The sequence below is a fragment of the Macrotis lagotis genome, chromosome 1 (genome assembly GCF_037893015.1).
Source record: "Macrotis lagotis isolate mMagLag1 chromosome 1, bilby.v1.9.chrom.fasta, whole genome shotgun sequence".
Taxonomy (NCBI): Eukaryota; Metazoa; Chordata; class Mammalia; order Peramelemorphia; family Peramelidae; genus Macrotis; species Macrotis lagotis.
In genome coordinates this window covers 872,145,794-872,217,882 of record NC_133658.1, presented here as the reverse complement: position 1 = coordinate 872,217,882, position 72,089 = coordinate 872,145,794, and the positions used below count along the sequence as shown (strand labels likewise).

At 38.8% G+C, this 72,089-nt stretch overlaps 1 long non-coding RNA gene across 1 annotated transcript; it reads right to left on the bottom strand.

Annotated features, from left to right (window-relative positions):
- Positions 1 to 32,097: 32,097 nt before the first annotated feature.
- On the bottom strand, positions 32,098 to 51,053 carry LOC141491163 (uncharacterized). Its single transcript, XR_012469497.1, has 3 exons — positions 50,991 to 51,053; positions 36,443 to 36,564; positions 32,098 to 32,158 (listed from the first exon to the last, which is right to left on the bottom strand). It is a non-coding gene; the product is annotated as an uncharacterized LOC141491163 (long non-coding RNA).
- Positions 51,054 to 72,089: the final 21,036 nt, after the last annotated feature.

The following is a 72,089-nucleotide window of genomic DNA, read 5'->3' as shown; positions in this document are numbered from 1 at the left end:
CCAAACCACTCTGTAGTGACTTTGCCAAGAAAATCACAAACAGGGTCATGAAGAATCAGAACAACTGATCAATAAGAAGTCTACTGTGTGCTAAGAACTGGGAATACAAAGAAAGACAAAAGGAACTCACAGTATAATTGAGGGGAAGAGAATGGAAACATCTCTGTACAGATGAGCTATATATACAAAAATTAGGAAGGTGTTAGCAGAGGTAAGACACCAGAATTGAGAGGTAGGCAGAATTTCTATAGTAGGCAGAATTTTATTTATCCTTCTTTTCTTTCTTTCTTTCTTTCTTTCTTTCTTTCTTTCTTTCTTTCTTTCTTTCTTTCTTTTTTCTCTTAAAGATTTTTACTTGTTTTGAGTTTTACAATTTTCCCCCTGATCTTGCTTCCCTCCCCTCACCTCCCACAGAAGGCAATTTGCCAGTCTTTAAATTGATTCCATGGTATACATTGATCCAAATTGAATGTGATGAGAGAGAAAGCATATCCTTAAGGAAGAAACATAAAGTATAAGAGATAGCAAGATCACACAATAAGATATCAGGTTTTTTTCCCCCTAAATTAAAGTTAATAGTCCTTGGTCTTTGTTCAAACTCCACAGTTCTTTCTCTGGATACAGATGGTATTCTCCATCACAGACAGCCCCAAATTGTCCCTAATTGTTGCACTGATGGAATGAGTGAGTTCATCAAGGTTGATCATCACCCCCATATTGCTGTTAGGGTGTGCAGTATTTTTCTGGTTCTGCTCATCTTGCTCAGCATCAGTTCATGCAAATCTTTCCAGGCTTCCCTGAATTCCCATCCCTCCTGGTTTCTAATAGAACCATAGTGTTCCATGACGTACATATACCACAATTTTCTAAGCCATTCTCCACTTGAAGGACATGTACTTTATTTCCAATTCTTTGCCACCACAAACAGGGCTGCTATGAATATTTTTGTACAAGTGATTTTTTTACCCTTTTTCATCATCTCTTCAGGGTATAGAACCAATAGTGGTATTGCTGAATCAAAGGGTATGCACATTTTTGTTGCCCTTTGGGCATAATTCCAAATTGCTCTCCAGAAAGGTTGGATGAGTTCACAGCTCCACCAACAATGTAATAGTGTCTCAGATTTCCCATATCCCTTCCAACAATGATCATTACCTTTTCTGGTCATATTGACCATCTGAGGGGTGTGAGAAGCTTTCTCAGAGCAGCTTTAATTTGCATTTCTCTAATAAGTAATGATTTAGAGCAATTTTTCAAATGACTATGGATTGCTTTGATCTCCTCATCTGTAAATTGAGTAGGCAGAATTTTAATTGGAACTTCTAATTGCTCAAATCTCCAGTTGGGAGATGGGATAACACAACTTTCTCTGGAGGGATGGGATTCTCTAAGGGTACCAAAATGCAGCAGAAAAAGGGATATGATAGACAGAGTCTTGCTTTTGGAGTCTGGAGATTAAATTCAAATGCCAGCTCTTCAGCTTACTGTCTGAGTGACCTTGGGTGAGTCACTTCATTTTTTGGACTCCAGATTCTAAATTTAGGGAGACAGTTGGAAGGGACAGTGGTAAGAGTGCTGGGTGAGGAGTTGAGAAGACTTTGGTTTGAACCCTGACTTAAACACTTCCAGGCTGTTGTGACTTTGGCAAAGTTATTTGACTTTTCTGTGCCTCAGTTTCTTCATTTATAAAATTAGAGCAATAATAATAGCACCCACCTCCCAGAGTTCCTCAAATGAGGCAATATTTAAGAAACACTTTGTGACCCCTAAAGAACCATATAAATGATGGGTTTTTTTGATTTTTGTTTTTTTGCAAGGCAATGGGGTTAAGTGGCTTGCCCAAGGCCACACAGCTAGGTAATTATTAAGTGTCTGAAGCTGGATTTGAACTCAGGGACTCCTGACTCCAGGGCTGGTGCTCTATCCACTGTGCCACCTAGCTGCCCCATAAATGATGTTTTTTAGTTAATAAATCCAACATAATAACAATTATATTAATAGTTGAGATTTAGCTAACTCTTTAAAGGCTTTACATATATTGTTTTGAGCTTCAAAACAATCCTGAGATGTAAATGGAGATATTCTATTGTTATGTCTTTATAGCTGAGGCCTGAAACTGGAAAAAATAAGGTTAAATGACTTGTCTAAAACCAGACACCTAATAAGCTTCTGAAGCACAATGTAAGCCCAGGTCTTTCTGTGCTAAGGCCAATGCTCTACTCAGATAGAATATCAGGAGAGTTCTGAAAGACTGAGCTGCCTTGTTCTTACATATCAGATTGAGTACAATAGAAGTTTTAGGTGTTTGGGTTACATCAGAAGATCTTGGGATCCTGCCCTGACCTGAACCTCTGAGTCTATGGCTGTATATTCCAATTCAAAATCTGACTGTTTACATCCAAGACACAATCAGCCCAATCCAAGTCATTCTCGGGGTGTTGTGCCAAGATATAATGATGAGGCTACCCATCCAGCTACAGCCAGAGACTTGTTCCACTTGGCCATGGAGGGCAGAGTGGTGATCAAAGGGTAAAAGTCAAGACATAGGTTTTAGCTGAGTAGAAGACCATGGTAAGAAGTCAACCAGTGGGAAAAGAAGCCTGGCATGGCACAACGATATTCTAAGGCAAGAAGGCTTCAGATAGTGAGAGAAATTCTAGGAGGAAGGGAAAGGTAGTTGAGTCATGGTGACAAAGTCCAGAGAGTGAGAAGGATGATTGGGTGGAAAGGTAGGGTGGAACTGTGTTATTTAGACCTTAAACAGAGGAATACTAGCTTTGAGAACCACGTGTTCAATTTTCAGTGAGAACATTGACACCTCAGAAACCAGCCAACAAATCTGGGTTTGATTGATTGCTTAGACTTAAGAAAATGCTAATAATGCAAATGAGACTTAAAAGAAAGTGTGAAATTATTTTCTTTTTTCTGACAACCCAGTTGTTAAACATTTACCAGCACACACTTGAATTGTTCCAGAAATATAACTTGATCTTTGGTGTGATATAGTGAAAGGATCAGGGAATGAGAAGGCTAAAGAGGAGAAAAAGAGGAGGAAGAGGAAGAGGAGGTGCAGGTGGAGGAGGAGGAGGAGGAGGAGGAGGAGGAGGGGGAGAGGAGGAGGAGGAGGAGGAGGAGGAGGAGAAAAGAAAAAGAAGGGAGGAGGGGTAGGAGAAGAAAGAAGAATATGTAGAAGTAAACATAGAAAAAGGGGGAGAAAGTGGAAGAGATGATCATGATCATGATAACTGGCATTTGTATAGAGATATAAGGCTTGCAAAGTGCTTTAATTCCACTATCTCATTTGTGTTTCTAAACACCCCTGAAGATCTGGTATTTAATTATTTTTTTTTCCAGTTACATGTAGAGATAGTTTTCAATGTTCATTTTTTGTAAGAGTTGAGTTTCACATTTTTCTTCCTTCCCTTCCCCTCCCCATATCAATAATCTGACATAGGCTATAAATGTATAATTATATTAAATATATTTCCATATTAATCATATTATGAAAGAAGAATCAAAACAAAAGGGAACAAACCATGAGAAATAAAATAACATAAAACAAATTTTAAAAAGTAAAAATAGGTCTGCATTTAGACTTCACAGTTCTTTCTCTGGATGCTGATGGTATTTTCCTTCACAAGTTTTTTAGAATTGTTTTTAGTCATTGCACTGCTGAGAAGAGCTCATTTAATTTTATAATTAATGGAGAACCACCAAAGATTTTTGAGCAAGGGAGTGATGTGGTTAGATCTTAGACTTAGGAAGGTTGTGGCAAATGTATGAACAATGACTCAGAAAGAGGAGAAATTAGAAGTAGGGTGGGAAAACTCTCATAGTAGTCCAGTAAGCAGGTGATAGATATCTGGAGTAGATTTTTTCCAATGTGAGTAGAGAGAAAAGGGCAGATGTGAGAGACATGGTGAAGGTAGATTTAATAAGATTTAGAAACTAAGTAGATAGAGATGGAAATATGTTATGTATGACTTTACATATGTAATCGATGGATTGTTTTCTTTCTTGAGCGGTAGGGGAAGGGTGAAGAGAGAGAATTTGGAATTCAAAATTTTTAAAAATGAATGTTAAAATGTTTTAATATAACTGGTAAATATTTGATGAAATAAAACATGTTTAAAAATAATTATATAGAAAGAGTGAGGAAAAGGAAGAATTCCAGATGACTCTGAAGTTTGAACCTGATGAGAAATTTAATATCAACAGAAATAGAGATATGTGAAAGAGAGATGGGCTTACAAGGAAGATATAGAGTTTTACTCTGGACTTTGTAATGACACATTCAATTAGAGATGTCCAACAAGAACTGGGAGGTGTAGGACAAGAGTCTGGGGAAGAGATGAATAACTGCTCGTGATTATATAGGGCTTAAAGGTTTTTAGTCACTTCACAAATGTGATCTCATTGAATTCTCACAATAATCTTGGTAAACAGATGTCTCCAATGTATCCAATTAGGAAACTGAGACAGACTGAAATAAAGACCAGTGTCACCCAGCTAATAAGTGTCTGAGGCTGGGTTTTGAGCAAGTCTTCCTTGTTCTAGGTTCAGTGGTCTATCTAGATCACCAAGTTACCTCAGTTAGATTAGGAATAGATATACAATAGATATCAATCAACAAACATTAAAGTGCCTACATTGTGCCAGACACTATCGGTAAACTCTGGAGTTAAAAAATATCAAAAGTGAACAGTCTCAGCCCTCAAGAGCTTATATTCTATCAGAAGAGACAGCATGTACATGAATGTATATTTAGGTTTTTTTTTTGCAAGGCAAATGGGGTTAAGTGGCTTGCCCAAGGCCACACAGCTAGGTAATTATTAAGTGTCTGAGACCGGATTTGAACCCAGGTACTCCTGACTTCAGTGCCGGTGCTCTATCCACTACGCCACCTAGCCGCCCCATAAATGTATATTTAAAAAATATAAGAAAAACCGTGGGATGGGAAGATATGGGATTGACACTTGAGGGACTTGGGGACGACTAAACTGAACAAAGTTTAAAGGAAATAAGGAATTTGAAGAAGCAGAGGTGAATTCATTTCCTGGCATCTGCCTCAAGCTGAACCCATGAAAGCAGATGCGATGACAAGGGAGATATTAAAGAAGTATTATTAAGCACTTGCTGTATGTATGGAAAACATTTATTAAGTGCTTACTGCATGTATGAAAACGGTACTGTCTTAAGAGCAGAGAATATGAAGAAAAATCAAAACTATTTTGGTTTTGTGGTTTGGTCTTTTGTAAAAATGAAAGAATTGGTCTTGGTGACTTCTAATGTCTCTTCCAGAGCTAAAACTCAGTTCTGATCATGTCACTCCTACTGGTAGAGGTTGTCTTTTGTACCCTCAGCTCTCAGTATAATATCTGGCAATTAATAGATACTTAATAAATGTTTGTTTATCAATCTATTATTATTATTGGCATTTAAAACTCTTCATAACCTGGCCTCTTCCTACCTTTCCAGTCTTGTTATATTTCCTCCACCTCCACTTACTCTCCAATCCATCAGTGATGGCCACCATCCAACTCGATGACTTTGGACTCAATAGTCCCCAACCGTGGCATACTCTTTTTCCTCGCCTCTCTGCCTCTTCATTTCTCTGACTTCCTGAAAGGCTCAACTCCAGTTCTACCTACTTCAAGGCTTCTTTCCAGGTCCTTCCAGATGATAATGCTTTCCTTTAGAATGCCTCTCCATTCTCCAAGTTGTTTACATGTTATCTCTCACATTCGATTGTAGGCTCCAAAAGCAAGAAATGTGTTTTTTCCTTTCTTAATATCCTCAGCACTTAGGTCAGAAGGCTTCTTGCCTTACTATAATAAATACTTGACTTGATTAGCAACAACCTTGTGGTGGAGGTGTTATTGATATCATCATTTTACAAATGATGATACTGATGTTTAGGGAGATTGTGACATGCCCAAGGAGACACAATCCACAGGATCAGAGAGCTGGAAAGAATCTCAAAGACCATCTAGTCCTGGTCCTCTCCTTTCATACATGAGGAAACTAAGATCCAGTTAGGTCAAGTGATTTACTTAATGTTATATAGATAGTCAACATCTGAGATAGGATTTGAACCCAGACCTTCCTGTATCCAAATCTAGAACTCTATCTACAATGCCAAGCTAACTCTCTATCTCTAAGCATCCTATTTGCAATTCCTCCCTTCTGAGGTGGTGGGGAGGAAAATACCTTTCTCTGTCTATTTTTCTCCTTCCTCTAGGGACAGAGCTACTGCTCCTGAATTGCAGACCAGTGTTCTCTCCACTAAACCAGCCTATGCTCCCTTGGGATGCCAAAAGCCCGACAGCATTACTCACACTTTTTTCCCTTGGTATGTATGTCTCATCTTCTTCCAAGCAGAGACTCACAGTGTCTGCAATGGGAAGAGTAATAATGATAATTAATAGCATTATACTGCCCTTGGAAATTTCCCCAGATAGCAACAGTAGCAGCAGCAACAGCAGTTCAAAGACTAATTTCTCATCCATCCTTGTGTCTTAGCATTCTTACTTGTATAATAGGAATACAATTTTGCCTAGTCTCTATCATAGAGTTGTTTCTGGAAAATACTTTGGAAAACCTAGAAATGTGGTGGCATTAGTTTTTGGTCTAGACTTGTGATTTCGGCATCTGATGCCTCCCAGAACCTCCATTTTAAGAAGGATGGCTAGTCCAGTCATGCCTTCATTCCTTCCTAGTCCTTACTCTTGACTCTTTAGACTTTCTCTACCCTTCAGTGCCCAGCATGCATTGGCTGCTTGATAAATGCCTGTTGATGTGACCTGAATAGGGAGTTTCCAGTGAGGAAACTCCCTCTAACAGTGTAGATCAACAATCTTGGAGAGCTTCCTCAGGCACTGAGAGGTCAATAGATCTGCCCAGGATGACACAGTCAACATGTATTAGGAGTAGAATTTGAACTCAGGTCTTCCTGGCTTAAAGTCAAGCCTATCCATTTCATCATGCTGTCATCATTCTCTTCCCCATCATCTTTACTATCTAAGGGACAGTAGGAGTAAGCCCAGTCTTGCAATCAGAAAACCTAAATGTGAATTTCAGCCCCAAGAGTTATTAGGTGTGTAATCTTAAATTCCATTGAGTATCTGAAACTCACTTTGTTTACCTGTTCTATGGTGAAAAGAGCAACCAAAATGGGACTATTGCAAAGAAAGTACTTTGTAAGCCTTAAAGAAATAAGAGTTATTATTTTTATTACTATTGTGTGTGTGTTTTTTTTTTACTATTTTACCACTATTATCATTAGAAAGGCATTGGTTCTGGTGCTAGACTTGAAGTCAGAAAGAACTGGCCTTCTCTGACACTTGCTGGCCAACCAATACAAATCAATTCATCTCTCTGAGTCTTAGGCAATTCTATGATTAATCTACTAAATAAAATGGGTTGTGATCTGTGGCAGTGGAAGGAATTCCCACACTGACAAAACCATAGATCTTTCAAGATCATCACCATCACCATCATCATCATCATCATCATCATCATCATCATCATCCATTAGATTGTAAGTTCCTTGAGGGCAGAGGTTGTCTTTTGTACCCTCAGCTCTCAGTCCAATGTCTGGCAATTAACAGATAATCAATAAATGTTTGTTGATCAATTGACTATTATTAATAAATGATCCTTTATTAAGCACCTGCTATTTGCTCAGTCCTGTGTTGAGCAAAGTGAAGGCAACTGAAGAAATCTTGTGGATGGCTCCAATCCTCCATGGGTTTCCTAGTTTAACAGGGGAGACAAATTTTACACAACTGAAACACATTGAAGACAATCTTAAAAGCAAACATATAAGAATTAAGCGATGATTCTGATGATAAGCACTGGGGTTCAAGAGGAGAGGGTGCCCAGGAAAGGATGAAATGCAATGGAAAGCAATGGGATTTGAGATTTAGTTTGACCTTTAATAATGAGTAGACTTCAGAAAAGCTCAAGGGTGGTCATTTTAAATGAAGGCACTAATCTGAGTGAGAATAGCATGACTGCCTGAGGGGCATTAAGTTTTCTAGCTGGGTTTGAAGTAACAGTCCAACTTCTTCTTTTACAGATTGATAAACTGAGGCCCTGAAAAGTGAATTACAACTTACTTTTTTTTTTAGCAATTCAAAGTTGATAAGGTTCATTCTTCCCAACAGCCCTTCAAGATGAGTTGTTTGAGGATTATTGTGCCCATTTTAAGGTGAGGAAATTGAGCCTCAGAGAAGTAAAGATCACTCTGTCCCTGGGTTCTCTACCTCTAGTTGGGCAATTTCTCCAAGAACTTCCATTTTATGGAAGATGGCCAGGCCAGCCTTGCTCATCTCTTATTCATTTAGGTTCCACTTCTGACACTCTAGTTTTTCTTTTTTGCCTTTTGCTCTCCCCAGCATGTTTTTAGCTTCTTTTTATCTCGTTTTCTCCCAAAAGAATGCAAAGTGCTTGAAGGAAGGGATCATCTTGTATTTGCATACTTTGAACAGTGTAACATTGTAAATGCTTAATCAATGTTTGTGGATTATGCTTTATCTAAAGTGACTTGCTCCAGGTCACAAAGTAAGTTTAGTGGCAGAGCCAGTAATAAAACCTAATCCTCCTGATTCTCAACCTAGCTTTCTTTGCACTGCAGTAGAAGGAACCTACTTGGGCAGCTAGGTGGTGCCATAGTGGATAGAAAGCTGGGCTAGAAGTCTGGAGGATCTGAGTTCAAATCCTTCCTCAAACACTTACTAGCTGTGCTATCCTGGACAAGTCACTTAAACCTGTTTGCCTCCTCTATAACATTATCTAGAGAAGGAAATGGTAAACCATACACCCTCAAAAACCTCAAATGAGGTTATGAAACATTGGACACAACTGAAATGACTAAAAAAACAAAACAAAACGAAAAGAAACCTAAAGAAGGTTAAAGAATTAGATGAGAGGTGGCTAGGTGACTCAGAGCACCGACCCTGGAGTCAGGAGTACCTTGGTTCAAATGTGGCCTCAAACACTTAATAATTACCTAGCTGTGTGGCCTTCGGCAAGCCACTTAACCCCATTTGCCTTGCAAAAAACCTTAAAAAAAGTAATTAGATGAAATCTCTGCGTGCTTGTCTAAAATAAGTGATTTTATCTAATACATCCATTAAAAAATATTATATCATTTTTTTCAATGAACAAACACTTATTTTCTCTTCCTCCCACCTATATATCCTCCACCTAATTACTACAAAAAAAAATTAAATTAAACCCTGGTAATAAATATGCACAGTCAAGCAAAGTCAATTCTACTGAACATATCTAAAACCATTTTGTTTTTAACTAAGAAAACTAAGACACCAGAGCAGAGTCTTAGAATGTTTTGCAGGGTTCTCATTCGGCTTCAAGTAAAACTTTCTTCTCCTTGACTCACCCACTGCTTTGCAAAGAATTAATCTTAGGACCTTAGATTTCATGGGGCCCTATGCTTAGAGCTAAGAAGGGTCATATGATTGGCCATCAAGTCCAATCCCCTCATTGCACAAATGAGGAAATTGAGGCTCAGTGAGATGAAGTGATTTGCTCAGGGTCTAGTTACTTATATCTAGTAAGTAACTGAGGTAGGGTTTGAATTCAGTTCTTTCATATTTCAAAAATAGTGCCTAATCTATTACAAAGTAGCCTGGAGGACAGCATTAAATTTGGTGAAAATGGGAGTGGGGGCTAAAGATTAATATTCTTAGTCACAGCCTATGAGAATCTCAGGGAAAAAAATTTTCTTGCTTCACTGCCCTCTTGTCTTGTCTGTTTTTAGACACGTCCTCCATTCCTTAATTGTAGCATGAGATATTAAGGGACTGGATACTCATTTAACATTTTTTATATTTTGCAATATTTTTGTATGCATTGCCTCATTTGAGTTTCACAGGAACCTTAGTGGAGAGGGTCTCTCCATCTCCATTTTACAAATGAATAGATAGAGACTTGGGGTGGTTTAGTGACTAGTGTAGGATTAATAAGAATATGAGACTGACTTCAATCCCTGTGGTCTATTGGCTGTATACTTCACTGTCTCTGCTTATGTCATCAAGGATCCTTGTAGAATTGACATATCAATTAATCATTTAAGAAATAATTATTAAACTCCTACTATATGTGTCAAGCATTTTTCTGTGCTAGGGATGCTAAGACAAAAACAAAATGCTCCTTCTCATCCTGCAGCTTATAGTCTAGTGGATATTCAAAAGAAATTAAAAGTAAATTTACATAATACCTTCAAGCTCTGGCATACTATGCAACAGAAGACTTGGACCAGAAAGTCATAGAAACAAATCATAAAGATCTGATTGTCTAAAAATATCTTTCTCATAAAGGAGGCAATGTAGTTGATGCATAGGAGAGAACATAGAGCTAAGAGTCAAGACAGTTCCTTTACATGCTACCCATGGCACTTTGGGCAAGTTCCTTCATCTTGTCCTAGCCACCCCCCCATCACTCTCATCCTTACCCCACTTCCACACACCTGAACCTTAGATGCCAACCCTGGGACACTAAGCTCTAATAAGTGAGTTTTCATTTTTTTCTTGTCTAGAATTTGGCTTTCAAATCTTACTAGTCATCTCTTCCAGCTCTCCTTTAGATGTTGTCTTTCCCCATTAGAAAGTAAGCTCTTTCAGGGCAAGGGCTATCTATCTTGTTTCCATCTATATGCATCCCCAGCAATTTGTGTAACCTCTAGTACTGTACACATTTGATAAATTCTCTATCTGCCTATCTACTTAGGCACCCATCCATCTATCATCTACCCTCCTATCTATTTGTCTGTATATCTATGTATCTATCTGTCCATCCATTCCTCAGTTTCTTATTCTACAAATAGTTAATCTTTAAGGTCCCTTCCATGTCTAAGAGTTCAATTCTGACATTCCTTATTTTAAAGTTTCTGAGTTTATTTTGTTTTTCCAATTTAGCTGCCAACTCTTGGGTCTATCCTAAATCTTACATTGTCACTCTCCAATTTTGTCTTAAACCTTATATTTTCTCTGAAGATCACAATCTTCTTTCTCCTGGACATTTTGCTGTGAATAGTCTTTGGCCAAAAGCCCCCCCCGCAAAATGTGAGATATTCAGAGTCTGAGGCAGAAGGGAGATGGGAAATCTTGGTGGAAAGAGTTGGATTCCAACAGGAAAGCTAAAAACTTGCTTCAAAGTAGCAATAACCAGCCATGCATCTCCAGGGAGTTTTTAGAAAGTTCTTTGTTGCAATGCTACTTGTATATCCTGAGGAGGTCATTGATAAATAAGAGGTCTCATATGTATCAAATTATTTTATAGTACTTTTACTTTTGCAAAATATTTTAGCACTTTTGTGTAATAAAGAAAAACTGGAAAAAAGTAGACAGTCATCAACTGGAGAATGGCTAAACAAATCATGGTACATGGAATGGAATGGAACATTAATGCACCATAAAATACATTGAATATAATGAATACAAAGAAACATGGGAGGATTTGTATGAACTGATGAGAAGTGAAGCAAGCAGAACCAGGAAAACAATATACACAATGAATGCAACAATGTAAGTGGAAAGATTAAAACAAAACATTCAAGATTGAATTTTGTGGAATTATAATGATCAAGCTTGGTGACCCCAAAGGAGAAAAATGAGAATTCACTTCCCTCTGTTCTTTGCATAGACAAGAAACCATAGAAGTAGACTTTGCATTTAATGTCATTATATTTTGATGGGTTAGTTAGTTTTTCTGAATTCTTTTTGGGAGAGGTTTTGGGGTTTTTTTTGGCAAGGCAGTGGGGTTAAGTGACTTGCCCAAGGTCCCAGAGTTAGGTAATTATTAAGTATCTGAGTCTGAATTTGAACTCAGATCCTCCTGCCTTTGGGGCCCATGCTCTAGCCGCCCTTGGAAGAGTTGTTTTTTTTTTATAAAAATTCTTTATTACAAGTGATATCTCTTTGGGAGAGGGAAGGGAATATATTGGGAAATGTAGATAGTGTAAAAACAAAAAAAATCAATAGAATTATTTTTAAAAATTTCCTTTTGTTAAAGGCATTTCTCAAAGTTATTATCTTCTATTAAATTTCCCTGCCCACAGGTGAGATCTTCTCTGCTCCTTGAACTCATTCAGGGCTTTTGCCTGTTGATCTTTTCTGACCATTGACAAGGATACACCTGGATGTCTGACTTCCACTTACTATTCTTCTTCCTTCCTTCTTGTCACAGAATCCTCACTCAGGGTGAAAATCAGTACTCAAAAGCCATTTCTTACATCTTAAAGAAAAATGCAATTCTCTAACCCTTCTCCCAGTCGTAAGATTTCTAAACTGAAATGACTTCCATTACCTTCGCCTTTTATTTCTTTTTTAAACTAAATAGCATAGCTACAACTTTGGGAAACATTATTAGAGTCTTTCCTTTGAGATTTATAATACATATATATATATGTACATATATATACATATATAATACATATATATGTACATATATATGGATACATACATGTTCATATATAGCTGTTTGCATGTCCCCTATTAGAATGAAAGTTCTTTGAGAACATCATCTTTTGCCTTTCTTTAAATTACCTTTTCCTGTCATAATTCCTATTATATAGTAGTCACTTAATAAAGGCTAATTGTTTGACTAACTGACATATACAACATTCTGCATCTGTAGTATCCTCCCTTTCTACTGAAAATGGGGAAGAATGATTCACCAGCACCAGGACCTCAACTGATCATCACATCTTATTTACATCTATTTGCCTTTCAGTGTTGACTTCATTTATGCCACTGTATATATTGTCCTACATAATTCATCAGTTCAATGTTTTCCCATGTTCCCCTACATTCCACATATTCATCATTTATGGTTTCACATATTATCTTTTGCTTGGTCATTCTCCAACTGATGTATGTCCATTTTGTTTGTTTTTTATTACCACAAAAATGTGGCTATAAAAATTTTCATATGTATAGCCTTTTGTTCTCCTTAGGGTACATTTCCAATAGTGACTGCTGAGTCACAGGATATGAAAAGTTTGCAGATTGTTCTAGGGAAATTCCACATTGTTTCCCATAATGGATGGACCAATTACAGGTCTAGGCTCAAACTTCAATTCAGGTCCCTACCTTTTCCATAAGCCCTTTTATTCCAGTTTCATCTAAGTCTCTTTCTTCTCTAAAATCCTAATGCATATCTTGTCTGTAAAAACAAGTTACCAAAGTCAGAGAACAGAGGACAGAGAAAATGACTTGTCTGCATAGAGAGAGGCTGCACCAATCTCCCCCACCCAGTTGTGTCTGCTAGAAGATCCGATTTATGAGAAAATGGTCCTTTCTTATAATGTCTCCCAACAATAGCTATAGTGAAGACAGATATATTTCTAGGGTATGGCAACAATGGTTAATGTTCGCCAGAAGCATGGAACTGAAGCAGCAGCTGTGGGCAAGTGGTGAGGAGTTCCCCAAGTGGGGAATTATTGGAGTGACAATGACATCATAGTGCTGCATAGATTTCTGTGGAGTTACAGTACTGAGAGGTAAGAGATAGGATGTAGACCAGGAAACTAGATGCTGGGCCAAGAGGATGAGCCGAGACCCTAGAAATAAAGAAAGCTGACAGACTATGACTCTTCTAGTCAATGAGATCTTCAACCTTATGTCTGGGATTTTATGCATCATACTGTGAAGTGTTTGTTTGTAGGGTCTATTAATGATCCTGTAGGACAGGAGCAGGGAATATTTGGTTTACAGGCAGTATAAGGCTCTCAAAATCATTTGATCTGGCACCACCAAAGCAACTACAGGTGGGACTTGAAATCCAATAAATCTAGGAGCTTTGGGGGGGTAAAGTAATTAAATGTTTGACCAAATATAGAAGACTAATTTTTAAGGTGATCATTTTGTATGGCTTATGAATGATGTTATAAATATCCCAAAGACCCTTGGACGAAAAAAGTTTCCCCCATCCCTGCTCTAGAAGAACAGAGAAAGTAAGAAAGTGGAATCTAATTATTGCTTTGCTAAAGGGTGTGCATCAAAAATCACTAGAGACAATTAGTGGTCCTACAACAGAACACTGGACTTGGAATCAGGGCACCTGGATGGTCCAATGGGTAGAGAGCTGGCCTGAAGTCAGTAGGACCTGAGTTCAAATCCTGCCTTAGACACTTACTAGCTTTGTGACTTTGGCAAGTCATTCAACTTTGATTGCCTCTCATCCAGGGCCATCTTCAGTCATCCTGATTCATGTCTGGTCACCAGACCCAGATGACTCTAGAAGAGAAAGTGAGACTATGACATAGCATAGCCCCCCTCCCCCTCAAATCCAATTCACTTGCATGTCATGACATCATCTTCCTGCTACCATGATCTTCTTTGAGATCAAAGGTCAAACATTAATTAATTAGTGGTTAAGGGCTTGGAATCATAAAGAACTGAGTTTAAAGCCAACCTCAGACACCCAGGAGTTGTGTGGCCTTGAACAAATCACTTAACCTCTATCTGCCTCAGTTTCCTCAAATGTAACTAGGAACAATAACAATATCACCTACCTCCCAAGGTTGTTGTGAACCTCAAATGAGATAATTATGGCAAGTGCTTAGCACAGTATGTAGTCCATAATAGCTGCTTAGTAAATATTTTGGGAAGGCCCCCCCAAAACTGAATTCAGTGAGTGCCTCTCTTTCATATGATCAAAATTTTAGTATTAGTTTTGAGGTTATAATAGGATGGGAGGAAGTTTAAAGATATTTTTTTTTGCAAGGCAATGGGATTAAGTAACTTGCCCAAGGTCTTACAACTAGGTAATTATTAAATGTCTGAGGCTGACTTTGAACTCAGGTCCTCCTAACTCCATGGATGGTGCTCTATCCACTGAGCAACGTAGTTGCCACACTCTCCAACCCTATTTTACAGATGAAGAAACTGAGGCCCTAAAAGATAAAGTTATTTGCCCTACCTAGGTTATATAGGTAATAAGTAGCAGAATCAAGATCGAAATCAAGTTCTCTAACATCCTTACCATCATCTGCCTTCTTCAGTATCTTAGAAGAGTGGTATCACAGTGAAATAAAAATGAATCCCTGCCAGAGATATACTGACTTAGAAAACTACATATAAACATTATCTAAGTTGTTTGGTATTTTAATTGTTTTGTTAAATCTTTCCCAATTATATTTTAATCTGGTTAATAAATGAAAGACTTAATCTGGTTAAATATTTCCCAATTATATTTTAATCTGCATTGGGAGTTTTATGGGCAGCAAATTGGACATCTCCACTTTAGGAAATCTAAACTTTTGTCATTATAGGTCTTTCTTCCACTGATATAAGCTCTTTGGGATGAACCAGGTAGATTCATTCAGACTCAGTAGATACATATGTGTATTTGTATGTGTTCTTTAATCTATCTCACACTATTTGATGACTCTCCATCTTTGTGTGGCTTAGGAAAATGAAGTTTTCCCTGTAACTGATCTTAGGATCAGTCAATTCTAACCAAATAATAATGTGTGTGTGGCCTGACTACCACATGGTCTGTGAACTTTTATATTAAGTTAAAGGCAACTGATGCATCTTACAAATGCTCCAGTCTAACATATTGGCTATAAAGGTTCTCCTCCTTCCATGAGAAGGATAGAATGGAGGGTGGGAGGGAGAAAAAAATTTGTTGATTGAAAAAACTAAATTATATTTTTAAAGTGCAATAATCTAGAGTAAATAGATAAGGCAGGAAGGTAGTCAATGGATAGTGTGGTGACTTGGAGTCAGGAATGTCTGAGTTCAAATGTGGCCCTTGATACTTACTAACTGTGTGACTCAGGACAAGTCACTTAACCTCTTTGCTTCAGTTTCCTTAATTGTAAAATGGAAATATAATGACATCTGCCTTGAGGGTTACTGTGAAGATCAAATGAGATAATATTCATAAAGTGCTTCACCCAGTGCCTGGTTCATGTAGGTGTTTATTAAATGCTTGTTTCATTCCTAAACAAATTTTTACTATTTCTTCAGTCAGTGATTATAATCATAAACTAAGGCCTCTAGGGTAAAAGTGATCTGGGAAATAAAAGAATCCGGTGGACCCCTCCTCAATGCAGCAATAGCTTCTAGGTCCATGTGTTACATTAAAAGCAGCCCTTTGGCCATATAAACTAAAGCTTTGGTCCATTTTTGATTCGCTGGGGACTTTGGAGGGCCGAGGAGGTATCTGTTTCTCAGACTGGACTTGATATATCAGAGTAGCCACTGTGATCTACCAGTCATTTCTACAATCCATCCACATCAAATCAATAAAGATTTACTAAGCATCCAGAATGCTGTGCCAGGAGACTCTCCAAGATGATAAGTTATGGAGTGGGTATCACTCTTTTCTTCAATAGGAGTTTCCCAATACCTTAGAAATAAAATGTAGGTCAAGGTCAGAGAATGAAGTGAACATTAGACTAGGTGCTAGAAATCCAAAGTCAAAAATAAAATATTCCCAGCCCCAAGGGGATAAACAGTCACTTTCTGTCTTTCCATTCCATTCTCTACAATCCTTTGTTATCTGAACTTCCATATCTGAACTTCTCAGAGTAGAAATTGAGAATCTTCACCAAGTTCCCATTTTACAGGTAAGGAAGCTGAGACCTCGAGAGGATAAATGACTTGTAAATTGTAAATTGTATAACTAGGATTCTTCTGGTTCTGAATCTAATACTTTTAGAACAACAGATAGGAGCCCAGGTCCTAGAGTCAAGAGAGAGCAGACTATGAATCCAATTTCAGACCTGTACTAGCTGTTTGATCCTGAGTAAGTCACTTTACTTCTACTGCCTCAGTTTCCTCAAATGCAAAATGGGAGTAATAAAAAATGTCAGCTCCCAGGGTTGTGAAGATGGAATGAGATAATATTTATAAAATGCTTAGCACAATGTCTAGCATTATATAATGCTATCTTTTATTATTATTACTATTAGCCCTTCCAGGTTGTATTAGATTTTCTCTTTGCCCTAGACTTGAAGATCCCTAGTTCTTTTCTAACCCCAGGCACTAAGCAATACTATTGGCCCAATAAAAGGTGATTCATGTCATTTACTTCCATATTGCTTCTCCATGTGGCTCAATAATCTCACATTTTCTCCCTTATATTCTTATCACAGCAGCTGTTTCAACAACTGCAAACTTTTAGGAAAGGCTTAGTCTATGGCAGGCACTGTGTTACATACAGAGAAAATCCAAAACATGTTCTATGTCCTCAAATACAGTTAAAGGGAGGAGGAATATGCAAACAAATAAATACATTTATGTATCTTTGGATATGTGCATACAAATAGGTATGCAAATGAACACCTATATAGTCAAGGATACCAAAAAAAAGTCAAAAATATGTTTTATGCCCTCAAGTACAAAGGGAGAAGACAACATGCAAACAAATATATATAGTGTGTATTTATGTTTGTATATATTCATATAAATAGCTATGTAAATGACCACCTATACACTTAGTGATACCAAAAAATTAAAAACATGGTCTACATCCTCAAGTACAGTCAAATGAAGAAAACAACATATAAATAAATATATACTTAGGTATATATGTTTATGCATCTATGTTTATATGATGCATATAAACAGGTATACAAATGACTCTATATAAATACATACATATATATACATATATATAATGAACCCATAAAAGGTAAAAGATGTGTTCTATGTCCTCAAATACAAAGGCAAGAGAAAATATGCAAATATATACATATGTGTATGTCTATGCACGTGTATTGTATGTGTTTATAAAAGCAAGTATGCAAATGACCATCTATATAGTTAACATACATGTATGTTTGTTTACATGTGTGCATAGAAACAGCTTTGCAAATGACCATCTGTATAGTCAATGATACCAAAAATCATGTTTTTGTCCTCAAGGAGTTTCCATTCTAATGAGGGGACAACAAGCAAATAACTCTATGTATGTTTGTGCATATAGATGCATAGATAAATTTACATATATGTGAGATTTAACTATAAGTCTAGGCATGCATTATGGCAGTTTGTATTTATGCATGCACATTTATATGTTATATCTGTAAATATGAATGTATGTACATTTATATGTATTTCTATTTCTCTTCAGAGCTAATCTCTCAGGGAAGGCTCCAGGTGCTTTTTGCAGCACATGGGATTTGAGCTTACTCAGAGATACCAAGAAGTGGTGGTGAACAAGCAGGGGCTTTGGGAAACTATCAGAGAAAAGGCAGAATCCAGAGATGAATGCATGTTGTTTGTGAGGAATGACGAAAAAGTCATTGTTAATGGAGTGAGAATATGTGGAAGGGAGTAAAAATGTAAGAATATCAGTGGAACATCTCAGATCTGAGAAGGCTACAGCTGCCCCAGGGCTCCAGGGGGTAAACCTGAGGGTTTAAGAGTATTTCTTCTTTGACCACTGATCTGAATCTCTGAATATGTTTCCCTCATTATTAGGGACCCTGTCCATTTATCCATTTAACATTAAGTTGCTTTGACAAAGCTATATTGGCTTCATAGATACATCAAGAATAAGAATTCATGTATTTCCCCTAGTGTCCCCAAGATATATTCTCCTCTGGCCCTTTTAGGCTTCTGGGGAAGTAGGCTGAAAATTTAGCTCATTTCCCTAATGGCATTGGTCCCACCAAGGTCATGTCCTAGATTTGGCACAATAGCGGATAACAAAAATTGTTCTCTTAGTGTCTGCTGGCTTGGGACCAGAAGATCCTTCTCATGGTGGTGTAGCTATGAAAATATCAGATACTGATGTCCCCTCCAGATCTCTGGAAGGAAGGAAGGAAGGAAGGAAGGAAGGAAGGAAGGAAGGAAGGAAGGAAGGAAGGAAGGAAGGAAGGAACCATGCATATGTATGGTTTGAAGTCCAAAATGTTAGGAATCAAGTTGAGAGAGAAATGCAGGCAAGATCAGGTTCAGAATGTCCACAAAACAGAGATTCCATGAAGAATTCACCAATAAGAGGAGGGTTGTGGGTCTTGCCCGGGATCTTCCATATGAACAGACCCCAGAGATTATCAACTCATCCAGGGCAAGGAGAAAAGTTCTAGGATGAACCAATAGTGGAGGGGACATAGTTTTGAAAATCAAGAACAAGTTAGGAGGGGACTCTTAAGTAAGAAGATCATTCTTTTCACAAACAAATGCATAAACTAAGGACTAAGCTCCTCCTTGGACCATATGACTTTACAGATGTTGATGACTTTAAGATCTTCCTCTTTATAGTGGATTCTTGATGGACAACATGAAAGAAGGAGTCAATGAATGAGATCAAAAATATGTGGGAGAAATGGACAAGTGTGTGTATGTGTGTATTGAGGCTACGTTGCTCTATCTCTCCTAAACTGGAAGTACAGTAACCACTCATGGACTCTAGCCCACTACTGATTTGCACAAAAGACTTGATCAACTCCCTTCCTTACCTGATCTGGGTAGCCCCTCCTTAAACAGCCTGGTGGTGCTCCTCCTGAGGTCTCACCATATTGGTAGTAAACCTACCAGATCTGTTTTAGCCCTGTTGAAACTCAGAGCTCCTGGGCTCAAGGGATCCCAGTTTGCCCAACTTGGAAGCAGGGACTTCAGTCAGGTGCTGCCTTGCCCAGCGCTACAAGCCTTTTTGTATGCTTCTAAATCCAATCAAAGAACCTCCCCTCAACCAACTGATTAACCAGCTGGATACACTTACAAAGTGTCTACACATGCCTCTTCAAGGCATTTCCCTCTCATATCATCTCATTCCTCTCAGAAGCAAGCTCTCCAGAATCCTACAGGTAGAAAGGTTACATCAGTGGAACAAGCTGATGGGATCTGGTAATTGTGCAGAATCCCATCATGATAAAAATATAGGAGAGGGATGGGTCATGAGAGGGTTCAAAAGTCAGACAGAACATTTTCTATTTCATCCTGAGGTTAACTGGAGTTAATAATCACATTTGTCTTTCATTTTCAAAGACTACAGCATCAGGGAGGTGATACCATGACAAGCACATGTATTGGATTTAAGTGAGGAGGTGCTAGGTTAGGTCAACAGCCTCACTTTCTCCTCCAGAGCCATCATAGTCCAGGGGCCAGATAAAAATCAGGACTACTGGAAATGGCCTTGGATGCCAGGCAATCAGGATTAAGTTATATACCCAAGGTCACCCAGCTAATAAAATCAAGCATCTGTATTCAAATTCCTGTCCTCCTGGATTCCAAGGCCAGTGCTCTATCCACTGCACCATCTGGCAACTGAGAAAGGGGAAGAAAAGTGGTCAAAACTGTATTTTAGGAAGATCATGTCAGCAGCTGAATAGAGGCTTGATTAGAAAGTGGAGAGACTTGAGGCAGGGGAGACCAAGCAACAGGATATTCTAATAGTATAGATGTGAAGTGATGAAAGAGCGCATGCATCAGGATGGGTGATTGTATGAACAGAGAGAAAAAAGGATATATATAGGAGAAATGTAAAAGCAGAAACAACTACATATTTCTTTTTCCTTTAAATTGTATGCCTGCTTTTTCACAATTCACAGTGAATAACCTCACCTTCTTTTGTATGAAGACTGAAACCATCTATTTGACCTCATGCCAAATTTCCTCACCTTTGTCTCATGATGGTTCCTATTTCCTGCCCCTACTGAGGAAGGGGAGAGGCATTTTAAGGTCTCCTAAATCAGGTATTGTGCTAAGTGCTTTACTAATATCTATTGTGCTAAGTGCTTTACTAATAATCTAATCTATCACAACTCTAAAATATATGTATAAGTATGCATATATTACATAATATTTATTATATTAATAATACATTATATATTATTTTATTCCCATTTCACAATTGAGGAAACTGATGCAAACAGGATTAAATGACAATGAGATTGTCACTTCCAGGAAGATGCCATGCCATCATCATCAGTGCCTATGTACCCATCATGGTGAACCCTGATGAAATCAAAGAAAAATTTTATGAAGACCTGGAAACCCTTATCATCAATGTACCAAGAGAACAAATTTATAATTCTGGGTGACTAATGCTAGAGTGGGCTCAGACTACCAGACATGGCAGGGAGTCTTGGTAAGAGTGGAAATGGAAACAGCAACTGTAATGGTCATCTACTACTGAAGATTTGTGCATCTCATGACCTTGTTACAGCAAACACTGTCTTTCTTTTACCTAGATGCAATAAAATTTCCTGATGCACCCTTGCAACAAACATTGGCATCTATTAGACTGGGTGATTGTAAGGAGAAGAGACAGACAGAATGTGAATGACAAAGGCAATGTGTGATGCAGACTTCTGTACTGATCACAGACTCATTCCCTCCAAGCTAAATATTCATATTCAATGGAAGCAGCAGCCCCAAGGCAAAATGATTACTAAAAGAATTAATGTCAAGAGATTAGCATGTCTCTCTGAACAGGAACAAAGTTAAGTCAATACACGGCAACAGTAGAGTAGAAAAAGAGTGGTCAGCTTTCGGAGTTAGGTGTACAGTTCTGCATTTGCTTATCTGGATCAGAACACTCACAAACATCAAGACTGGTTTGATGAAAATAATGGGGAAATACAGAAGCTGCTAAATGAAAAACGAGAAATTCCCAGGTTTTACCAGCAGGGATAGTTCATCCATATCTAAGAAGGCAGCGTTTAATCCCATCAAAAGTAAGGTACAAGTGAAGTTTAGAGACATACAAGATTTTTGACTCGGTAAGAAAGCAGATGAAATTCAGTTTTATGCAGATAATAATGATCCAAAGTGCTTTTAAGTTGTCCTGAAGGTTATTTACAGATCAAAAAAATATGGTACATGTCCACTATTGAGTGTTGATGGAGCTACATTGATTAGTGATAGAGACGAGATCCTAGAGAGATAGACTGAACACTTACATAATGTTCCTAACAGATCCTCAACCAATGCAGAAGCTGTGGCAAAGCACCAGATACTAATTCTATTCCAGCTGAGTTTTACAAAGTGTATGTGTGTGTGTGTGGGGGGGGGGTCCTATGTTTATACAATAACTGCCTAGAATTTCCAAGTTATATGACATGAAGAGGTTATCTTCCCAAAATTCAAGGATTTCTTGTCCATCTCTATAAAGGTAAAGGGAATAGATTGTTCTATAACAATCACAGGTGTAGTTCTCTTTTAGTCATTGCTAGTCAGATTCTTTTCAGAATCTTTCTTAATAGGCTAATCCTTCACCTGGAAGATAGTTATCTCCTTGAGGGCCAGTGTGGCTTCAGAAAAGGTCCAGGAACAGTCACTATGGTGTTTGCTGCCCAACAATTCCAGGAAAAATGTCAGGAACAGAACAGAGAGCTGTATACAATATTTGTAGATCTGACCAAGATTTTGATACTGTGGGGTTTATGGAAAATTAGGTCAAAATTTGATTGTTGAGTCCGGCCAAGATGGCAGAGAGAAGATGGGCACAGTTCTAAAGTCTCCTGTTCTCTTCCCCATCTATCACATGAAACAAACTTCTTAAAAGAATTCTGAACCAGGAAACCCAGAAAGAAAAGCCAGGAGAGGAAAATCTAACTCAGGATTTGTCTCCGCCAGCAGCCTTGGCTGAGTACCTGGCAGGTGACTCTGGGCTCCATGGCAAGATCAACCCGGGATCAGCCAGATTAACAGCTGAATTGGAACCAGGAGTCTGAGGGCCCGAGAGCCGGACCTGCTGGATCAGCTGTACGGCTGTACGAAGGGGGCTTGGGTCCGCGGGGAAACAGAGGCACTGGTGTTGGTGCTGTCCCCCTGGAGCTTGGAGAAGGGGCTGCGGGGAGAGATCTGGTGCGGAAGAGCTGCGGACACCATCCCTGGACTCCTCAGGTCTGAGAAATTCTGAGTCCACGCCTCCATTGCACAGAGGCCTCCTCCCAAACAAATGCAAACTACTTCTGCCTCAGGCCCAGGTGTGTGAGCAGAAGAACCAGCCCAGCTGAGGAATGACCTCAGGCCAGGGTAAAGCCCACCATTGATTGAAGGCAAAAGAATTCAATAGTTCCAACTCCTCCCTTCAGGCAAAGGGAGAAGGCCTCCCAACCAAGGTCACAGACACTCCAGAGAGGGCAACCAGCACCTCCTACTGGCCAGCAAGAGAAACTGCACTCAGTAAAGCCTTTAGCGATCCCAAGCCCAGGTGAACCAGCCCCACCTAACTCAAGGTCTTAGCATAATGAAGAAGGGTCAGTGGAAAGATGGATCCATAAAAAAAATTCCTGGAAGGGAAAGACCCCAACTCAGAGAGACCTGGAACCTCTGAGGAGAATACAATCTGGTCTCCAGCACAGAAAGAATTCCTTGAAGAAATAAGGAAGGAGCTTAAAAATTTGGGAGAGACAATGTCTTGCAACAAGAAAACAAAACCTTAGAAAGTACAATTGGACAAACACAAGAGAATAAATCTCTCAGATCCTCAAATGAGCAAATGCAAAAAAGAAATTAATTCTCTCAAAACGTCAACTGGTCAAATGGAAAGCTCTTTCAAAAGTAGAATTGACCAATTGGAAAAGGAGTTGCAAAAGGTTAATGAAGAAAACTCCTCCCCCCCAAAAAGAACGGATTCTACAGAAACTAATGACTCCATGAGAGAGCAAGAGTCAGTTAAGCAAAATCAAAAACTAGAAAAACTAGAAGCAAATGTAAAATACCTCATCAACAAAACCACTGAACTCGAGAATAGATCGAGGAGGGGCAACCTGAAAATTATAGGACTTCCTGAAAACATTGAAGAGGAAAAAAAGCCTGGACTTAATATTACAGGATCTAGTAATGGAAAACTGCCCTGATATCATGGAACCAGAGGGCAAAGTAGTTATTGAAAGAGTACATCGATGCCCACCAGAAAAAGATCCTAAAATGAAAACACCAAGGAATGTTGTGGCCAAACTCCAGAATTATCAGATAAAAGAGAAAATCCTGCAAGCAGCCAGAAAGAAACAATTTAAATATCAAGGAGCCACACTAAGGATCACTCAGGACCTGGCTGCATCAACTTTAAGGGATTGAAGGGCCTGGAACGAGATATTTCAAAGAGCACGGGAGCTTGGAATGCAGCCAAGAATCTACTTTCCTGCAAAGCTGAGCCTTCTCTTCTAGGGAAAAAGATGGACATTTAACAAAATGGAAGAATTCCAAAAATTTCCTGATGAAAAGACCAGAGCTAAACAGAAAATTTGGATATGAAACAGGAGGTTCAAGAAACACATGAAAAGGTAAAAAAGAGGGGGGGGCGGTAAAAGGAAAAACATGCAATCCAGTAAGTTGAAACTGGCTATATTCCAGCATGGGGGGGGGGGAAGAGACTCTCATAAATCCTGAGAAATGTAACTCTAACAGAGAGAATACACCTAGCCAGAAATGATGGACATCCATGACCTATCCATGAGACTGCTATCTAATGGGATGTAACTGGCTTTAACCCCCACTTGGGAGAAAGACTCGAGGGAGGGCATTGAATGGGACAAATATTATTACACTAAGAGGTACAAAAAACCTATGGTAATACAGGGGGAAAAAGGGAGCAGAGGAGAAACACCTGAATATTCTTCTCATTAGACTTGGCTTAAAGTCAACCTACACATACTCATTTAACTTATAAAACATCTAACCTTTCAAGTATTAAAAGGGGAAAAGGGGAGGGGGGATGGAGAAAGGGAAGGGTAGTGGAGGAAATAAGGGGAAATAACAAAAGGAAGGGAAGGGAAAAGGGAAAAAGGGAAAGGGGAAAGAAAGGGGAGGGTGTGATATAGGAGGGCAAACATACTGAAGGGGTGGTATTCAAAAACAAAATACTGGGGAATATGGATAAAAGGGAGGGAAGGGGGAAAATACAAACAGAGGGAAGATAACACAGAGGGCAATAAAGAATTAGTAATCATAAACTTGAATGTGAATGGGATGAACTCTCCCTTAAAATGTAAGCAAATAGCAGAGTGGATTAAAAACCAGAATCCAACAATATGCTGCTTACAAGAAACTAATTTGAAGCAGAGAGATACATACAGAGTAAAGGTAAAAGGTTGGAGCAAAATATATTTTGCTTCAGCTGAAGTAAAAAAAGCAAGGGTAGCAATCCTTATCTCAGACAAAGCAGCAGCAAAAATAGATAGCGTTAAAAGAGATAAGGAAGGAAACTTTATCCTCCTAAAAGGTACCATAGACAATAAAGTCATTTCAATATTGAATGTATATGCACCCAGTGGGACAGCACCCAAATTCTTAGAGGAGAAGCTGAAAGAATTACAGGAAGACAGACAGCAAAACTCTACTAGTAGGAGACCTCAACCTCCCACTATCAGATCTAGATAAATCAAATCATAACAAGAAAGAAATTAGGGAGGTAAATACATTGTTAGAAAAATTAGATATGGTAGACTTATGGAGGAAACTGAATGGGGATAGAAAGGAATATACCTTTTTCTCTGCAGTACATGGAACTTATACAAAAATTGACCATGTACTAGGACATAAAAACCTAATGATCAACTGCAGAAAGGCAGAAATAGTGAATACATCTTTCTCAGATCACAATGCAATAAAAGTCATATGCAATACTGGGCAAAGGAGATATAGACCCAGAGCATATTGGAAACTGAATAACCTCATTTTAAAAAAATGAGTGGACCAAAAAACAAATTATAGAAAGAATTAACCATTTTATCCTAGATAATGATAATAATGAAACAACATACCAAAACCTATGGGATTCATTCAAAGCAACCCTCAGGGGATATATTAGCTCTAAATGCTTATATGAATAAATTGGAGAAAGAGGAAATCAATGAACTAAACATGCAACTAAAAAAATTAGAGAAAGAACAAATTAAAAATCCCCAATCAAATACCAAATTAGAAATTTTAAAAATTAAAGGAGAAATTAATAAAAGCAAAAGCAAAAAAACTATTGAATTAATAAATAAAACCAAAAGTTGGTATTATGAAAAAACCAATAAAATTGATAAACCTCTGGTCAATTTGATTAAAAAAAAAAGAAGAAAACCAAATTGCTAGTATTAAAAATGAAAAAGGTGAACTCACCACCAATGAGGAGGAAATTAAAGTAATAATTTGAAATTATTTTGCCCAACTCTATGCCAATAAATTTGATAATCTAAGTGAAATGGATGAATATTTACAAAAATATAAGTTGCCCAGGTTAAATGAAGAAGAGATTAAATACCTAAACAACCCTATCTCAGAAAAAGAAATTCAACGAGCCATTATTGAACTCCCTAAAAAATATCTCCAGGGCCTGATGGATTCACAAGTGAATTCTACCAAACATTTAAGGAACAATTGGTTCCAATCCTATATAAACTCTTTGGAAAAATAGGGAAAGCTGGAATTCTGCCTAACTCTTTCTATGAAACCAATATAGTACTGTTACCTAAACCAGAAAGAGTTAAAACAGAGAAAGAAAATTATAGACCTCTTTCCCTGATGAATATAGATGCAAAAATCCTAAATAAAATCTTAGCAAAACGACTACAACAAGTCATCACTAGGATAATACATTATGATCAAGTAGGATTTATTCCAGGAATGCAGGGATGGTTCAACATTAGGAAAACTGTTAGTATACTCAATTATCAATAACAAACCTATCAGAAATCATATGATCATATCAATAGATGCTGAAAAAGCTTTTGACAAAATACAGCATCCATTCCTATTAAAAACACTAGAGAGTGTAGGAATAAATGGATTGTTCCTTAAAATAATTAGCAGTATCTATCTGAAACCATCAACAAGCATTATATTCAATGGGGAGAGGCTAGAGACATTCCCAATAAGATCAGGGGTCAAACAAGGTTGCCCATTATCACCACTACTATTCAATATTGTATTAGAAATGTTAGCATCAGCAATTAGAGAAGAAAAAGAAATTGAAGGAATTAGAATTGGGAAGGAAGAGACAAAACTCTCACTCTTCACAGATGACATGATGGTCTACCTAGAGAATCCCAAGAAATCATCTAAAAAACTACTGGAAACAATTAGCAATTTTAGCAAAGTTGCAGGATATAAAATAAACCCCCATAAATCCTCAACTTTTCTATATATGTCTAGCAAGAAACAGAAGGAAGAGCTAGAAAGAAAAATCCCATTCAAAGTAACCTCAGACAGTGTAAAATATTTGGGAGTCTATTTGTCAAGACAGACTCAGAATCTTTTTGAAAACAATTATAAAACACTTCTCACAGAAATTAAATCAGATTTAAATAACTGGGCAAATATCAACTGCTCATGGATAGGTAGAGCTAATATAATAAAAATGACAATTCTACCAAAACTAAACTATCTGTTTAGTGTCCTACCAATCAAAATTCCAAAAAATTACTTTAATGAGTTAGAAAAAATTGTAAGTAAATTCATATGGAGAAATAAAAAGTCAAGAATTGCCAGGAGCTTAATGAAAAAAAAATGCAAACGAAGGTGGCTTAGCACTACCTACCCGATCTAAAATTATATTATAAAGCATCAGTCATCAAAACTGTTTGGTATTGGCTAAGAAATAGAGTGGTGGACCAGTGGAATAGACTAGATGTAAAAGCAGGAGAGGAGTATAGTAATCTGCTGTTTGATAAACCCAAAGAGTTTGGCCACTGGGATAAAAACTCCCTCTTTGATAAAAACTGCTGGGATAATTGGAAATTAGTATGGAAGAAACTTAGATTAGACCTACACCTGACATCCTTTACCAAGATAAGATCCAAATGGTTACAGGACATAGACATAAAAAACAATACTATAAGCAAATTAGAAGATCAAGGACTAGTCTACCTGTCAGATCTATGGAAAGGGGAGCAGTTTATGATTAAGGAAGAGTTGGAGAACATCACAAAAAACAATTAGATGATTTCGATTACATTAAATTAAAAAGCTTTTGCACAGATAAAACCAATGTAATCAAGATCAAAAGAAAAGTAGTAAATTGGGAAACAATCTTTACAATTAATGATTCTGACAAAGGACTCATTTCTAAAATATACAGGGAACTGAGTCATATTTTTAAAACAAAAAGCCATTCCCCAATTGACAAATGGTCAAAGGATATGCAAAGGCAATTTACAGATGAGGAGATCAAATTCATAGTCATATGAAAAAATGCTCTAAATCATTAATTATTAGAGAAATGCAAATTAAAGCTTCTCTGAGGTACCACCTCACACCTCTCAGATTGGCCAGTATGACCAGGAAGGATAATGATCATTGTTGGAAGGGATGTGGGAAATCTGGGACACTATTACACTGTTGGTGGAGCTGTGAACTCATCCAACCCTTCTGGAGAGCTATTTGGAACTATGCCCAAAGGGCAACAAAAATGTGCATACCCTTTGACCCAGCAATACCACTACTGGGTCTATACCCTGAAGAGATGAGGAAAAAGGGTAAAAACATTACTTGTTCAAAAATATTTATAGCAGCCCTGTCTGTGGTGGGAAAGAATTGGAAATCCAGTAAATGTCCTTCAATTGGGGAATGGCTTAGCAAACTGTGGTATATGTATGTCATGGAACACTATTGTTCTATTAGAAACCAGGAGGGATGGGATTTCAGGGAAACCTGGAGGGATTTGCATGAACTGATACTGAGTGAGATGAGCAGAACCAGTAAAACACAGTGCACCCTAACAGCAACATGGGAGTGATGTTCAACCTTGAAGGACTTGCTCATTCCATCAGTGCAACAATTTGGAACAATTTTGGGCTTTCTGCAAAGGAGAGTACCATTTGTATCCAGATAAGGAGCTGTGGAGTTTAAACAAAGTACAAGGACTATTCCCTTTAATTTGGGAAAAAACCCAGACAATATTTTATTGTCTGATCTGGTTAACTCTGAGAATTCTGTTCTCTTTAAGGATATGATTTCTCACACCCAATTTGGATCAAGGTACAACATGGAAACAAAATAAAGACTGACGGAGTGCTATCTGTGGGGTGGGGGTGGGGGGAGGGAAGCAAGATTGGGAGAAAATTGTAAAACTCAAATAATATTTTTAATAAAAAAACAACAAAAAAAAGAAAAAGAAAAATAATTTGATTGTCTGGGGAAGTCCATCAGTATTGTATGTCAGTTCTATGATGGTGTGTCTGCCCAAATTCTGGATAGGGGATGATGCTCTTGACAGTCCCCAGTCATCAATGGAGTAGAAACAAGGCTGTGATATTGCTTCCATGCTTTTTAACATATTTTCGCCATGTTATCAAACATCTTCACTGAGGATAACCATGGCCTCAAAGTCAGCTACCATACTGATATAAATTCTTCAACTTCAAAAAGGCTACAAGCCAAGACCAAAATAGAGGGAGTGTTTGTGTAAACTTTCTGTTTGAAGATGAATGTGTGCTCAATGAGCTGAGATATATCAAAGAATGGATCGACTCTCTGATGCTTGTGCTATTTTGGTCTAACAATTAACACCAAGAAAATGCAGGTGTTCCATTACCCAGCACCACATCATCCATATGTGGAAACATCCATTACAGCAAAGGGAGAAATTCTGAATACTGTGGATATGTTTACTTACCTTGGCAGTGTCCTTTCCAGGAAGGTACACATTGATGATAAGGTTGACACATGCATTGCTAGAGCTAGATCAATTTTTGAGAGGTTCCAAAATAAAGTGTGGGAGAGAAGAGGTATTAGACTGACTACCAAATTGAAGGTCTACAGAGCTGTTGTGCTGACCTCATTGCTAGAAGTGCCATGCCAGGAAGTTGCCATCTAAATTGTCTTAGGAAGATTCTGAAGATCACCTGGCAGAAGAAGATGCCAGACACTGAAGTGCTTCTTGAGTTAAACTGCCAAGCATCCCAACTTTACTACAGATACTGAAACTATGATGGGCTGGACACGTAAGAATGCCAGATATATACTTGCCAAAAAAGACTATTCTATAGAGAACTCACACAGGACAAGTGTTCACAAGGGGGTAGGAAGATGCAATATTGAGACACCCTGAAGGTCTCTCTTAAAAACGTTAGAACTGATTGTACAGCATGGAAGACACTGGCACAGGACCACCCACCATAGTGTGCCCTCATCAGTGAGGGTGCTGCACTCTAAAGAGGATGGCAGAATTGAATTAGCTCAAAGGAAATGTGAGATAAGGTTAGAGTGCCCAACTTGTGGCAGAGCATTCCAAGCTGATATTGGGCTGATCAGCCACAGTTGGACATACTATAATTTATCTCTAACATAGTGATGTCATTTTGGTCTTCTTTGATAATGAGGGACAAGAATCAGTCTGAGGTCAGATTTGAACTCTATCCACTGGACCACCTATCTGTCACTGGTTCTGCTTGTGAGATGCTGGGGTGGGGATGGGGTTGGACAAAGGAACCAAAGGACTTGAGGTACAGGGCAAGTCTCTTAGGTACAGTTCCAGAAATTCACTAGCAGAATAAGAACCTTCCCCTTGGGACCTGGGGCTCACAGATTAAGACCTTGCTTTCTAGGCATACTAAGAAGAATTTTGAAAGTCAGCTTTTAAGAATTTCAGACCCTTCTTGTACAGGATTTATAAATTGTAGTGCCAAAGTGCCAAGATTCATTACCAAAAGTTAGATATGGAGAATTCTCAAGAGGAATTCTTAGGAAGCTGCAAGGGACTACAAGGTGGGAAGCAAGTAAAAAGCAAACAGATTTAATCAGCACATACTCATCACTAGGAATAGCTCCATTCAGGGAAGGGACACAAATGGGTTGATGGGTCACCTTCAGGTACAGAATGGTGCCAAATATTTGGGGAAATTATATAATGACTACTAAAAAAGATCAAAGCAGGGTTAGGGTCTTTTCTGGAAACTAGTGAAGGAGGTTAGACCTCTACCAAATTGGTTAACATGTAAAGGGATCCTGGGTTTGGGAGCTGGTGTGTTATTTGTACAACCCTCAGGTACTTGGGAAAGATCATGAAGGGACTAAGCCCTTACGACAGCCACACTGCAATAGTAGGTAGGTCAAGGGTTACTTCAATCTATATCTTGTTTCTTATGTTTCCCTTTAAACTCAATGGGACTTTTTCTTTTTAAAACCATTTTATGGTTCTATTCTTTCAGGCTTCTCACCCTGGAAGATCTGTCCTTCTAGTGTTCCCTTATCTCATTAGTGAGTTTTTCCTAGAACTATCATTTTGATGTTCAATTCTTTCCCAGTTCTTCTTATTCTTTGACTTTTTCCATTGTTACCTGTTGTGTTATCTCCACAGTCACCTTCTTCTGCTTTTCAACTCCTTTTAAAAATTGAAGGACAATGATCATACTTCACCCATATCCAGTATCTTTCACTCAAAGATCTCTAAGCACTTGTCTCATAATAAATTGTACCCATACGGATCAGATTACAGATCCTCTCAAGTAAGTGGAAAGACTTTTTTCAAACCCAGAACTAATCCAGTCCAAAGTCTGAACTGAAGGAAACAGGGACAGAGTTAAAAATGTGACTAATTCTGGAGTCCCATTCTCTAGTACTTGTTCCATGTATGAACTTGGGCAAGTCTCTCCCTGGGTCTCAGTTTTCCCAACTTTAAAATGGGTTCACTCAATAGATTGAACTAGATTGCTCTGAGGTCTTTTCTAGCTCTACAGCTAAGCTCCTGTGGTCTGTCTTTCAGTCTTTAGCCCATCTCTTCAGGGTCAGCTGCTGCTTGGTTATAGCTGGTATAAACTATATGCTGTCTATAGCTTTTTGCCTATCAGGATGAAGTGGATGCAAGCAATGCCAAGGATCCTTCCCTCTACAACCTTAATAAGAGAGGAACTGAGTAACCATCATTCATTCTGTCTCCCAAGTCTGTCACCTTGGGGTGGCCTTTAACTCTTCCCTTCCCCTCATCTACCAGTTACAGTCTTATGGATTCCAAAAAGTATAAGCTCCTTGAGGACAGGAACTATGAGATTTGGCCAAGAATTTAATAATTGTTGGTTGACTGATTTCCACAACATTTTTGCTATTTATTCTTTAATCCCTATTCCCATTGTTACTATTCTGGTACATTTAATTCAACAAACATACATTAAGTGTTTATTATGCCAAAAGTACTTGCTTGGCACTAGGGTTGAAAAGGCAAAAATGAAATTACCCTTACCTTCAAGGAATTTCATTGGAGTTTCCAGGGCGTGAGTCATGACTCCCTGGAGGTTTTGCTGTAATATCAATTAAAAAGAATTTATTCAGTGGCTATTATGTGCCAGCCATTAGGGGCTTGGCATGAAAAACAAAAATGAAATTTTTGCCCTTAGTGAGCTTACAGTCTATTGAAGAAATAACATGCACACACATATGTCTATGCAAAATATCTACTTCCTCCTCCTGACTCAAATCCATAATATCCCTGCCAGATGATATCTAAGGCCATGCCACTCATATTCTCAAAAACATTCAGTAGCTTATTATTACTTAAATGTAAAATTCAAATTCTTTTGCACGACCCTGAAGGTCCTCCACAATTAGTCACCACTCTACTTTTCCAAACTTATCTCCTATTTCTCACCCTCTACTTTGCTTTCTACTCCTCAAACATCCTGCACTCTGTCCTCTCCACCCTTCCTCATGTCATTCTCTATTTCTGGACTTTTTGGTCTCTCTCTTAGATTGAAGATAAATTCTTCTGTAGGAAAGCTCCCATAATTACTAGTCAGTAACAATCATTTCTTTCAGATTTCATATATCACCATGCAACTTTGGAACCTCTCGATATTTCTCAGATTTGGTTTCTCAGGTTGTTTAGAATAAATAACTAATTCAAAACTTTCTCCTGAGTCCCCACTGCTGTCATTTCTTTGACATATCAAACAAAAGAGACATTAAACCAAGAAGCAAAAGACATTAAGACAGAAGAGCAAGGTAAGCAACAAAGAATTCAAACAGGCAGCCAATCACAAAATATATGCCATTTCTTTTTATTCCATGGAAGTGATGCTAATATTCCTCCTTATTCCCCCTGCTTCCCTTACCATAGAAGGAGAAGGATGCTGTTAGTTCAACTTCAATTGCACCATGATAAAGCTGAGGGTCTAATGCTGTCTTACTCTTAATAACTCTTTCTTTCCGAGTTTAGAAAGTTAGGACATAGCAACAATAATGCCCTAGTGTTGGTTTCCTTCTTACTGTGGTTCTGGAATCATCATGCCAAAGCCAAACTACTACTCTATAAAACACTTCCTGTGATTTCCCCTGCTCTCTAAATCACCTGCCAGCTTCTCCTGTCCCCAGCTGCCCCCAGTTCTTACACTGTTCAATTCTGGGTCTCACCACTCTCTTGATATGCCTTCTTTCATTCAAGTCTGAATTAAGGGCAGGGGTCATCGCTGCTTTATGTTACATAATATTGGATATTTCTGTATTTTCTGTATTTGTATCTCATCACCCCACCCAAATGATTAACTCTCTGAATTCATTTGTGGCACAGAGATCTCTGGATTCCAGGTCAGAGAATTTGATTCTGGTTCTGCCATTAGGGTAAATTTGGACAAGTCATCTGACCTCTCTGGGCTCTATTTCCTCTTCTGTAAAATGAGAAGTCCTTTTGGACCTTGAGCTATGAATTAGGAAGAGCAGGGACCCTTATAAATCTGGGATTCTTCCTCTCCCAACATAAAATGCTCTGCACACAGTAATATCTTTTGAATTAATTAATTCATACACCATGAGGGAGGTACTTTACTGATGCAAAGGTGAGAGGATTAGAGGTGAACTCAGAATAATAAGTGGACAAATCCACTGTATGTAGACTATTGTAATTCCTGATTTCTTCCAGCTTTACCAGCAGTTCATTTAGGGGTCTTCTAACTGGATTGCTCTTGAATGACATCACAGCTGGTACCATGGCAACACCAGCCATGCCTTTGGGCAAGCCGAAATCCCCTCCCCCTTCTTCCTCCATTTCATCTATCCATCCCCACTAGCTAAAAGGTCAAAGAGACAGACAAGAGGAAAGCATTTAGAAAGGAGGAGGGACCATGTTCTGAATCAGTGGTCAAGAGAGAGCCAGGTGAGGCTGCTGTTATTAAAGTGGATATGATGGGGACATTTGTCCTCATCTGTTGAGTTCTTGGCTTCTCTTTCCTGTCCATCATTCCTGGGTAATTTCCAGGGAGCAAGGAATGAAATAGGTAAAGGTCACTTTCAACACATACAGATGGTCACTTGGCTATATACAGAAAAATATTAAAGAGTCCAACCTCTGACTCCAGATTCTGGGAAGGGGAGCAAAGGGAGTGTGATTGCCTTTGAGAGCTATCTTCTTTTAATACATTTATGTAGTAAGCCTCTGAAGTCTCAGCCCTAGACAGGATTTCTGCAATCATTTATATCAAGTATAGTTGGGGGGGGGGGTTGGCTTTTTTGCAAGGCAGTGGGGTTAAGTGACTTGCCCAAGGCCACACAGCTAGGTATTTATTAGGTGTCTGGAGCTGAATTTGAATTCAGATCCTTCTGACTCCATGGCCAGTGTTCTATCCACTGAACCACCTAGCTCTATATCATCTCTATATCAGCTAAAGTTTTTGAAAAGTGCTCTGGTAAAAGTCTAAAGGAACTGGTTTCAAATCCTGTTGTTTGACAAATAATGAGTCAATTCATCTCCCTGAGCTCAGTTTCCTCATCTGTAAAGCGGTGGCCCAGATGCCTCTGGAAGGTGCTTCCAAAACTAGATCCAGAGACAAATAGGATGAGTCACCTCCTATCACAAACACAGCAAAGTCATAACTGGACAAGACTGGGCTCTACTATGTCCCAAGATCAGTTTTGCTATTTCTTTTCCTCAGTGCCCTTATGAACTTAGGATGAGAAGTCTTCATTTATGCAAATATGGAGAAAGTTGCCTTCTCTGATTCAGGTGTGGGAAGTGATTTCTCTTATGCAAATGTAGGCAGGTGTCTTTTCTTATGCAAATGTAGGCAGGTTTCTTCCCTTATGCAAATATAGGGAATAGTCTTTAATAATCACATCTTTGACTTTCCTTACAACAACCCCTTGGGGTAGATAATAATAGTAATAATAGCTGACATTTATATAGCGATTTAAAGTTGGCAAAGCATTGTATATATTATCTCATTTAATCTTGGCAGCAACCATATGATGGAAATACTATTCAGATCCTCACCTTACAGATAGGAGGTCTTTAGGGATCTGAGAGAGGAAGCAATTTTGCTAAGGTCACACAGCTAATGGCTATCAGGGCTGGAATTTGAACCCAGGACTCTTGTCAGCACACGATTAAATACAAATATGGAAAATGTGCAAATAAGATGCTGAAAATGAATAAAGGCATCTCCAGTCCAATTAGCAAACCTTTATTAAGGGCTGATTAAGTGCAAGTGGTAGGGTAATTGTTCCCCTAGTGGGGCAGAGTTGGCTTTGGAACTCAGGAAGACCTGAATTGGAGTCTCTACTCTGCCAAATACTGGTTGTGACCCTGGTCGAGTCATGTAGACCCTAAGTGCCCTATGTCATTCTCAGACTTTATTTAAACTGCAGACAGAAAAGGTCCTGAACTGCATTAATAAAGTGGGTTTTCTTATTCTATATAAATGAAATAATAGATATGGCTTTTAGAAATATGCTAGGAGCTCAGAATGAAAAGTGAGAAATGGAACATACAGCATTTTATTCTGAGACAGCTGTAAGGATAGTATTTCTTAGGTACATATATGAAAATTAAAATATAGTATGTTAAGAAAGCATTGGTATTACTACGGGGTTAGTATTTAGTCGTGTCTGATTCTTCATGATCTCATGGTTCACAGAGTGCCAATAATGTCCCTGGGGTTTACTTAGTAAAGAGAATTTTAGGCAAATGGAGATGAAGTGACTTGCCCTGAGACACATAGCTAGTACCTGAGGACTAGATTTGAACTCAGGTCTTCCCAACTCCAGACCCAGCATTTTATCCACTGCCTCCAATTAGGTGGTCTCTATTTAAGTAAACAGGTATTTATTAAACACAACTATGTGTATCTCTAGAGATGCAAAGAAAGGTAAAAATTAGCCCCTGCTCTCAAGGGGCTCACAGAATAATTTGCCAACAGTTAAGTACAAGCAAGTTATAGATAGGATAAATTGGAAAGAATCTTAAGACAGAGGCTTTAGAGGGGACCAGGAAAGGTGGGATTTTAGCTGGGACCTGGGGGAAGTCAGGGAAGCCAAGAAACATATGAAGATTCTCAAGGTGTGGGAGGATGGGGAATTGGTGGGGGGGGGGGGATAAGGGAGGATGAATGGGGTCCAAAACTGAACAGGACTGGATTGCTTTTGAATAATTGCAAAGTTCTTTTAAAGACCACACATTTCTCATTTTAAAGACTGCACATTCTCCCTGAAAAGAATTGGATGGTCTCTTTTTAATACCAATACTTTATCCAAGTTGTCTGACTAGCCTTGTGGAAGACTCCAATCTCTGAGGGATTATTTACTATTTATTTGGTTACCTTTTCCAGTTCTCATGAACATTGGTGCCATAGTCATCTATCATACTCCCTTGTTTTTCTCTTCTATCCCTTTTATCCAAGAGTTCTAAGCCTTCTTGTATTTGTGGACCTTCTGATGAATCCTATGGATTAATTTTCAGAATAATGTTTTTAAATACATAAAATAAAGGATTACATAGGAAACCAATTATATTGAAATAAAGATGTAATTTTCCCCCAAGTTTATAGACAGCCTGAAATGTTTTTTTTAACCTTTTCAATTCCATAGAAAATTAAATTCTGGTCTCACATTCCCTTGAGTTCTCTGGCTATTCCATTAATTCTTTATAATGATCTTGAAAGTTTAACTTTGGGTCAGTCATTCCCATTCCTTGATTTCAGGATCTTAGACCCTCATGCTAACCAAGGCCTTGGCTACTTGAGAATTTATATCAAAACTGACCAATAATTAAAAATGAGGATTATGAGGATAATAGAGAGACATATTATGGGGGTAAGTAGGCTGCCATTCAGAGAAAACATGAGAAAACTGGTAGTAAAGGATGCCATTAATATAAACATGTTAGAGAAAATTATGATAATGGGCTGCTACTCAGTAAAAGTATGATGGCAATGATTGCCTTCTTGATAAAAAAGAAAAATAAAGGAAGACCCTCTGTATATTTGGTACCACTTCCATTCCTCCCACCCCTGGATGGAGAAAAGTTACATAGGATGTGGAGGGAGGAATATGTTACCATCTGGTCTAAATACAACTAGAAGAAGGTCTTCCAGACACTGTTCCCCCATTTCCTAGGTGAGGAAAATGAGGTCAGAGAGAAATAACTTCTGCCACCACACAACTAGTATCAGAGGCAGGGTCTCTTTTACCACAACTAGTTTCTACAATATTGTCTTCTAGATCCTTGAAGGCATAATCTATTTCCCTTGGGGAATGTTTGTCATAGACATCCCTCCCCACCCAACCCCACTCCATCCTATTGAAAGTCAAGGGGACTGTAACCAAGATCAAAAGAAATGTAGTAAATTGGGAAACAACCTTTACAACTAATGATTCTGACAAAGGACTCATTTCTAAAATATACAGAGAACTGAGTCATATTTTTAAAACATAAAGACATTCCCCAATTGACAAATGGTCAAAGGATATGCAAAGGCAATTTACAGATGAGGAGATCAAAGCAATCCATAGCCATATGAAAAATTGCTCTAAATCATTACTTATTAGAGAAATGCAAATTAAAGCTTCTCTGAGGTACCATCTCACACCTCTCAGACAGGCCAATATGACCAGAAAGGATAATTATCATTGTTGGAAGGGTTGTGAGAAATCTGGGACACTATTACACTGTTGATGGAGCTGTGAACTCATCCAACATTTCTGGAGAGCTATTTGGAACTACACTCAAAGGGCAACAAAAATGAGCATACCCTTTGACCCAGCAATACCGCTACTGGGTCTATACCCTGAAGAGATGATGAAAAAGGGTAAAAACATCACTTGTACAAAAATATTTATAGCAGCCCTGTTTGTGGTGGCAAAGAATTGGAAATCAAATAAATGTCCTTCAATTGGGGAATGGTTTAGCAAACTGCAGTATATGTATGTCATGGAACACTATTGTTCTATTAGAAACCAGGAGGGATGGGAATTCAGGGAAGCCTGGAAGGATTTGCATGAACTGATGCTGAGTGAGATGAGCAGAACCAGAAGAACATTGTACACCCTAACAGCAACATGGGGTGATGTTCAACCTTGAAGGACTTGCTCGTTCCATCAGTGCAACAATCAGGAACAATTCTGGGCTGTCTGCAAAGGAGAGTGCCATCTGTATCCAGATAAGGAGCTATGGAGTTTGAACAAAGTGCAAGGACTATTCCTTTTAATTTAGAAAAAAATGGTATCTTATTGTCTGATCTTGTTACCTCTTAGACTTCTTGTCTCTTCTTTAAGGATATGATTTCTCTCTCATCACACCCAATTTGGATCAATACATAACATGGAAACAAAGTAAAGACTGACAGACTGCTTTCCGTGGGGGGTGGGGTGGGGGGAGGGAAGTAAGATTGGGGGGAAAATTGTAAAGCTCAAATACTATCTTTAATAAAAATAAATTAAAAAAGAAAGTCAAGGGGACCAACCTATCCTGGCTACACTGAAGACTAATGAATCAGAAAATCAGCCACAGTCTCTATCTTCTTGGCAACATCTGTTCCTATTTTCCAGACATGAGCTGATGCTTATCCAGCCAGTCTCTGAAAGGTCCAGGCTACAGTGACGAGGAATGATGACTACCATGGCAACAAGCCTTTCTTAGGAGGAGTCATACATTTTGACATTTTTGATGATGCCTGAATGATGGCCTTTCATAGGCTTCAGAGTTCAATCTCAGAAAGACAAAAGAACCTGACAACAGCAATTATTTCAGCTTTCCCAAGCCTCTACCGGGGACTCTTCCCTCTGATCCATGATTTCCCTTGACTGTGTGATACCCATAGACCTCTGATCGATGGACATGCCACCAACAGCCATCATAGCATGGGAGGAACTAAGCATAATCTCACATCTGTTCCATTCTCTCCCCTAATGAAGCCACCACTCTAGTTCAGGCACCCATTACCTCTGGCAAGGACCATCTATTGAAATAAGTTCTTAATTGGTCTCTCTGCCTCTAGTCTCCCTCTTCTCTAATTCATCCTCTCCTCAGATGTCAAATTGATATTCCTAAATCGAAATCTGATCATATAACTTCCCCTTCCTCCTAAAAATAATTCTACTAACTTGAAAAGCAAGAGGACCTGGGTTCAAATCCTGCCTCTGATGATCCACTGTATGTATCCTTGGAAAAATCATTTTCCATTCCTTGGGCTCCAGTTTCTCATCTATAAAATGATGGGGTTGAATTGGATGGTCACTTGAGGTCCTTTATAAGTCTAAACCTATGATTCTACAACTCACTTTTCTTGAATGTTTTTGCATTACTCTTCCTCACTTTTTGTTGCTCCCACCAAACTAGCTTATATGCTGTTCTCTGTACTCAGTACATTGCATCTCCCTCTGCCAAGCTTTTGCACAGACTGTGCATCATGCCTAGAAGGTTCTCTCTTTTGGGATTCACAGCCTCATTCAAAGTTCAGCTCAGGTTCCACCTCTTATAAGACTTTCCTGAACCTGCCATTGCTGTTTGCCATTATCCTAAATTACTTTTCATTGTTGTATCCTTTAGCAGAATGTAAGCACCTTACGTTCTATTTCTACTTATGTTCTTGTATCCCCAGTCCCATACACAGAAGGTACTTGTCTCAGTAGACCAAGGGTCCATACTCTTTCAATAGGGTGGAACTAAAATGACAAAGCCTAGTTGTAGCACAGTGTCTGGACCCGAAAGAGGAGGTTGTATTTGAAGGATTACTAAGGCATAATAAGCATGCTCAGAATCAGGATCAGATGGGGCAGATGGTGTCAACTTTTGTGAACTAGGGGAGAAGGAGATTTTAGTCCTAGAAGATTAAACCTATCATCTTACAGATGAGTAAACTGAGACCCAGAGATAAGAAAGGACTTTAGATCAGATAGTCAATTACTGACAGGTCTAGATTTAGAATCTGGATCCTATCAGAGCAGAACCATAGGGCACGAATTCAGATCCAGGAGTTCAAACAGCCAAGCCATCAGGTAGGACAGAATCAGAGGGAAGAAAGGTTATTACATTCAGTCAAGACAGCAAACATGTTATTCAACATCTACAATGAACTGAGAATTGAGAATACAAAGGCAAAAATTAAATCCAGTCCCTGACCTCAATAAACTTATATTCTATTGGGAATGGAGATACAGCATATGCTCAGATAAGTAAATATATAATAATTTAAGAAGAAAAAATGTTAATAACTAACAGGATGAGGGGAAACCCCATTGATAGTTGAGCCTGAAGGAAACTGAGAACTCTAAAGACAGATGCTTGTTTCAAACATGACACTCTGAAAGGAAGTACAAGTCAGATTAAAATATAATTGGGAAATGTTTAACAAAATAAATCAAAATATAGTAAAAATATAAATAATATTACATCTTAAAATCAGCTCAATATGCAGCTCACAGAATTCTTCCATAGTTTAGGAGCCCCTTTTTCTGTAAATCATGTTTTGGAGGAAGGGGAAGTTATATGATCAGACTTGGGCTTTAGGAATATCACACAAATAGCTAAATGGTACAACCATTCAGAACACTGAGTTTGGATTTAAAAAAAGATTTGAATTCATATTATATCTCAGATACTAGCTATTTGACTTTGGGCAAATCAATAAACCCATCTATCTCACTTCCTCAGTAAAATAGAGATAATAGATAATAATGTGGTTGTTTGCCTTAAGGAACTCTGTAAATATGAGAAGGAATATATTCCAGGCATAAGAGACAGGCTGTGCAAATGCATGGAGGTGGGAAAAGTAGACCAAAACATAAATGCATGAGGGATAAAATATGAACTTGTCTGAGAAGAAAAGCTGGGTCAGATTATAAAGATCTTTAAATGCAAATTATAGAGTTTGCATTTTATCTTAGTGGCAATAGGGAAACACTGAAAATTCTTGAGCAGGAGAGAGACATGGTCAGATTTCTGCTATAAGACTTTTTTTCTTTTTGCCAAAATAAAATTATCCTGATTTTACATTTTTGGGTTTTTTTATATTAGAAATACTGGAATCAGGGAAACCAATTGGCAAGAGGCTATTTTAGTAGTATAGGTAAGAAGTGATGAATGAAGGACTGAAGTAGAGAGGTGATCATGTAAAGACAGAGGAGGAGCAGATGCAAGAGATGAGTAGCAAGGTTGGACAAAGGGGTGGAAGAGGGAAGAGCTGAGAACAACTCCAAGATTACCAACTTTAAAAACTAGCAGGGCAGTAATACTCAAAAAACAAAAAATAGGAAAGTTTGGAGGAGGAATAGATTTAGACAGGGAAAAAATAAGTTTTATTTGGGAGATACTGAGTTTAAGATGCCTAAGGAATATCTGGGTGGTATTAACTTGCTAGTTCTATACATTGTTCTTTCTTGCCAAGCTCACTGAAGATTAGTCCTCAGATTGGTAGTACAATGGATAGAACTGACCTTGGAATCAGGAGGATGGGAGTTTGAATCTGACCTCAGAACTTGCCACTTACTAATTGTGTAACCTTGGGCAAGTCACTTAACCTAACTGCCTCACATCCAGCACCATCTCTACTTAAAGATTTTATTTATTTTGAGTTTAACAATTTTTTCCCCCAATCTTACTTCCTTTCCCCCACCCCCCACAGAAGGAAATTTGCCAATCTTTACATCGTTTCCATGGTATACATTGATCCAAATTGAATGTGATGAAAGAGAAATCATATCCTTAAGGAAGAAACATAAAGTATAAGAGATAGAAAGATCAGATAACAAGATATCAGTTTTTTCCTAAATTAAAGGTAATAGTCCTTGGCCTTTGTTCAGACTCCACAGTTCTTTCTCTGTATACAGATGGTATTCTCCATTGCAGACAGCCCCAAATTATCCCTGATTATTGCACTGATGGAATGAGCAAGTCCATTAAGGTTGACCATCACCCCCATGTTGCTGTTAGGGTGTACAGTGTTTTTCTGGTTCTGCTCATCTCACTCAGCATCAGTTCATGCAAATCCTTCCAAGCTTCCTTGAATTCCCATTCCTCCTAGTTTCTAATAGAACAATATTGTTCCACGACATACATATACCACAGTTCACTAAGCCATTCCTCAATTGAAGGACATTTACTTGATTTCCAATTCTTTGCCACCACAAAAAGGGCTGCTATGAATATTTTTGTACAAGTGATTTTTTTTTACCCTTTTTCATCATCTCTTCAGGGTATAGAACCAATAGTGGTATTGCTGAATCAAAGGGTATGCACATTTTTGTTGCCCTTTGGGTGTAGTTCCAAGTTGCTCTCCAGAAAGGTTGGATGAGTTCACAGCTCCACCAACAATGTAATAGTGCAGGACCATCTCCAGTCAAGATGATTCATATCTGGTCACTGGACCCAGATGGAGGAAAAAATGAGGTTGGTGACTTAACACAACACTCCCTCACTTAAATACAGGTCACTTGATTGTCATGGTATCACCTCCTCTATTGTCATGGTCTCCTTTGAGAATGAAGGACAAACATCAAGTAAGTGTTCACCATTAGTCAATGGAAATAGTCATGGAGATTTCATCTGCTCTGAATTCAATAGGGAAAGAGGAAATGATTTTCAAGGCCCCTCCCAGCTCTGACATTCTATGTTCTAAGTCTTCTCCCAGCTCTGACATTCTGTATTCTAAGCACCCTCCCAGCTTTGACATTCTGTGTTCTAAGGGTCCAACCAGCTTTGACATTCTGTGTTCTAATGGTTCTCCCAGCCCTGAAATTCCATATTCTAATACCCTCCTAGGTCTGTTCTAAGGGGTTTCCCAGCTCTGACTTTCTATGTCATCAAGAAATTGTGGTAGTATAGGGAGGGCACTAAACTTGGAATCAGGAAGATGCAGTTTCACATACTGACATATTTTCTGTGATTCTGAATAAATCACCTTCTCTGTGCCTCAGTTCCTCACTTTAAAATGAGAAAGTAAGATCGATGGTTTCTTCTATAATTAAATCTATGATCCTATGTTTTAAGTTCCTTCCTAGTTCTAAAGTTCAAGGTTCTCAGATCTCTTCAGTTCTAACATTCTGTGTTGTAATATCGATTTTAATGTTGATATTCTATATTCTGAGATTATTTCCAGTTTAAACAGTCTTTGTTCTAGTGTTCCTTTCAGCTTTGACATCATATGCTCTAAGGCCTTTTCCATTTCTGATGTTCTATGTTCTAAGGTGCTTTCCAGCTCTGACAGTCCATGTTCTAATTTAACATTCCACATACTAATAAGCACTATATGAGTCTGTTACCTACAAGGGGGAGAGACACAAAAGGGATTACCTTCTAAAAGATTTGAATAGTTACTTCATTCTTTTTTTTTTCTTTTTCTTTTCCATGTATCTATTTTTAAAGCTTTGGAGGAAAATCAGGTGCACAAGGGATGACTCCAAAGCCTGGGACTTTCTTTGTCCTTAGAGCAGCCCCCTCCCTTTCCTTCTTCAAATTGCTCCTAAAAGGGCTTGGGAGGCCCTGTGCTGAGGGTTCTCAAGTGCTCCTGAACCTCAGGAGACATCTGAAGCTGGGATGCTGCCCTTGCCTATCAATTTGTATGGAAGGTGTGAGCTTGGCAGATCTTGCATGAGAAATAGGCAAGTGTCCAATCAAATAGCCTCCTTTTATCTGTCTCAATCCTTCCAAGGGCCTGCTATTCAAATGAGGTGAGATCATCAGATTTAGAACTGGAAAGGACCTTAGCAATGACCTACAGAGATGGAAACTAGGGTCAATGGGGTGTCACAGAAAGGATTTTCAGGGGTCAAAAACCCCTGGCCACTAGGTACACCTCTGAGACTCTAGAGATCATTCTTAGATGCATATATATGTATTTAAATACATGCATACACATAGATGTAGATATAGTATGTAATACACATGCATATAACATATATGTGCATATATACTATGGGTTAGGTGGTACAGTAGATAGAGTGTCAGGTCTGGAGTCAGGAGGATCTGAGTTTAAACCCAGACTCAGACTCTTACTTGCTTTGTTGACCCTTCACTCTGTTTGCCTTAGTTTTCTCATCTGTAAAATGAGCTGGGGAAGGAAATGGAAAACTGTTTTAGTATCTTTGCTAAGAAAACCCCAAATGGGGTCACAATGAGTCAGATAAGACTGAAAAGACTCAACAACAAAGCATATGTGCCATGTGAAATATGGATAGTCATACACATGTATGTGTATTTGTGAACTGTTTTGATCATAGAAGCCCCCTTTTCCTCAACTTGCCTTTTAAGTAACCTTTTCCCTCCCTTCCATCACACACAATTATGTTGTGTTCACAGAATTCTGAAGGGCTAAGAAACTAGCAATAATTCAGTTTAATACAACACAAAACAATTTTTTTAAAATGCAGAAAATGGGGCAGCAAGGTGGCTCAGTGGATAGAGCAAGGACCTTGGAGTCAGGAGGACCTGAGTTCAAATCCAGCCTCAGACACTTGATGATTATCTAGCTATGTGACCTTGGGAAAATCACTTAACCCCATTGCCTTGCAAAACACAACAAAAATTGTAGAAAAACCTAAGCAATCAGCTGCCACTTGATTTAACTATTCAATCCAACAAATGTTTATTAAAATGGATCCAGCATCAAAGATACAAAGTCAAAAATGGAATTGGCCCTCAAGGAGTTTATGTTTATAAAACGAGGAGCAGGAGAGAGTTGTGAGAGAGGGGTGGTAGGGGATCAGTGATATGCCTTTGATTAATTTGATGAGCTCCCAGTGTGAGCCTTGTTGTGGAAAAGTTGGGAGGGCAACTTGGTTCAAATTCCACTTTGTATGATCCTGGGCAAGCCACTCGACCTCCTTCAAGCTCAGGTTCCTCCTGTATGAAGAGTTAGTGGCCTCTAACTTTCTAAAGTAATGATCTATGAGAATACATATCTCTCCTTTAGAAATGGGGCCATGGACATTGGCTATGGATGAAAGAAATCTTCTGATTTATGTCTCAAATTCAAATGATGGGTTTGGAGTCACTGCTTAGTATCTTCTAGGGAATATGTCCCCATTATTGAGGTCGCCTACAAGATGACTTTCTTGACTCAGACTCTAAAGAGTAGTGTTGAAGACTTCCAAAAATCTCTGGAGAGGTATCCCTTACTTACCTTGGTTTATTGTGTAAAAGAGAGATCCAATAGACTTGCTTGGTCCTTTTGGCTTTTCCCCCTCTGTTTTGTTTCAATTGGAAAGATTCTTAAAATATAGCAGAGCTAAGAACACCCACAAGTCTTGGGGAAGGGGGAGGGAATCCCTTCAAGGAGCTGCCTTGGAGCAGAAGCACATAGGAGTTTTTGTGTGCTCAATCATGAAAACAAAGAAGAGAGATCATGTCTGACTTTTGATTATCTTTCTCCCTTTCTAAGCGTAGATTGGAAACCAGAGAGTTGACTTCTTGTCAACTTGTTGACAAGACTTTTTTAAGTGATAACAAGAGTTGAGAATATTTTGGAGAAGCATAAAGGAACTCCATATGTCCTCCCACTTGGCCCCAGTAGGTAATCTATGGACGATGTCATCCCTGAACCATAACTACCTAGTTAAAGGAAGGGGGGCTTCTTAGACATCTCAAAAATCTGCTTTTCTAGCAAGAGAGGAAGGATTTCTTATATAGAACCAACCTACAAGATCATCTTGAGAATTCCCTAGTTTGATCCGATCTCCCATGTAGCATTCCTTTAGTCAGAGAAAAGGAATGAATACTCATGTTGTCCTTGATGCTAGTGGTTCAAGAAGAGCCTTAAAGCCATGACATGGGGAAATAGAGGCCCTGTATATTATCCTCTATGATCATGAATTATTTGAATAATATCAGGAAAAGAATTGTTTGTACATCACCCCCCCCCAAATTGTGCCAGTCTGAGAAGGATTGGGCAGAATCTAGGGATGCACCAAATATTGGGTTGTCATTCCATTGACATCCCAAGTTCAGTTCCCTTTGAGGAAAGTGTAAACCTTGGGGATGGCACTAAAACAGAAGGACTTTAGGACTTTGGAAGAGAAATGAGATTTGCTAGCATGGTAGAATTGTGTTGATTTATTGTGAATTCTTTATGGGTTATCTTGGATTCTTTTCCTGTGGTCTTTTGTGTCTTCCATTTTATTAAAGTATGAAATAAAAGCTGCCCTGTATTTAATATGCTTTTTAAAAAAACTTTGAGTAATGTATGGGAACTGGGAACCCTGCTGCAATGGTGGGAATTTATAACCTTGTATTACATTTGGCAAGAACTTTTTCATAGTTTATGCATTCTGATGGGAGGGGTACAATCTATAGAAAGATAAGTAAATAGGAAGTAATAGAAGGAGGAAGAAGGTACTGGCAAGTTTGAGAACCAAGGAAGCTTCCCAGAGGAAGTCTGATCTAAACTAAGTCATGAAGGGAGATGAGGACACTGAGAAGAAGAGACCAAATAACATTTCAGAAATGGGGAAATGACTTATGACAGTTCATCCCCTGCACTTCAACTGACCAGTAATATCTTGCTTCTTTCCATACAATCAAGAATCTCAGTTTTGGCCATGGGGCAGTCCTAGGTTATCAATAACCAACAAACATCTCTTAAGCACTTACTATGTGTATAATTTCTTTCATTATATTTCAACAAACATTTAAATGTAACAATTAGGATCCTGGGTCCCTGACCATCTGGCCCTGATGAGGAGGTAGTAATCCCAGAAGACAAGTTATCTTGTAGACATTACTATTTGCTGAATGTGAGGCACATAATCATTACTAAGTGACTTTTTAATTTTCTATTTTTTCCTAATCATATGAAAAGATAGTTTTCAACTTTTTTGTAACATTTTCAGTTCCACATTTTTTCTCCCTCCCTCTCCAAAACAGTGAATAATCTGAAATAGGTTATACATGTATAACCATGTTAAATTTATTTCCAGATTAGTCATGTTGTGAAAGAAGAATCAGGAAAAAAAGGGAAAAAAACACAAGAAAGAAAAAAGCCATAAAACAAAATTTGCAAAGTGAAAATAATATACTTTGGTATTCATTCGGATTCCATAGTTAGAAAATGATTTCTTAGTGGGGTTATCTGGGCCTCCTACTCAGAACAACTGGACAGACATAACAAAATTTGCTAAAGAATCATATATGGGGCATATGCTGCTAGCTACCTTTCCCCAAGAAACATTGACATATATGAGAGGTCCTATGACATAGTTATGTCTCTGCTCAGATTCAATTGTACCATGATCACAGAATTCTGAGGACTAATTTAAGAGTACCAACAGCCATTAATTTAATTCAAGTTAATGCAATAGATATTTATTAAGCACCTTCTGTATATAGAGCATTATGCAAAATTCTGAAGGGGAAGCAAAATTTGGAACAACCCAAGTGCAAAAGTTCTAACCCTCTTCTAGTAGAGTAACTGCACAGATTTTCTTTGCCCTCTAATTCAGCCCTAGAGCCGCTCCTGTTGTGTTAATGACTCTTTTGTGGAAAACCCTCAAAATGAAAAGGTGAAATAGATACTGTACTTGCCTTATTTCCCTCTGAAGTCTCTCCTCTTCCTAACTTCCCTATTTCTGTTTCCCCAGGTTCACAACCTCAGAGACACCCCTGATTTTCATCAGTTGCAATCACTTTTACTGCCATAATATTCCTCCAATCAATCTCCCTTTTCTCCAATGTAGCTCAACTGCCTCTCACTTCTCTCCTATATAATTACCACAATTTCCTAATGACTCTCCCTGATTCCAATCTCACTCATCTCCAAAGCCATCTTCCACAGATATGCCAAAATCATTTTCCTAAGATACAGGTCTGACCATGGTACGACCCTGCTTAAGAACCTTCAGTGGTTTAATATCATCTCTAAGAGAACGTATAAACTCCTCAACTTGACCCTTTCAATAAAACCTTCAGATTCAGAATTGATTTCACATAAGTTCCCCTTCCCAGCCCTTACATTTCAACCAAATGAGTCTCCTTTCCCTGATACTCAACATTCCATCTCTTACCTCCAAGCTTTTTCAGACTCTTCCCCCATGCCCAGATTTTGCTAGAATCCTGGAACCCTTACTTAAATGTTTAGCTCAATGCCACCTCTTTCCTGATATGTTTTCTTCCTCAAAAGATGATCCTGAAATTTTAGAAATAGCAATGAGTCCAGCCCCCCTCATTTAACATATGTGGAAACTGTGTTCCGGAGATGTGAAGTTTCATTTAGACTATATTTTTCATCTATTTATCTGTGTCCATGTTGCAACTTTCTAATGAAATGTAATCTTGAGCTAAAAGGTAATGGATTTTTCTTTTGAGATCTTTACATTTCAACACCTAGCAGGGTCCCTCATACAAAGTTGTGTTTCATTGTAGTGGATAATCTGGGGCTTGGAGTCAGGAAGGCTCATCCTCTTAAATTTGTCCTCAGATACTTACTAGCTTGTGACGTAGGCAAATTATTAAACTCTTTTTTGCCTCAGTTTCCTCATCTGCAAAAAATAAGCTCTAGAAAAAAAATGGCAAACTACCCCAGTATCTTGTCAAGAAAACCCCAAATGGGGTCATGAAAAATGGGACATGACTGAAACAACCAAACAAGTGTGTGTGTGTGTGTGTGTGTGTGTGTGTTTGTGAAAATGAGTTAAGAAAACAATTCTTCCAGTTTACTTATCTCTAAGGAGAGAAGTCTCTAATTGCTCTATGTCAAAAAATAAAACAAAAAATAAGAACATAAGAGGAAAAAGAATCCTTAATAAAATCCCACATAAAAAGTGCTTTTCTGAAAACAAGCCTATGACATTAGGTCAAGTAAATATTATTTTCTAGAAGAGAAAGAAGAGGCTTACTACACAGGGTAATTGACTTGACCATGATTCCCACAACTCCCAACCTAGCTCTCCTGGGACCCTTAGCCACCACTCCAAGTCCCTATTTTGTGCTTGCTCCTCTGAAACTGGAGGTTACCAACCAACTCTATCTTAAATCTCAAGGCAGTCACTCTTGATTGGGAGAAAGGAAAAAGAATTGACTTCACATCAAGAATTTCCCTATAGAGATTTCATAATCACAGATCTAAACCAAAGAAAGGGGAAAGAATGAGAGGGACCTTGAAGGCAATGTCAGATCCATTCTAACAATGCAGATTTATGGACTTTGATAGAGGGAGTGACTTACCCAAGGTCATATAAGCACTAATGTGGCAAAATGGTGCTAGATTCCTAATATCCTGCATACAAATTTAGTGTCCTTTGGACAAAACTGTTATTTTCCTTGGTCTTCCTGGTTCTCTGTCCACCTGTAAGTTTGTTTTTTTTGGGTTTTTTTGGATTTTGCAAGGCAGTGGGGTTAAGTGGCTTGCCCAAGGCCACACAGCTAGGTAATTATTAAGTGTCTGAGGTCGGATTTGAACTCAGGTACTCCTGACTCCAGGGTTGGTGCTCTATTCACTGCGCCAGCTAGCCGCCCCTCCACCTGTAAGTTTGGACAATGCCTTTGGGCATAATGATTACTCCCATGGAGAGCAGTATGTGACTACTTTCCTATCCCCTTGAGATGACTTCCTAGCCAACTAGAGGGTCTGGAACAGGAAAAAGGTAGAATACATGCTGTCACCTGGAGAGGGTCTCAAAGAAGTTATTGCTCCCCAATCCAACTTTTTGTGTCTGAAAGGAAGTTGAGTTGAGAGTTTTTATATCATGGAATATAAAACTTGGAAGGGACCACAGAAGCCAGAAGGAAGGGACCTCTCATTTTATAATTGAAGACTGGGGCAGGGGAAGGGGGGTAAGGAGTTGAAGAAACTTGTCTAACATCAAACAAGGAGGTACATGTCCCACTTTGAGATACAAGCCCAAATCCTCTGACTTTAGAGCCAGATTCCTTCAAAGAAATTGCATCTCAGTCCTTGATCTTTATTTCTTGGACAACCATATGCTCCTGGCCTCAGTTTCCTTACCCGCACAGTGAAAGTGATGGAATAGTTGATCTCCCAAGTCCCTTTCAACTTTACATCATTTGCTCTTTTTTCTCCTTCCTGACCTTCTTGGCCATCAGGATTTGATCACTACCCCACCCCCATCCTTCTCTCTTCCCTTCTCTCTGTCTCCTCCAGGTTCCTGAATTCTACATCTTCCTTGGATTTTTGAACATGAAAACCCACCCGCTTGCTCTCTGAGGCCCAGCCTTGCTTCCCTGGCTCCTGTCCTTCTTTTGATATCCAGCTTGCCCTCAGCATGGTTCACCCTTCTTTCTGGTGTCCTCCCTGATATGAGCCTCTGACCGTAGGCTTCCTAGCTGTGTGTTAAGAATCTTGTAACTAAGCCAGTCAAGCTTGAGGCTGATGAGGTCAAGACAAGATTTGTCTCCAGTCAGCCAAATGGGTCATCAATGACTTCAGCAGAGGACCCTCCAATGACACAGCAATTGTTGCAGCATCCCTGGGTTCTACAGGGAGATGGCAGGACACTTTGGAACCCTTTAGATTCACAGGAGGAAACGATCATGAAGGGAGGGGAAATGAGAGGGGAGGCACCCAGGGTTAAAGAGGAGAGAGAGCTAAGTGGGATACTAGTCTGGAGATGAACCCACCCAGACCTGGGCCACAGGGCTGCCTGATGCCTGATGGGTATGTCCATTCATGTAAATGGCTAATGTATTTTGGAAGTGCTCAGAGGCAGGGTTACAGGATAGAGACCCCCCATAGAGCCCCAGTCTCCCCCTCCCCCTCCCACATTGATGGTGCCTGATGGCTTGCCATCAGAACTAGGGGAGAGAGGAGCAGAAAACCCTGTTTCAAGTGCCTAACAGAGGGAGAGGGGAAAGGCAGGGGGTTAGGGAAGGGAAGAGTGTGGGGGTTGGGGGAGAGGGAGGGAGAAGGTGATTGTCATGGTTACCTCTCTGACAAAACAAATGGCCCTGCTCCACAGCGGTCACCTAACCAGCCACCAAAATGTGTGGATTCATCTGCAGGCTGTCTGCCAGTGGGGCAAGGGGCTGGTTGGGCTCTGGGTGGGGGGGGGGGCTGGGCACAGCAGAGACTTTGCAGCAGGCGGGGCTAGCTCACAGCTGCAGAGAGGTGGGGGGTAGGGGGTGGGGGGTGAGGGGGTGGGACAAAGGCACAGCCGCCACCGACATCTCTCTGCCAGGGACACATGTTGCTGCTGCCCAGGCCGAGGTAAGCAAACTGTCCTGGCCCCATCAGCCCCAAGCAGGGCCAGAGCCAGCCTGGAGCCGGGGCCACTGAGTCTCTGGCCCTCTGCAGAGTTCTCTGGCTCTTTGACTCTCTCTCTGGCTCTGGCTCTGTATGGTTCTTGCTCTCTGGCTCTCTGGCTCTGAGTGTGTCTCCATCTCTGTCTTTCTCTGTGGGTCTCTCTGACTCTTGTCCTTGTCTCTCTGTCTCTGTGTATCTCTGTTTCCTCTGGTTGTATCTCTATCTCTGTCTTTCTCTGTGTATCTACCTATCTCTCTCTGTTTCTCTGTCTCTGTCTCTCTGATTCTGTGTCTCTTTTTTCTCTATCCTTCTGTCTCTATCTCTTTCTTTCTCTGTGGCTCTGTTTCTATCTCTGTTTCTGTATGTCTCTCTTTCTTATCTCTGAGTGCTTTTCTATCTCTGTCTTTCCTTATGTGTGTGTCTCTCTTCATCTATTTCTTTTGTGTCCCCCCCCGCTCTCCCTCTTTGGGTCTTTCTCTTTCTTCCTGAACCTTTCTCTTCCTCTTTCTGTCTTGTTCTCTATTTTATGTTACTCTCTCTGATGCTCCCTTTATCTTTCTGATTGTCTCTTTCTGTGTGTGTCTCTATCTGTCTGTCTCTCTTCACTCCTCTCTCCCTCCCTCTCTGGGTCTTTCTTTTTTACTGAACCCTTCTCTTTCTCTTTTTGTCTTGTTCTCTCCTTATTTCTTTATCTTTCTCTGATTCTCCCTGTATCCCATTGTTTCTTTGATTCTCTCTGTCTCTCTTTGTCTCTCCCTGCACCTTATCTGTCCTTTTGTTTCTCTGTCTCTATTTCTCTCCTTTCCTGAATCAGTCTGTCTCTGTTACTGTCTCTTTCCCTCTGTCTTGATGTTTCTAACTCCTTGATTTCTAACTCCTCTGGATTTGTTTCTTTGTCTCTTTGTCTCTGTGTCTCCCTCTGTCTATCTCTTCTCTCTTTCTTTTCCTCTCTCTCTCTCTCTCTCTCTCTCTCTCTCTCTCTCTCTCTCTCTCTCTCTCTCTCTGTCTCTCTGTCTCTCTCTCTCTCCGCCCTCTTCCCTTCCTTCTCCCCCCATTCATCATCCCTCTTTCCTGTCTCTCCCCTTCCCCTCTCTATCTATCCCTTCAGGGTTCAAGGCTATTGGCAGTTCAAAAAACTCCCCTCCCCTGGATTGACAGCTAGCTCAGTCCTGCTCACCCAGCTGCTGTGACCAGACTTTGACTCTCTCAGAAGCTAGCCAGCAGGGTGCCATCGACAGGATCCCGTCTGACCCCTCCTCACCAAGGTAAACTCACAGGCTCTTGAATAGCAAGATATGGGGGGAGGCAGGAGGTAGTAAGAATGTGCATGTGTCTGTGTGTCTGTGTGTCTGTGTGTCTGTGTGTCTGTGTGTCTGTGTGTCTGTGTGTGTGTGTGTGTGTGAGATGGGGGGGGGGGGCTGTGCACTCTGGGACTTGGCTTCCCAGTCTCTGTAAGCTGGTTGTCTTCTAGTTGTCACACGAAACCCCACCAAGGATTACCATTCCGTCATAATATTTTTCCGTCTCGCAGCCCCAACTGTTCGGTGCAGACAAGTCTCCTCCTCGACTCTAAAGCAGACAAGTGGTTTTTCCAGGCAGGGAAATCAGAGAACAGAGATTGTCAGGGCTGGAAGGGAAGGCTTAGAACATACAATGTCAGAATTGGGAGGGACTTTAGAATGCACAATGTTAGGATTGAAAGGACTTTAAGAATAAGGTTGATTTATCTATCACCTTGCAAAAAAAAAGACAAAAAAAAGTATAGGTTGAGCAAAAAGGGACAGAATTTAAGCTATCAAATGTTAGAGCTGTAAACAACCCTAGAAAACAGAATGTTAGACCATTCTGTCCAAGCTAGAAAGAATCGTAGGTAATAGAATGCTACAATATAGAATACCAGAGCAAGACTGGAGTTTAGAACATAGAATGTCAGAGCTGGAAGGGAAAGCTTAGAATATACAATGTCAAAGCTGGGAAGGACTTTAGAATGCAAAATGTTAGAATTGGAAGGACATTAAGAGTATTGGTTGAACAAAAAGGGACAGAATTTAAGACATCAAATGTTAGAGCTGCAAACAACCTTAGAAAACAAAATGTTAGACCACTCTGTCTAGGCTAGAAGCAATCTTAAGTGATAGAATATTATTACATAGAATGCCAGAGCCAGACTGGAGTTTAGAACATGGAATGCCAGAGCTGGAAGGAACTGTTAGACATCATTTAGCCCAATCTCATCATTTATCAAATAAAGAACAGGTACAGAAAAGTTGTCACAAGTTAATAAGGATCATTCGATCTCTCCTAATTCTCTTCTCCTCCCACCACCAAAGATGGGGGTATTCCTTGAAGTCTCTGAAAATAAAATGAAAAAAAAAATGTGATAAATAACAACCACTAACTTTCAGAATGTTTTTTTTTTCCTTTTGGCAAGGCAATGAGGTTAAGTGATTTGCCCAAGGTCACACAGCTAAGTAAGTATTAAGTGTCTGAGATTGGTTTTGAATTCAGGTCTTCCTGATTCCAGGACTGGGGGCTTCATCCACTAAGCCACCTAGCTGCCCCTCAGAATGATTTTTCATTAAGTGTCCACCTTTCTTCTAGGTTTTTCTCCTCTGAAATAGGGGAATTGGATCTTTGAGATTTCTTCTAAGGGTCAATAGTCTGTGATTTTGTGATGTGATCTGCTAAGACTCTGGATTTCCTTCTTCCCCTTTTTACTCTGCTCTCCCCGCACCCACCCCAGGGCTGGCTCTTCACATTAAGGTCTCCATTCTGGAAATTTTGAAAAATTGAAAGATTGTAATGAAGTCCTTGGGGAGGATACAAGTGCTAGGTTATATTGCTAGCTGGCCCCACTTTCTGAATTCCCCAACCACACACACCATCCTTGATTGACATAAGATTCAGTAAGGTGTTATGGAAATGGTCTTGAATTTAGAAGACCTGGATTGGAGACCTGGCTCTGACACTTACTAGCTGTTTGATCCTGGTCAAATAATTTATCCTCTGAACAGTTTTCCCATCTGCCAAATGAGGCTCTTCCTTCTTGTACTATTGCTCTCACCCAGGGATTGTGAGCAAAGCACTTTTCAGAACTTAAAGAACTAGAGAAAGGTGAGCTGTTATTAGAATTTAGTCTCTTTGTTCACTCCAGCTACTATTGGTAATAATAATAATGACAATAACATCTAAAATTTTATTAGACACCTTCTAAGCACTCTACAACCAATACCTCATTTGATTCTCACAATAGTTCTAGAAAATAGGTCTATTATTATCCTCATTTTACAATTGAGAAAATAGTTGCAAATAGAGGTTAAGTACTTGTCCAAAGTCACACAATTAGTAAGTGAGGAAGAATTTGGACTCAAGTCTTCTGGACTCCTGGTTTAGTACTGAGTCACCTAATTGCCTTGCTGCCTTCCCTTTTTTAGCTTACCTTCATTATTTTTTGAATGTATCTCACCATTTTACATGTTATCTTTCCCATTAGAATGTAAGCTCCTTGAGGGCAGGAGATAAATTTGCTTGGTTTTTTTCCCCCTTCTTTCTTTGTATATATTTAAGGTCAAGCAGAGTGCTTGTCTGTTATTTTTCCTTCATTTTAGAAGAGGACCATGACTTGGGGAAGTGATGCCATGACATGCAAGGGAACTGATTTAAGTGAGGGGATGCTGTGCAAAGTCACTAAGCCTCACTTTCTCCCTCCCAGAACATTTGGGTTGAGTGGCCAGATATGAATCAGAATGACTGGAGATGGTCCTGGATGATTGACTGACTGACTGACTCTGGCTCATGGAACTGTGGCCAGGATTGTAGTCTACCAGGTATTGTCATCATAACCTTAGTATAACTGCTTTCAGGGCAGCTGGGTCAAAAGGAATGGTAGTTTGACACCCCATGCCTAGCTCTGCAGAGCAAATAAGTCTCTTGAGGCTCTTAACTCAGGAGGACAATGACAGAGAATGTAGGAAAGGACTTACCTCTATTTGTACATTATCACCTGGTTAGACTGTAAACTCCATGAGGTCAGGGACTGGGTTTTACCTAAAACTTTGAAGGTCCCCAAATCTCCACTGCCCTCTACATAAATGACAATAATATAATCAGCTTGGTAGCACAATGAATAAAACACTAGATCCAGAAGATTGAACCAAGAGTTCAAATCCAGCATTAGAACATTAATTCAGAGACCCTGCACAAGTCATTTAACTTCTGTCTGCCTCAGTTTCCTCAACTTTAAAATGGGTATAATAATAGATAGTACCTCCTTCCCAAGATTGTTGTGAGGCTATAATGAGAAAAGATTTGTAAAAATATTTGCAAGTCTCAAAGTGCTATGTAGATGCTAGCAGTTATTATCAATGTTTGCATTTAAATTAAAAGTTAAACCAATATCCAGCTATGACTATGATCTCAAAAAGAAGAAACCCAGTTGATCATTGATCCTTCCATGATAAGTGATCTTAGACCTTACCCTAGAAAGGGAGAGATGTTTATCCCACTGTCCTCTGTCCTGGTTAGATCACATCTGGAACAGTGTACTCAACTCCAGGTGCCACATTTTTGCAAGGGCATTGATAAAAAAAAAAATCATGCCTAAAAAAAGTACCAGGATACTGAAAGGATTGGAGAGAGTAGGCCATAAGGGAACAATTGGTTAAAGGAATCAGGGATATATATGTAACTTGGAGAAAGAAGACTAAGAATGGCAGCCTTGAAGGGCTGCTTAGCCTTAGATGCAGAGGTGGATGTCAATGATGGGAAATCTTTCCGTTTTTAAAGATGTGGACATATCCTAGATTGGAATGAGTTGACTCAGGAGGTCCACACCCTACCCCTGTCAAATGGAGTCCTTCAAGCAAAGACCTTATGACTATTTATGATCCATTATGAATACTGTTTAAAAATCAGAACCTATAAGGTTTCTTTCAACTGATTTTCTGTGATTACTCTCCAGACCTTAGTTTCCTCTTTTATAAAATGAATAGAATGAAATCAATGAAGCTCACTACAAATCCTGTCTCTGAAGAATATGATTTGTAAGACTTTTGGCAAGGCAGTTAGCCTCCCTAGGCCTCCATTCTTATTTGTTATTTTATTTGGGGTTTTCTTAAGGTTTTTGCAAGACAAATGGGGTTAAAGTGGCTTGCCCAAGGCCACACAGCTAGGTAATTATTAAGTGTCTGAGACCGGATTTGAACCCAGGTACTCCTGACTCCAAGGCCGGTGCTCTATCCACTGCACCACCTAGCCGCCCCACCTCCATTCTTCATCTGTTAAAGGATAGATAGTTGCATTGGATGGCCTTCCTTCCCATTTCCAATGAGGGATGTGGATTCCCTTGCAGCTAAAATTTTAACTTATGAGATTCTGCATGATTTGCAAGGTCCATTCCAACTCTTGGTTCTATGATACCATGAAATCAAACACTTTTTCATAGTAAAATCCATCAAAGGAGAGGAAATCCAATCCCCATCTCCCTCACCCTTCTAAGATATAGCAGTATTGTATATTGGAATCAGGATAAGCTCCAGCTGCCCTCTGGGAGTTAATGATGGTGGTTTCTTTCTTCATTTGCTGCTCAGGCATTGGGTGACTTTCTTGCTAATCTATCAGAAGACATCTTTATTGTTCAACTGGTTATTCAATAGAAATAGCTGAGCTAAAGTGCAGATACTGAAGAGGAAAGGGGAAGGAGAGCCCAGTCTAGTTGGGGCAAGGGAGAGTTTTGCTGGGAATTGGGGTATAGCTATCAAGTAGTCTCTATAGGACATAGGCAAGGGATGCTCACTGCTAAGAAATTTTGGGGTTCTTGGTCACTGGTCTTGTTGGGTGACTCATTTGCTCTTTGAAAACTGAGTTTTTGGGGTGGCTAGGTGGTGCAGTGGATAGAGCACCGACCCTGGAGTCAGGAGTACCTGAGTTCAAATCTGGCCTCAGACATGTATTAATTACTTAGCTGTGTGGCCACTTAACCCTATTTGTCTTTCAAAAAAGAAACCAAAGAAAACAGTTTTCCTACAGGGCTCAATTTCTTAAAGAAGCATACCATAAGATCAATGGGAGGGGGGGTAGTTTTGGGCATAGTAGACCATGGTGCTGTATCAAAAAACATTGGATTTTGAACCAAGTCTTTCTTTTTAACAAAGTTAAAATCCTAGCTCTATCATTTGTGAGCTATGTGACTTTAGACCAGTCATCTAATCCCTCTGGGCCCTAGCTAAGCCATTTAGACTAAATGATCTCTGAAATATGTCCTCAGTCTAAATCTTAAAATCCTAGGAATCAAGAGACCCTGTATAGCTGAATGTGCTTGGAGAGGCTCATTTTATCTTGGGTTGGATGAGCGTCCTTCCTGGCAATATTTCGTTTTTCTTTTTCTTTTTTTTAGGTTATACACATACAGTCATGTTACATATATTTCCACATTGGTCGTTCTGTGAAAGAAGAAACAGAAATGGGGGGGGGTGGAACTAAAGGGGAAAGAAAAGCAAAAAGCAAATTTTAAAAAGTGAAAATAATCTGCTTTGATCTGTATTCAGATTTCATAGTTTTTTTCTCTGAATGTGGATGGCATTTTCCAATACAAGTTTTTTAGAATTGTCCTTGATCACTGAACTGCTGAGAGGAGCTGCGCCCATCATAGTTGAATAAATGACAATGATATTCTTAGTGTGTGTGATGTTCTCCTGGTCCTGATTACTGCACTCAGCATTAGTTCATGCAAGTCTTTCTAGGCTTTTTTGAAGTCTGTGATGTCTTATAGAATTGTAATATTCCTTTACATTTATATAACACAATTTATTCAGCCATTCCTCAGTGGTTGGGCATCTCCTCAATTTCCATTCTTCCTAGCAATATTTCTTTAGTATGGCCCAAGTTGTTTTTTGGCTCCAATCCTTGAATTACAAGAGTGCAAATGAAGGAAAAAACTTAAAAAGCACTTTGGATGCTAAATATTAGAGCTACAAATAGACAAAGTGAGTCAATTCTGCTTTTTGTGAGCTCATGTTCTTAAAATGAAGAGACAAAATCAAGGTGAGGGCTCAGTTACAGGGTGGATGGCAATGCCCAGGGACCTGGAGGGCATATCAGTGGGGATACCTCCTTTCTAAGGCAACATCAAATCATTAATGACTAATTTGTTTACATAATATTTTCCCTTTGCCCTCTTCCAGTAGAACAAAGCCTCCTTCAGGGAAGATTTGATTTTCTCTGTCTTAATGTCCTCATCACTGAACACAGAGTCCTGTCCATAGCCGGTTTTAAAACCAAAGATTTTTAGACAAGATTGAATTTACCTTTTATCCAAACCCACTCTTCTTAACTTCCCTTTTTCTGTTGAGGTCAAACGATTCACAACTTCAAGAGTCAGTGTTCCTTTCCCATTTCCAATTACTTATCAAATAAATCTTATTTAAGGAAGCCCATTCTACCTGAAGTTTTCCTTGTTAGGAAATTGTGCCTGACCTCAACACCCTTTGGAATGTCCTAAACAAAATAAATCTAATACTTCTTTCATATGACAGTCCTTCAGATACTTGAAAAAAGCTGTTCTGCTCCGCCTGAGAATTTCCAGGATTATGTTAGTAATCATCTCCCTTTTTAAGCTTCTCTTCTCAAGGCTAAATATGCCAGGTTCTTTCAGTCAGTTCTCTTAAGAGGCTGACTCAAGGCCCTTATGACCCTTCCCTAGTCACTCTTCTATTTATCAATGTCCTTCCTAAACAGTGGTACCCAGAACTGAGCAGTTAGTCAACAAGAATGTACCAACTCCTTCTATGGACCCATCACTGAGCTAAGTGCAAAATACAAAAAGGGCAAAAATATGGTGCTGGCAAATAATTATATACCCACAAAATGTTCTAAAGTGTAAATGGAAAGTCATCACAGAGAGAAGCCCTGAGCATAGAGTAGATAATGGGAAAGACTTCTTAACAGAAAATGAGATTTGAGCTAGGACTTGAAAGAGACCAGAGAAACCAGGAGGCAGAGGGGAGAGCTTGGGAGATGACCTGTAAAAAAAGGCTGAGATGGAATCCTGAGATGCAATCTTGTGTTCAAGGAACAGCATGAAGTTCACTGATGATTGGATTGTGGAGTACGTGAAGGGGAGTATAGTACAAGAAGACTAGAGGGGAGAAGAGGGACCTGGCTGTGAATGCTTTGAAAGCCAAACCAAGGATTTTATACTTAATCCTATAGGTCATGGGGTGATCCTGGAGGCTAGGAAGAAAGGAGATAACATGGTCAGATCTGCTTTTTAGGAAAATTGCCTTGGTAACTAGCTGAGTGAAGGATGGATTAAAAAGATTTGAGGTAGAGTTGATAAGGAAGTATGGGAGACAGAAAGGTCTGAGGTGAAGAAGGTAGGAAAAGGAAGAAAATTAGTTTTGTTTTGTTAAGTTTGAGATTGTTATAAGGCAGTTGGGGATGTACAGAAGAGAGACTATGGTGGGATAAATAGATCTGGGAATCTTTTGCCTCATATTGGATGAAAGAATGGAGCTGATGAGGTTACCATACCATTACCAGGGAGAAGAATAAAGGACCCAGGATAGACTCTTGGGGAGATGCCCCTAGTTAATGGATGTGACCTAGAGAGTGATCCAGCAAAGGAAACCGGGATTGTTTAGAAGGATTAGGAAGAGAACCAGAAAGAAGCAGGATCACAAAAACCTAGAAGAAAGAGTTTGCAAGAAGTGTATTTTAGAAGATGTCAAAAACTGCAGAGAAGTCAAGAAAGATGAGGAGAGAGAAAAAAGGCCAATGGATTTTTCAGTCAAGAGATAGGCAACTTGGAAAAAAACAGTTTCAGGTAAATGGTGAGGTTGGAATAGGAGGGTTTAGAGATAAGTGAGAGGAAAGAAATTTGAGACTTCTAGAGAAGAAAGCTTTCACAAAGGACCTTAGTAGAAAAGAGAAGAAGAGATATAGGAAAAGTAACTTGGCAGTGTTGGTAGAATCCAATGAGAGTTTTTCTTAAAGATGGTAGAAGCATAAGTATATAAAACATTTATTCTTTTTCTGATTTTTATATATTTTATTCCCCCCAGAACCAATTACAGGGTAGAACAAGTTTTAACATAATTTATTTTATTTTGAATTTCAACTTCTATCCCTCCTGCCTTACCCTACTCCTTCCCCCCTTCCCCCAAGATGAACAATCTGATATAGGTTATAAATGGGCACATTATTTTTGATGTGGTTGGACCAAGGCAGAATCCAGAGGGACTGCCTCCACCTTATATCAGCTCTTGATTTCTGAAAGCTACACCTCTCTCAATGCAACTCAAGACCATATTCGTTTCCTTGGCTTCCACATCACATTACTGACTTCTATTAAGGCATACAATCCTCTCAAACCGCCCCCATAGCTGTGTTTTGATAGTTTTACTTGTGAAGTTGATTTTTGAACCCAAGTGTAAGATTATCTTTGAAAGCTGTCCTATGGGGAGGCTAGATGGCTTAGTAGGGCAGCTAGGTGGCACAGTGGATAGAGCACTGGCCTTGGAGTCAGGAGTACCTGGGTTCAAATCCGGTCTCAGACACTTAATAATTGCCTAGCTGTGTGGCCTTGGGCAAACCACTTAAGCCCATTTGCCTTGCAAAAACCTAAAAAAAAAAAGTTGTTCTATGTATATAGTTTGGTTTTGTTTTTCAGGAAAGACTTACATTCATTTACTAGCACACTACTACTTTTAAATTTTACTTATGATGGCTCAGCGGTCATATCTACCAGTTTTTTCAGGATCCAAACATGTAATTTGTCTGAGCCAGGTGAACTTATTAAGAGCAGGTACATGGGGTGGCCAGGTGGCTCAATGGATAGAGCATGGGCCTTGGAGTCAGGAGTACCTGAGTTCAAATCTGGCCTCAAACACTTAATAATTACCTAGCTGTGTGGCCTTGGGCAAGCCATTTAACCCTATTGCCTTGCAAAAAAAAAACTATCCCAATTTATTTTTGAGTAAGAGACTGACAAATCAGGTTTTAGACTTTAGAAATATCAGTTGGGTAGTTATATAGGTACAGATGAAGAAGGAAGACATAGGAGGCAGGGAGACAAATTTTGAAGCTATCATAGCAATCCATGTGAGAGACTGAAATAATTACTGCGTGAGTGAAGAGAAGGGGGTAAAGCTGTACAGTGTTGCTAAAGCAGTAAACATAAGATTTGGCGACTGATTGGTTATGGAAATATATATAAGAAAAGGAAGACTAGAGGTTGATTCCAAGCTTGTAAATCTAGGTGATTGGAAGGAAAATATTGCCATCAATATGGAAGTCTAGATCATAGATTTAGACCTAGAATGACCTGGAGGTCAATAAGTCTAATGAAGTTTCTCAAGATGAGGAAACTGAGGGACTTGTCTAGGATGAAGTAACTATTGAGTATCTGAAGTGGGATTTGAACCAAGGTCTTCCTGACTCATAGTCCATTCCCTCCCTACAACACATCTCCTCTACAGAGAAGAGTGGACTGGAAAGGAAATGTATATTAAGATCTTGTTGGTTTGTGTTGATCTCGAGAGGACATACATTCAACCAGTTAATAATGCAAGACTGGAGCTCATGGGACATAATACTGGGCAAGGGATTTTTATATTATCTACAAAGGGATAACAATTGATCTCTTTAGTTGCTGATAAGATCATCAAAGGAAGGAGATGTAGACCTAGAATAGAATTTTTGAAGGACAGCTGGTGATATAGCAGAAGAGACTGAGAAGGAGCTGTCAGAGAGATAGGTAAGAGAACTAAGAACAGAGCATGGGAGACAAGGAAGGATTATGCAGAACATGTGGTAGAAGATGACCTGGAGATGGCAAGTAGGACAAAACCTGAGAAAAGGACATCAATAAATCACTAGCAACCCTGTAAGTAAGCATTAATTATGCACCTACTGTGTGCCAGATATACAGCTATCCTATTTTTAATCTCCATTTTACAACTGAGGAAACTGAAGCAGACAAAGATTAAGTAATTTGGCCAGAAAGATACACCCATTAAAGGATCCAGACCCAGTGGTCCATCCTCTGGGTCATACAACTAACCACTTCTACTTTAATGAGGCCAGGGAGTTCTTTCTGAGATCAATCAAGGCAGTATGCAGAGAGAGCCTACCTCAGAGTCAGAAAGACCTGGATTTGGGGTCTGCCTCTGACACATACTGGCTATGTAATCCTGGGCAAATAATTTAACCCTTCAGTGCCCCCACCCTATGTAACTCTCTTTAAAGCTATAAGCTGTGTGGGGCAGCAAGGTGGCACAGTGGATAAAGCACTGGCCCTGGAGTCAGGAGGACCTGAGTTCAAATCCAGCCTCAGACACTTAATAATTGCCTAGCTGTGTGACCTTGGACAAGTCACCTAACCCCATTGCCTTATTGAAGCCTCTCCCCAAAAAACAAGACTATAAATTGTGCATAGTAGGCACTGACTGATCTGCTTTGATACAGGGAGTTTCCTCAGTATGAATGATAAAGAAGGAATAATAAAATGAAATAAAACTTTGGAGAGAATCATTTCATTTCATTGGCAGATTCCAGACTCCACTTTGTAAGGGATGGAGAAGTGATAGCAATGTTGTACAACAAGTGTAGACAGCTCTTCCCAGACAATTGGCAATCAAGGAAGAAAAAAATAGAAGGCAAGCTTGAGAAGGATGGCAATGCCAAGCAGCTTTTCATTGTCATTTTTATTATATTGACTCTGTCTAGCCATGTGCAATTAATATTTCTCTAGTTGTTTAGCTCTATCTTTATTTGTGGGAAGTGTTTTGTAATAGTGTTCATATAGTTCTCAGGTTTATCTTAACAAGTAGACTATTAAGTACTTTTTATTGCCTGTACTTTTTTTCAATGAAATTTTTTTTCTATCACTTCCTATTGTTTTTTGTTAGTACTATTTAGAAATGCTGATAATTTGTAATTTTATATACTGCTATTTGCTAAAGTTATTAATGATTCCCATTAATTTTTTAGTTGATTCTCTAGGGTTTTCTAAGCATACCATCAAATCATCTGTAAAAAAATGACAATTTTGTTACCTCATTACAAATTTTACACAACTTCTTTTTCTTATCTTGTTGCTATAGCTTGAAATTTTTTCATGTGGCAATTGGGGATGAGTGATTTGACCAGGTTCACAAATCTGAGACCAGATTTGAACTCATCTTGATTCTAGGTCCTGTGCACTATCCATCAAACCAACACTGCTGCTCCTTATAGCTAGCATTTTCTAATATAATATTGAAAAGTAGTTGTGATAATGAACATTCTTGCTTCAAATGAACATTCTTGCTTCACTCCTGATCTTATTAAGAAGGCTTCTAGTCTATCCCCATTACAGATGTTCCCAAGTTTGTTCTTGATTTTAAATAAAGCATTCCTATGTTTTTCCAGTGTAGGATAGGAATTGGTGTTGTATTTCACCAAAAGCTCTTTCTTCATCTATTATGATGATTATTATAATTATGACATAATTATATGATTTCTTTTATGCTTTTGATATAGTCAATTATGCTTATTGTTTTCTAATATAAATCAGTCCTGTATTCCTAGTAAAAATTCCAACTAATTGTAGTATCTTATCTTTGTGGTATATCATTATAATCTCTTTACTGATATTTTTAAAAATGTTTTGCATTGATATTCATTTTTTTAATTTTTAAAAATTTATTTAAGGCAATGGGGTTAAATGATTTGCCAAGGGTCACACAGCTAGGCAATTATTAAGTGTCTGAGGTCAAATTTGAACTCAGGTCCTCCTGACTCCAGGTGCCCTGGTATCCACTGTGTCATCTAGCAGCCCCCTGCATTGATATTCTTTTTTTTCTTTAGGTTTTTTTTTTTGCAAGGCAATGGGGTTAAGTGGCTTACCCAAGGCCACACAGCTAGGTAATTATTAAGTGTCTGAGGCTGGATTTGAACCCAGGTACTCCTGACTCCAAGGCCGGTGCTTTATCCACTGCACCACCCAGCCGCCCCCATTGATATTCTTTAGAAGAATTACTCAATGGTTTTCTTTCTCTGTTTTTGCTCTCCCTGGTTCTTCAGTCAGCTTTTGTATTTCTTTTACATTTGACCAACTCTATTTCTTCAGTGTTTTTTCTGTCTGTCTGTCTGTCTCTCTTTTTTTAACCAAGCAATAGCTTTGTCTTTTCAAACTTTCTTCCCTCACTTTCATGTTCTCACCTGATTTTTCTTCTATCTCTTTTATTTTATTTTGATGATTTTTTTTAGCTCTTCCAGGAATTCCTGTTAGGCTTGTTCAATTTACTGTTTTTCTTTGAAGCTTTGTTTATTGCTATTTTTGACATTGTTGTAAGAGTGTATGACTTGATTTTCCCTGGTTTAGCTTTTTCTGGTCAGGTCCATTTTTATCATTTGGCCATTTTTCCAATTTTCCAGTCTATTGAATGTGAATTTTATGTTAAAGTTGGTTTTTTCCTGGGTTTTTTTGGGGGGGGGGGTAGTTGGTGGTGGTGGTGGTGAAGGGGCACTGTCCCAGGCTTCAGGTTTTTTTGCACTACTTTCTGAACTAGTTCTGAAGTTTGGGAAGTTTTCAATGCTTCCACAGAGAAGTGTGGTCCTGCTCTCCTGGCTTGGGCTCTAGTTTTTATCTGGAAAGAGCCCCTGATCCCTTGCAATTAAAGCAACACTACTACTCAAGGCCCCTGCTCCCTCATGGAGTGCTACATTCTGCCCTGGAACTGTGACCTAAAAGTGAATGTAGGCAACAGAGGTGCCAAATAGCATCTGATCCTGTAGTCTGTGCTAGTACACAGGGCTTCCTTGTGATCTCTTTCTGACAAGTTGCCTCATTGTCTCTGACTTAAGAGCTTCTAAAGCTGCTATTACTTGTGTCCCTACTACTGGTTTTACATCCACATGGGCCCTGGGCCAACCTCCACTCCTGAATCACAACTTTCCTTCTGATCTCCTAAATTGTTTTGTCTTGGAAGATTATCTAACCTGACCTTTTATTGACTTTGTACACCAGAAATTGATTTAAGACATTATTTTAAAGGTCTTTGGAAGGAAATATCGATGGAGAACTCACTTGTAGTGTTTTCTCTACTCTGCCATCTTGACTCTGCCCCTGGAAGTCTCCTAGACTTAGACTTTAGAAAAATCAGTTGATTGGAGAATGAATTAGAATGGTGGGAGACTTGAGGCAGAGAGACCAATCAGGAAGCTTATTGCTATAGCTAAGAGATGATAGGGGCCTGAAGTTCAGAATGGTGACTCTATTAGTAGACAGATTGGGACTGAAATAAGATAAATAAGATAAATTGTAAAAGTAGAAAACACAAGATTTGGCAATGGATTGAAAATCTGAAAAGAAAGAATCAAGGAGGACACTGAAGTTTCAAACCTAGGAGAATGGTGGTATTCTGAACATACATAAGGAAATAGGAAGATATGGAGGGAAAGGTTATGGGTTCTGTTTTGAACAAATTAATCTTGTCTAAAATGCAATGTGGTGATATATAACTACAGCTCAGGAGACATATGAACAAAATGTGGAATTTAACCGTGGCAAGGAAAAAGATCATTACTTCATAAGATGTCTTAGAATCAGCTCTAAGCAAACCCAAGGAGACTTACAGCTGGGGGCAGCTAGATGGTGTAATGGATAAAGCACTGGCCCTGAGAGTCTGGTGGACTTGAGTTTGAATCCAACCTCAGGTATTTAAAAATTACCTAGCCATGTGACCTTGGGCAAGACACTTAACCCCATTGCCTTGCAAAAACAGAGAGAGAGAGAGAGAGAGAGAGAGAGAGAGAGAGAGAGAGACTTAGAGCCGAGGAGGAGAGAAAACAGCGGATGATGATCAATTTTGAGGTCCAAAGTAGAGGAGAAGTATGAGCTTATTCTCTAAAATAGAAGGTCTGGTCCCCCACTGAGGAGGAAAGGGAAAAGGCTTTTGTGACAACCTTTAGGAGAGAATAGGTTTGGAATAATCTTAGTGGGGAATATGAGAGTCAATCATGGAAGACTAAAAGGACTGCTTTGCAGCAGTGAGGGCTTTGTTGAGATTAAATATCATAAATATATAGTGAACCCAAATTATTCCTACAGTTGTACATATAGTAGCTATATTGTTAAATATTTTAAAAATTATCCCCCAGTTACAAACAAAAACAATTTTTAACAATTGTTTTTAAGTTTTGAGTTCCAAATTATACTTCTTTCTCCTTACTACCCCACTCCCTGAGATGGCAAGCAATCTGATAGAGGCTAAACATGTACAGTCACAAAAAAACATTTCCATATTAACCCTTTAATGCAAGAACCAAAAAAAAAAAGGAAAATAGCATGTTTCAGACTGTATTCAGATGATATCAGTTCTTTCTCTGGAGACAGGTAGCATTTTTTCTTATGAGTCCCTTGGAATTGTCTTAGATCTTTGTATCACTAAGAATAATTAAGTCATACATTGATGTTCATTGGACAATGTTTTCCTGTTTCTGTTCAATTTATTTTGAATCCATTCTTGTTAGTCTCTCAGTTTTTCTGGAAATTGCAATTTCATATAGCACATTAATATTCCAGCACAATCATATACCACAACTTGTTCAACCATTCCCCAATTGATAGACATCCTCATTTTTTAGAAAGATTTTTATTTATTTTGAGTTTTATAATTTTTCCCCCATTCTTGCTTGCCTCCCCCACCCCACACAGAAGGTAATCTGTTTATCTTTACATTGTTTCCATGGCATGCATTGAGCTAAGTTGAATGTGATGACAGAGAAATCATATCCTTAAGGGAAAAAAAAGTATGAGATAGCAAAATTACATAATAAGATAACAGGTTTTTCCCCTAAATTAGTCTTTGTTCAAAATCCACAGTTCTTTCTCTGGATACAGATGGTTTTCTCTTTCATAGCCCAAAATTGTCCCTGACTGTTGTACTGATGAAATGAGCAAGTCCATCAAGGTTGATCATCACCCCCATGTTGCTCTTAGGGTGTACAGTGTTCTTCTAGTTCTGCTCATCAACCTCAGCATCCTTGAATTCCCATCCCTCCTGGTTTCTAAAAGCACAATAGTATTCCATGACATGCATACCACAGTTTGTTGAGCTATTCCCCAATTGAAGGACATTTACTTAGATTCCAATTCTTTGCCACCACAAACAGGGTTGCTATGAATATTTTTGTACAAGTGATGTTTTTATCCTTTTTCATAATCTCTTCAGGGTAATAGACCCAGTAGTGGTATTGCTGGATCAAGGGGTATGCACATTTTTGTTGACCTTTGGGCATAATTCCAAATTGCTCTTCAGAAAGGTTGGATGACTTCACAGCTCCACCAACAATGTATTAGTGTCCCAGATTTCCCACATCCCTTCCAACACTGATCATTTAGACATACTCATTTTCCAGTCTTCGCCACCACAAAAGAGAGCTACTTTAAATATTTTTGTAGAAATGGGTCCTTTTCTTTTAAAAAATTGCTTTGGGATATAGATCTAGTATCAGTATTGCTGGGTCAAAGGGTTAGTACAATTTTATAGTCATTTGGACATCTCCAGAATGGTTGGGTCAGTTTATAACTCCACCAGCAATATATATGTACTAATTTTCCCACATCTACTCCAACATTTATCAATTTCATTTTCTGTCATATTAACCAATATAATAGATGTGATTTGGTACCTCGGTGTTGCTTTAATTTAAATTTCTCTAAATCATAATGATTTAGAGTAATTTTTTTCTATTACTATAGATAGTCTAGCAACTTTCAGGAACATATGAATAGGACTGAGTGTGATAGATGGTGGGGTTGGAAGTCTGACAAAATATAACTGTCTTAGGACAAAGGGACAAAAGAGTCACAACTGATTGAACATTTTAAAAATTTAATATGTTAATATGCTTTATTAGTATTTTCTCTATCACTTTTTAAAGTTTAGATTTCTAAATTTTCTAAATTTGTAGATTTTCAATTTCTAAAGTTTCTAAAACCATTCTTATCTCCTAGGAAAAAAAACAGCAGGTTAGATTTGACTCATAGGATCAAGTACAATACTCCAGATACAGTGTGAAATGCATATATCATCTCTTTATTTCTGGAATCTATGCCTTCCAATTCAATCCAAAATCAAATTAGCTTTCTTTTTTACTGCTATATAACACTCATGTTAAGCTCATGACCCATTAAACCTTCTAGATCTTTTTTTTTTCAGGCAAACTACTCTCCAATTCTTTCTCTTCCATCTTGTGCCTGTGAAACTAATTGTTCAAACCCAAGTGAATTTGTCCTTATTGAATTCCATCTTATTAGATTCAGTCCAGTATAGTAATAGCCTATTGATCAATATATTAGCTATTCCCTAACTTCCAGTTTTGTGTCATATGCCAGTGTGCTGGGTGTGCTATCTAGGTGTTCATCCAATTCACTGATTAAAATGTTAGAAGCACTGAACCAAGCCCAAATCCCTGCCAAATTGCCATCAAATCACTAATGACTAGTCTTTGAGTCTAGTATTCAACCAGCTCTAAATCCATTTTGTGATTTCAAGAAGCTTTGGGTATTTGTCACAGTCAAATCTCACCAAAACTGTCTCCACAGATAGGCTAAACCAGCTTGAATATAACCCATGGGGTTCAAACTGCTCAGTGAGTTGGAGTAATGTCTACTTAAAGCATATGAAAACTTTTTTCTGCTGGAATGGGCAAATGAAAACAATCTGTTCCAATGGCCAGGAGGGCAGCTGAAGCAAGTGGAGTGCTAACAGTTTGTTTAGATATTGAAGACACCAAGGCAATCCACTGCATCCCAAGTCATAGCCAGTCATCTTGACTTTTATCTTGCCACTGGACTTTGATAACTCTGAGAGAGAGACTGATTAACTCTGTAACTCTGCATCACTTAAATCCAGTTCAATTGCAAGACATCATCACCCCTTTATGTCAATGGTCCTTTACAAAAACACAGGACAAACAACCACAACAAATCCATTTAACTTTCTGATCATCTTTTGCTCCATCTTTTCCATAAGAACCATATGAGATATTTTATCAAAGGTCTTGCTAAGCAAAATTTATCTCCAACATTCCCTTAACCTCTAGTTTGGTGAACCTATTTAAGATGGAAATAAGGTCAACTTGTCAATGACGTGATCTGGAAGCCTTGTTAACTCTTTGTGGTCATCACTTCCACCCTCTACATCTCCTTTTCTAGAGTGTTGACATTCAGTAACTGACTCTTAAATGATTCATCCTATAATTTTCACCAAGAAAGTCAAACTCATTAGTTTGTGTATTGCAGACTGTATTCTCTCTCTCTCTCTCTCTCTCTCTCTCTCTCTCTCTCTCTCTCTCTTTCTGTGTCTCTGTCTTTCTATCTCTCTTTTTCAGGACTAGGCAAGGGGAGTAGCATTGATCAAAGGTAAAAGTGACCAGACTCACTCTTAACTCTAACCTCATTTACTTTGGTATCAACACCCCATTCATCATTTTTGTCTTGTCCTCCCCAGTGCAAAGCTTCTTCTCCTCAACAGAGAAAAGAGAAAAAAGTAATGTGAGGATTGATTCTGCACCCTCTCCCAATTGCCAGCTATCATCATTCCATCCATCCTAGTCAATGGACTTATCCCTTCTTTAATCCTATTCTTTGCCTTCTCACAAAACTTTACAAAAATAAAGCTGTCTTCTTATTGTCCTTAGCTTCCCCTATCTCAGTATATTCTGATTTTTTTAGCATTCCTGACCCTATTCTCAGAGGACTATGCTCTACACTTAACAGTCATCCTGCATTAGCTGACAAAGCTACAAACTTTGTAAATTTGTTTTTAATGTTTGCTAATGACTTCACTCTTGATCAATCTTACTCTCTTCAGATAACTCCTGTTTTATCTTCTCATGATAATCTCCAGAATTTCATTATTCTTTATCTATACTCTTTTCTGTTTTTTCCAAATCTAGGGTTCATGTCAGGTTATATCTGGAAGTCTTGCTGTCCATTACAAACTCTAGAATGAAGTGGCCACTTCTCTTCCTCCTAACCAGCCCTAGGGTTTCTGTCATCACTTCAGAAACCAATTCTTCATTGTTAATGGGATTTAGGTTCAGAATAGTTTTTTTCCTTGCCTGTTTCTCCACCTGTTTGAAGGATGAAATTATCATTAAGGCACATGAATGATGCCTCAGATTTCTATAGTGCTTTGAGTACCTGCTAAGTACTTTACCTATATATTCACATTTGGTTCTCTCAACAGTCCTGAAAAATAGATGGTATTCTTATCCCCATTTTACAGATGAGGCATGAGAGAGGTTAAGTACAACAAGGAGGTATTTGAGATAACTTTTAAACCTAGTTCTTTCCCAGGCCTTTGCTATATTCACTATGCCAGCTAGTTACTTTGAGATACACAGTGTTTTAGTCCCTTATTTTACTTCACTTACCTATTTCTATTTTTAAAATGTGCCCATTCAGGGTCATGGTGAAGTCACAGGTCTCTTCCCTTCCCAGGAAAGGGAGATACATAGACATAGCCATAGCCATAGCCATAGCCATAGCTATGAAAAACATAGACATAGACATAGAGATAGACATAGACATAGGCATAGACATCTATACATATGTGTGTGTGTATATATATATATATATATATATATATATATATATGTGTGTATATATATATATATATATGTATATGGAGAGAGAGATATAAATATATTCTCTGCAGATATGTGTGTGTGTGAGGTCAAATATGATGTCCTCTTTCTCCAGTTTTGTGCTTAAAATTTGTGTATAGACACTTTGAGGTCATGGGTTTTGCTGCCAGCTTTCTCCCTGGATTTCTGTGTGAGGCTATGATATTAGTGGTGGGATGCACCCCTTGCCTAGGGTTTTCATAGGGTATCTTTGTGTATTTGGAAGACCCTAAATATGAGGTATCAAAGAGGAAGATTGTGTAGCAGATCTTGAAGACTTTGAGAAAGCAGCACTGTAACTGACTGGGCTCCTTGATAGAGGTAAATGGATTGAACCACAAAGGAGAAGAGGTTGTTGGAAGTAGGATTGGAGAAGGAAGGAGCATGTATTCAAAGCTATTGATCCAGTGATATGATAGCATTGTGCTTTGAAAATACTATTGATAGAAATCAGGATTCTTGACTCCTGATGGTGTGGTGCTGCTCTCTTGGGCAAATCTAGTTCATCTTTCTCAGCCTCTCATCCCATAAGTTGCTAATTGTTCTCATGAGCACCTTGTAGTTGGGTTTTAATTAGCCCAATTAAGGAGAAGGGCACATCTCTCTAGTAAACACACACTTAGTTGATCGATAATTAAAGGGCTTTTTCCTAGAATAACTACAAGAGAAGAGTTCAAGTTTTTGCTATTTTAAAAAATAACAGCTGATATTTATTTACATGTGCTTCACATATATATATATATATATATATATATATATATATATATATATATATATAAAATCTCATTGGAGTCTCACAAAGGCAAGTATCATTAGCCCCATTTTATAGATGAAAGTTATAACTAAAAAAAAAAAGAGAGAAAGTTATAACTATTCCAAACAATGGGCTTGACCCTCTATCTACACAAGAAAAGTCAAGGGAAGGAAGAATATCTATTTTCCAGACTAGGTTATGCAGCTAGATGGGTTCATCAATCACTATATATATAGATAGATAGATAGATAGATAGATAGATAGATAGATAGATAGATAGATAGATAAAGGAAAGACTCTACAGATGGATAAAGAGAGGCAGAGAGAAGACTGGATAGCTTTGGGGAGAAT